At 42.8% G+C, this 71,745-nt stretch overlaps 1 protein-coding gene across 1 annotated transcript; it reads left to right on the forward strand.

Annotated features, from left to right (window-relative positions):
• Positions 1–4,721: 4,721 nt before the first annotated feature.
• Positions 4,722–44,326, forward strand: RB1CC1 (RB1 inducible coiled-coil 1). The gene is made up of 24 exons (XM_006063400.4): positions 4,722–4,861; positions 14,372–14,487; positions 15,405–15,525; positions 16,456–16,582; positions 16,732–16,902; positions 19,158–19,360; positions 20,749–21,175; positions 24,183–24,353; positions 27,009–27,193; positions 27,356–27,542; positions 27,623–27,704; positions 27,827–27,888; positions 29,140–29,243; positions 29,638–29,764; positions 29,853–31,753; positions 35,180–35,345; positions 35,899–36,007; positions 36,089–36,317; positions 36,879–36,933; positions 37,795–37,842; positions 39,018–39,076; positions 40,665–40,801; positions 42,540–42,610; positions 43,371–44,326. The coding sequence occupies exons 3-24, from the start codon at positions 15,455–15,457 to the stop codon at positions 43,446–43,448; spliced, it is 4,770 nt and encodes a 1,589-aa protein (XP_006063462.3). The 5' UTR covers positions 4,722–4,861; positions 14,372–14,487; positions 15,405–15,454; the 3' UTR covers positions 43,449–44,326.
• The last annotated feature ends 27,419 nt before the right edge of the window (positions 44,327–71,745 follow it).

A 71,745-nucleotide genomic window follows, 5' to 3' on the forward strand; every position in this document is an offset into this window, starting at 1 on the left:
TAACGCTTTATTACTTTAATCTTAAGTGGAACAATAAGCAATTAAGGATAAATTCCAGTTTTAAAAGATGCTTTAAATTCTGTAAAACGTTCTGCATATGCACTGAATTTGGCATGTGTCAAGTGGTCTCACAGAAGGACTGACAGATGACGGAGTCAAGAGCCATGAGCCCCTCACTGGAAGGGTGCCTGGAGGGGGAACCAACAGGAGGCGTGGATAGCTCTGCAGATGAAGGAAGGCAAGGAAGGGTGGAGGAATTCTTTCTCACAGCTTCCTTGTAATATAGGAGGTGAGATTATTGACCAAGAAAGAGGAATTGCAAGGAGGTGGGGCTTAGGGATTTAAGAGCAATACAATCTGATGGAGGGTTGAGAGCTGACTAGGGAAACACAGCACAGTAGACTGAGGCAGGACTAGACACCAGCAAGACATCCAGTTCAGTGCATCTCTTAAACCACATTAAAAAGGATGCCTGGTGGTTCAGTGGTAAATAACCTGCTTGCCAACACAGGAGACACAGGTTCGATCCCTGAGTGAGGAAGATGCCCAAGAGACAGAAAAGGCAATCCACCCCAGTATACTTGCCTGGAGAATCCCATGGACAGAGGAGCCTGGTGGCTACAGTCCATGGGGTTGCAAAAGAGTCAGGCATGACTTAGCAACTACACAACTGGGAGGTATTCTGCCTGCATGGCGGCAGGGAGGGCTTACTGAAAGAAATGGAGGAGTGGAAGAAGTAGTAGTTTCTGCTTCCAGACATCCCAGCTCTACTTTTTGACATTTTAAGCACATTTTCAAAATAATGAGACAGGAACTTGACGTGAAAGATGACTGTTTTGTCTCGATCTACTGGTGTAAATCTGTTGGAAAATGAAGCGTGCTGCATTTTGTGTTGCAGCACTAGAAACAGTGTTGCTCACCAGCTCGTCAAGCTCCTCATTAGCTTTGAAGACAGTCACTCATAACTATCACCATTATCATTAATAATATGTGTGAATAACAACAGGCCAGCTGAGTAGGGCAGCTGTAAGGTCTGTAAATAGTACCGGACTAATTAACATAATAATCACGTGCCAGCAGCCTCTAAGTAGCACATGACCACACTTTACACACTAAACTAGCTATGATCTTCAAAACAGTCTGAGGCTTTTAAAAGGAGTTAACTTTTAAAAATGGGAAATTATGATTCATACTGTGAGTAAAGTCATGTCAGTCGTGGTTGCTGGCTGTTTGAACATAATCTTAAGAAGTATGAGAAATATCTAATGCAGATGGGGAATGAAATCCCTAATCAGGTAAAGTTAACAAAATTAAGCCGTGTACTGTGATCTTCCCGATATTGTGATGCATTTTTGGTTAAAAGATTCATTAACTTGTCACTAGAGTGATTTTTGAACGGTCCCCCATCCAAGTTTTTTACATATTTAAGGGCAGAGGGCAGAAGTTTCCCACAGTACCTTACCTAGTCAACCTTCAACTTGAATAATTCATTACTTTCAGTATTTTACTAAGTGCCAAGCTCTCTACAAAGTTCTAGGAGTTTAGAAACGAGTCATTCATAGTTCCTTAGCGGTTTTAGATTTCGATGCGGAGATGACAGTTTACTTGTGTAACATGAAGCAGAGACGGCAGAAGGGAGAGCAGTCACTATCTAAAAGCTGGACGCTGGCTGAGGTCCCAGTTCCGTTTTGAAGGATGACTTTGAAAGATGAACAAGATCTGAGGAACGTTTCTGGATGATGAAACTCATACCAGGTATGTGTAGAGGTGAGAAGTGCCAGAAGATAACCTAGAGGTGTGCTGGTACCTAGGAGATTCTTAGGCTGAGAAGTTGTATCTAACACACAAAACAAAATCAGTGAAGGTCATTCATAGGCAGGTAAGAGATAGGATCAGAATGGTCTGAGATAAAGTAAATAACAAAAGATGAGTTGGGAGGTAAGCTGAGCAATAAACTGAAAAACATTTTGGGTGCTGTTAACAAATGTGAGTGTCCAGCAAGCACTGGGCAAATAGCTTTATTAGACAAGGATTTCCATTTTGGCAGGTCAGACAGATACCGAAAGGTACTGGGTTGGCCAAAAAGTTTGTTTGGGTTTTTCTGTAAGATGTCATGGAAAAACCTGAATGAACGTTTGGCCAACCCAACAGAAGGATCTAGGTGAATTCTGGGCGTGTCAGGGAAGGACTCCTGAGAAGGTGACACTCCAGTTGAGACCTGGTGGGGAAAAAAAGCTTTAACAACGGGACTGACCTGAAGTACTTAGGGTGTTTTAATAGTAGCCTCTTAAGGATTCCTAAAAAGAAACACTTTCTTTTGCCCGCATGGGAAATCTACAGAAGGACCTAAAATGTTTATTAATGAAATAATGTTATGAGGACAAAATTCAGTTTCTTCTCTGCTCCTCCAGCACCTCATGTTTTTATCATTTGTATCTGTATTATAATTACTTTTGAGAATTTGGAAGAGGCCTAAATAACAGATTTAAGAGCAAAGAGGGAGACACTACAGAGGGCAGCAGGGAGAGAAAAATATTTAAAAACATAAAGGAGCAATGGTTTAGTAAGTTCAAATTAAGTCTCAGCATTGTCCATTTAATACAGTAACTTGGGGGGCTGGTCCTTGGATTTTTTGTTTGTTCTTGTTTTCATTTATTAAGGAAGGGAGAGTGCACAGGGTTGTCAACATCCTTGGCTTTAAGGGAAATAGAACTTGCTGAGAATTATTATAGACACATGAAGTATCAGGAAACTGCAGTAGTGTTTTCTCTGTTGTTATTGTTTAGTTGCTAAGTCATGTCCAACTTTTTGTGACCCCAGGGACGGTAGCATGCCAGGCTTCCCTGTCCTTCACTATCTACCAGAGTTTGCTCAAACTCATGCCCATCGAGTCAGTGATGCCCTCCAATCATCTCATCCTCTGTCATGCCCTTCTCCTCCTGCCCTCTATCTTTCCCAGGATCAGGGTCTTTTTCTAGATATGTGCATATGTCAAAAAACTAATCTTGATACATTTTCACTTATCACTAGGAAAGAATACTGAACATATAAGTTCCTACTATTTACACTCTGGAAAAGGGGAAGATGAGGACTGAATTAGTTTTATTCTCCTTCCCACCCCAAAGAAAGAAGTCAGACAAGAAACATTTAAAACATTTTATTCACTAGATTTGTCACCGGCATATTCCAGTCATGATTTTACACACTAAGGTGTATTTAATTTGTAATGATGAGTGTCACTGATGTCTAAGAGGAAGGTCAAGCACCAATATATTTTTTAAAGGCCTAAGACTGTGCTTTGCTTACCAGTTTTCTGGCTGAATTCTTTCTTACCGCTTACTCTCTTTGTGCCTATTACTATGCTGTGCCTGATAGAATCAGCTCCTTTCTTCAGTCTTTCCACCTTCCCCCAAGGCGTAACAACAATTTAGCCTCTTAATTTTCAGTTCCCTGCTGTACATCGTTGGCGTGGTGTAATAAGACTCCACTTCAAAAAAAAAGTAAAATGACTTGCTTCTGTGGGATCTGTAGGAGTGTTAAAACAAACAAACAAACAAAAAAATAGATAAAGTCGTACCCTGTAGGTCCTTCTCCACCTTTCAGATACCGGGTCAGGAGACGGAAACTGAAAATCCGTAACGCTAACCAGCCATTTAGTGCTTATCAGTTCCCAACATGACAAGTAAAGGTTCTAAGACAGCTTCCCAGTAGCGTGTGTTCGGCTTGGCAGTCCTTGAAAAGGATGTTAATACCCATTTTTACGCAAACACAACTCTAAAGCCCTCTAATGACTCAGCCCTACCACCTGCAAGCTGTTAACTCATACCAGACATTCCTCGATTTAACAGAAATTCTGAAAGGATTATATATATTATTCTAACTGTAACTTCTGATCACCAGATTTTTTTAATACTTAAAAGCTGCGGCTTCAAGCCATTGCCCATGATTGGTCACCTTCACAGAATCAAGAGCTCGCGGGGATTGCTAGAGAATTCAGGGTAGAGCTGAAAGAGGTGGGTGCGGCGCTTTCGACCTCTTCCACCCGACCCACCCTTAGCTCCCTTCTTCCCCGTTCCTGGTCTGAGAGCGCGCCGCCCGCACTCTGGGACCCGGCCTGGGACAACCCTCCCGGCGCCCAGTCCCCTCACAGGCCCTGGTCCGGTCTCAAACGAGGTCGCGGTCCCTCGGCTGCCCTCCACCTCGACAGGTCGAGCTCTTCCGCCCAGGCTAACTCAGGATTCGGCGGGTAGGCGGGCGCAGGGCCACTCGCTGTAGTGGAGGTCAGGCTCACCTTGGGGCACTCGCAGCCGGACGACAGCCAGCACCGTCCCAGACTGCCCGGCGGAGTCTCCAGGGTCACCAGAGGACTCCCAGGTCACCAGCCCAGGCATCCTCAGCCGCAGGTGGCAGGGCAGTTGGAACCGACCCTACCCGGAAGCACGCCGACTTCCGGCAGCCCTCTGACTTCCGGGCCTGCGCGGAGGTGCGCTGAGCGCGCCCGCCCCTCCCCCGCCCGCTTCCCGGCGTGCCCCGCGCAGGAAGGGCCGGAGTCGACAATAACAAACCCGTGGCGGCCGTGTCCGCGGCCCTAACCGAGCCCGGCGCTGCCTCTGGTTCCGTCGCCCGGCCCCTCGGCTCTGACCGGCCGCGGCTCGCCCTTCCCCGGCCCCTGACGCAGAGCCGAGGGGCCTGCCCGTCCCCGTGCCTGGAGGTGGCTGCCTTGGCGGCGCCGGCGGTTGTGTCGGTTGACGGCGCGGATGGGCGGTTGGTAACCGCCGCCGAGGACGAGGCGGCGGCGGAAGATGGTGCCGGGGGCCGCGGGCCCTGCTGCTGCCGCCGGCGGAGGAGGAGGCGCTGCCCGGTAAGCGCGGCGTCGGGCCCCTCGGGCGCGGGTCCCCGGGCGGGAGGCGGAGGCGGGCGGCTGCGCTGGGCCTGTGCGGCCCGGACTCTAAGGTGCCCCCCGACCTCGCAGTGCCCCCCCGACCTCCCGGTGCTCCCAGCCGGCGTCGGAAGCGCCGGGGTCCGAGACGCACCTTCGCCGCCGACCGCTCCTGCCGCCGCCAGGTCGGGCCCCGAGGTGTCAGACGGCGAGCCGGCCGGGGCGAGGGTCGCAGACGCGGCTCTGTCCGGACCCCGGAGCTCGAGGCTCCCCGAGGGCAGCGTCCGGATAAAGTTACTCCTGGGAATGACTCAGCCTCCGCCGGCCCGCGGGTGGGTGCGGGCCGGGGCGTGTGTGCGGATTTCACAACTTCCCCGGTCGGAGCCGGGCGGGCCGGCCGGGTGTTGAGGGGTGCATCTCCGCGGGCTCCCGGCTGGACGCGCCGCGGCGCCCGGGGTTGTTTGGTAACCGAGTCCCCGCACCGTGCTCCTGCCGTGTGGTCACAGCGCGGGGCCTGCGGGCCGGGGCGGGCCGAGGTGCTCGCGCTGGATACGGAGGCTGAGAGACCTCAAGCCGGAGAGGGGAGGCCCGATGCGGGCCGCAGGAGGACCGGTCTGCTTTGCTAGTCGCCGTATTGTACAGTTTCTCGGTTGTCTTGTGTGGGTGGTGCTTGTGTGTGTGTGGTTTCTTCGCAGGGTGGGGAGGTTAGCAGCTTAGGAGGGGTACTCAATTTGAGGTAGACAGCCTGTGTGATGAGTCTCGTTGGTGTGTTTCCATGTTTGATGGACACAGGGTTCTTCCAGGTCCGGTGTTTCTGTGGAAAGACGCAAGGGGCCGTCGAGGAAGGCGGCTGATTGGATCTGTCAGCAGGCCCTGCTGGGGATCAGAAGATGGTTTTCTCCTTTCTGTTTTTAATGTTGTAACAACAGAATATGGTCTGAATGAGCATATTTTCTCAACATTTGTGTTTAACATTGTGTCTAAAACCTAGAGTTTTATAAAACAGGGTGCTTTATGTTGATAAACGGTTGTGTTGGTAAATGCCTGGTGATGGAAATCAGATATGGACTCAGACACGGTTTTCAAAAGAGTAATTTAATTTCGTCTGTTTGGAATGCTTTATGTTTGTCACAGTTAGGATTGTTTCTGGCCTGATTCTTGTGTGGAGATGTTGGATGATAGGAGAGGAGGACCGCATTTTTCTGGCCCATGCTGAACACACACACGTTCAGAATAGAGGGCAGGTTTACTTCCAACAAATGAAACTCATTGAAGGGTCAGAGGGCACAAGACCTTTGTATTTTGGGGAGGAAAAACAAACAAAAAACCCCACACTTTTGAACCTAAATTTTTATTATGTAAGCTTGTTCATTTCAGTCAGAAGCTTGAGAGGAGCTCTTATTGGGCCTCTAATTTTGAGACTGTCTTTAAACTCTCCTGCATTCAGCAAATGTTTAAACACCTGTTTTATGCTTTACTTTGCAGATGTGTGTAACTTTTCAAAAAAAAGCAGTGGGTAGTAAAATGTTCTCATCCAGATAGTACTGTTTGGTAACCCCAGTAAGCTTTTTGTATTCAGAAAACACTGGCTCAGGCACCTCCAGTGAAAGTCTAGCAGCTCCCCCTTCCACACTCACTCCCTCAGATGGTTGTTACTTCCTTACGGAGATAGACCATGGAGCCAGGCTCTGCAGGGAATACAGGAATGTGTACCATGTTGTTTTTGCCCAGTAAGAGAAGGGAGATTGAAGTCCTGTATACAGTCAACTACTATTTAAGCATTGTCTGAAATCTGAAGGAAAGACCCAAGAGAAGTGAGGAAGCTGACTATTTCTGACCATCTCGGAATAGAAGGAAACTGCAGCAGCTTTGAGGTCCTTGGCATATATAGGGGAAAAGATCACTAAAAGGTGGGTGGACAGGAGTGAGGGGAGAGCAGTAGGAAGAGGTGGTGTCCTGGAGGCTCAACAGATACTTAGAGGAGAGTAGCGTCCTGTAAACTGCCATGTTCAGAGGCACAGTGATTTGTTCAGTAAACCTGGTGAATCTGGGAAGCAGTTTGGATTGAGAGTCATTCATTTTTTCATGAAATGTTAAACCCTAGCAAGACCCAGTTTTAACTCTAGCAATGAGCAGTGAACAAGGGTAACTTTATATGTACGCTTTGTATGAGGTTGTAGAAAGCGGCGGTGACACACTGGTAGTTTTAAGGAAGATCAGTTGCAAGTTCACACTATGTTGAGATGTGCTGAAATAGACACAGTGCTGGAGGAGCAAATCTTGGAGTGCTGGGTTGAAGATCCATACTTGCTATACATGTCATGATTACACTGCTGTGGTTCTTCCATTATTGTGGTCCTGAGCAACCTGTAACCTGGGCTTTTTGTACAGGGCTCTGGGAGGCTGGCCTTTCTCCATCCCTCAGTGAAGCTGCTGTTCTCTTAAGTGACTCTTTGCAGGCACAGTGCTTGAGTACCTCCATACACCCCTTCTTCCAGCTATTTATTGGCTGCCCTGAGGGTTATGGGATTTACCTCCAATTTTGCTCTCTGTTGATTTCTCCTTTAAAATTTTTTTATTTTAATGTTTTTTTGGTCCTGCCATGCAGCCTGTGGGGTCTTAGTTCCCTGGAAGACCAGGGATGGAACCCTTGCTCCCTGCAGTGGAAGTGTGGATTCTTAACTACTGGATCACCAGGGAAGTCCCTAAATTCTCCCTTTATTGGCTTTTAATTGTGCTTAGAGATGGACATAAACGTAACTGGTTTAGGACTATCTAGGTTATATTTTTCTTTTATATGCTTTACATAATTGGCTAGTAATCATCAGAATACTGAAATCTTAGTCAATCAGTGCGGTTACTATTTCCATGACTGTGTTTTTAACCATTATACTGCAGATTACAGCAGTGCACACCCTTTTTTGATATTGCTGTGTATTTACATGCTATGAAAGATTAGAAAATCTTGTTGTAGATACTGTTGTGTGAGACGTTAGACTTTAAACAAGCAGAATTCACATTTACATTTAAGGATGGTGTCATACCTTGTTTCATCACTAAGTCGTGACCGAATCTTGCAACCCTGTGGACTGTAGCCCACCAGGATCTTCTGTCCATATAATTCTCCAGGCAAGAATACTGGAGTGGGTAGCCATGCCTCCTCCGGGAGATCTTGCCGACGCAGGGATCAAACCTGGGTCTCCTCCATTGGCAGGCAGATTCTTTACCATTGAGACACCTGGGAAGCTCATATTTGCGATTGTTTAAAAACTATCATGTGCAGCCCTGATGTAGCATCTTTTAACAGTTATTCTGAGAATCTATCAGATGACATGCAAATTTTTAAAAAACTTTATTTTTTAAATTGAAGGATAGTTGCTTTACAGAATTTTGTTTTCTGTCAAACATCAACATGAATCAGCCATAGGACATGCAAATTTTCAAATTGCATTAAGGATAAAGTAATAATAATCTTTATTGGGACACATATTTTAGACTGTGTATTTAAAGTCATGTGTTTTACACAGCTTTTATGAATGTCAGGACACTACAGTGTGCAATACGTTTATATGTACTGATATGGAGAGATTCCCATGTTATTATGCTATTCATCTCAAAACAGATTGCATGTATGCATGCTGTTATCTCATTTTTGAGAAACTACTTTGTCCAGGTGTACTTCCTGTATCTGGAGGAAGACCCCAAAGGCCCAGCTCTATCCACACTGTCAGGGATCTCCCTCTCGCTCCATTCCTGTCCTGCTGTCCTCCCATCAGGTCTGGTTACAGACACCCTGGACCTTTCTGGAAAGGCTCTCTGGGGAGTGTGAGGAAGATGCCTGACCTACTCTTCTTTCCTTCTTTTTTCTTTTCTTGGCAGAGAAAGAGGAGGATCAGGTGGGAATAAATCTGATCTGGAGAGGCTGAAGCCCAGTTTCAGTCCCTGGATGACCTGGACTCTCCCATTTGTGGTGAACATCACTAGTTTCATTGATGCAGCACCCGTGGCCCTCAGGTTCAATTGCTGAGTTACAGTTTGCAAAATTGCAAATCAGACAGAAGTTTTCCTACTCCTTATTCTTTCTCTGAAGCTTTTCATCCACCTTGTCCAGCATCATCCACATTTCATGTGGCCTGCTAGACCTGAGAGCAACTCGAGGGTCTTTGGACTCCCAACACCTGGCATAGAAGTATTAGTTGCTTAGATATGTCCAACTGTTTGCGACCTCATGGACTTTAACCCGCCAGGCTCCTCTGTCCATGGGATTCTCCAAGTAAGAATACTGGAGTGGGTAGCCGTTCCCTTCTCCAGGGGATCTTCCCAACCAGGGATCAAACCCGAGTCTTCTGCCTTGCACGCAGATTCTTTTTTTACCATCTGAGCCAAAAGGTGTTCAGTAAACATAGGGTGAATAATGACCAGCCGTGTGCCATTTGGGAGGTTGTTGTTGTCTGGGGCTTTCCCTTTGTCTCCCCGTGTAAGGAAGCTGATTCTGAGTTTTGAATGGATCAGACAGGTTGACAGTAAGCTAGAGGGACAAACCTGACTGTTGTGGTGGTAAGGTCTCAAAGAACAAATTGCAGATATCCAGTAATAAATGATAGACACTTGTGTGAATATGGGAGATGCTTTCTTGTTTTTACAAGCATTAAAGTACAATTGTAACACCTGTATCTCTGGGAGTAAATGCATTGGAATCAGTGTTTTTAAAAATACCCCCTCATTTATAGCTTACTGTATCCCAGGACCCAGGAGGAACAGATGTCCTTTCACGATGTGAGATTGTTCTCCCCAAATGAGATCCTTCATACGACTTGACAGCTCGAGAGAGCTCTGTAAGTTCAGAGTCAGAGAGGGAAGGCCGAGGGCCATCTGTGACCAGGGGCGACTTCCAAAAGGGCTGATGGACCCAGAAGGGCTTTCTGACCACACTTGAATGAGTAACTGTCAAATGAGCAGAAATGGCAAGTATGGGAAGACTGTGTAAAGTGAGAGGATGGGTTTCATGTAGGGAAATAGCTGGAGATACTTTTGGAAAGGCAAACGGGTTGATTATGAAGTTCTAAAATGTTGGTAAAGTTATGGTTGTCACCATTTTTAGAGTTGTTACTATATTCCTTGCACCGTGTGGTAATGTGAGATGCATTATTGCTGTCCTTCTCTGCAGAGGTATTATTTCAGTTCTTGATGTGCAGAGGTCATCTGAGTCTCCGTGGGAGAGTCGCATTCAAATACAGGTGACTCGCCATTTCAGTGCTCATCTAGCCTTAAGCCAGAGTTGGTGGGTTCTCTTTAAAGGGGCGGGCAAACGATGGAGTTCAAGGAGACTGTGTACCGAGTCGGTCCTGTCCTGAGGTCAGCGGGGCAGTGGCTGTGAAGAAACAGATGACAGGTTTGTGGCCTGCGGTGGCCACAGTGAGACTCCGGGGGGGCGGAGCGTCTGGTGCTTGTAAGTGGTGGGCGTGTTCAGGAAGGGCTGGAGCAGGATAGAGAGTTTCCAGTCTCTAAAATAAGGATTATGTCATTGGAAAATCAGGGGTTGGATTATATAGGAAAAAAGGGATAGGATGCAGACAGAAATAACTGACGTCTTGGGTAGCAACAGAGCGATAGTTTTGTTCACAGAGGAAGTTAGGGAACAGTTTTAAAGGGAAAGTACCAAATTGAAGTGTAGACCTGCTGAGTTTGAGAGACACTGTGATTTCTGGTTGGAGATAAGTGCAGTGGGTAAGCACCAGTCCTGAGCTGAGGGCAGAGGTCTGGGAGGGTTCACGTGGCGGTTGTCTTGCCTTTGGTTGGCATAGCCCTTCTCTGCATGTGTACATTCTCTGTGTTCTCACAGCCCTGTGACTTGGGAAGTCTCCTGCTTTGTTGTATCAGAATAATTTAGGTTAGTTGAGGTCCATCAGTCACACAGTCAGTAGTAGGGACAGGACTTGAATATAGGTCTTCTGACGCAGGATCCACCTTCTTTTCACAGTGCTCTCCTCCCTCTTATGTGCATATCTAGGGAAGTGTGTGGAGTGAGGGGGTAGTTCTTCCTGGGAGCCTGATGGGGGCCAGCCTAGGACCAGCAGGTGAGGAGCCTTGTCCATCCCTTAGCTGCACCAGCTGAGATGGTGGGTTTTCAGGTCCTTTATTTCTTTGTAACTGTGTGATGTTCTTTTTTTCTTTTTCAAAAATGGAAACAAGTATTTTTAACCCCCAATTGTGATTTTTAAAGAGACCAAAGTCCAGCATCCAGAGATAGCCTTTTTAAAAAAATTGATGTTACATTGTTCCAGACTTCTTAATACTTGTGTCTTCGTATACATCCCTCAGTATTAGTTAATAAACTAAAACCCACAAATAGAATCACATGGTACATTCTGTAGCTGAATGATGATAAATACGTCAGTTATCTATAGGTATGGATTTAATGAACATTTTAAACACATTTAAAACACAATAAAACGTGGGTGGGCCACACATCCCCACCAGGAGGAGGCAAGACTGTCCCTCCTGACCCCAGAGAGGACCCCCAGAGCCCTGCACCTGGAGCACTCTAAGCTCCCTGCCATGCAAATCTTCCTTTGTCTGCTTTTACCTTTAATGTGTATCCTTTCACTATAATAAAACGGTAATCCAAAGTACAGCACTTTCCTGAACTCTGTGAGCTTAGGTGACGCCTCAACTTGGTCCGCTGGTCTGAAGTGAGGGTGATCCTGGGCACCACCACACTTGTGGCTGGGATCCCAGGCGGAGAGTGGTCTTGTGGAGCTTGGTGCGTCTAAGTCTGGGTGTGACTGAAACCACTGCACACTCATATGTGGAGTGCATTTTGGGCTTCAATAATGCTGTTTATGAAGTATCTGTAATAATGTGGAGAGACAGTTATTAGTGGACAAGTAATTGATGAGTCAAGATGTACTGGATGATGCTGTAGTATGAAATCCTCATGTAGAGTTTTTGTGATTGTTCAGTTTTTCTCTCACACCACAAGCCCTCCAGGGCCGGCAGGGGTCTGCACTGACATTACTCACCCAGGACCGGCTCTGCCACTTGGGAGCTCCTGACGGTCAGCTATCACTTCAGTCTGCTGGCTTCTTGCCTTTCATTCATTAAAATATTTGGTTCTGATCTGCAGTGGGACAGGAACACGTCTCTTAGTGTTAGTGTAGAGCCATTGGGGTGCATTTGGAAAGTAACTGCGTGCCCCATAATCAGTAGTGGGGTGATTATAGGTGAAGTGGAGCCTTACTTATCCTTGGTGGAGATGACAACGTTGAAAACCTTAGAGATTTTCCTTTGGGAACAAGCTGAGAAATCGTGTGGTCAGTGTTACTCATGTGACTTCTCCGCAGTCTTCACAGGCATATAGGATAATTCTTTGCTAGTGTGGGATTATTCATTCATTTTATTGAGAAAGTATTTTAGAGCTGGTTTCCAGGAATGCAGTATGCTTGCTTTAAAGAAGCTTGTTATTCAGGAGAGGTGAGAACTGTGTGGAGAAACATCCCAGTAGCTGCAGCAGAGAAGCACACGTGGATATAAAGTCAGCACAGCGAATGGCAGGATTATGTGATTAACTCCATGAAAGAGAATGTGTGTGTGTGTGTTGGAGCGGGGCGGGGGGAGGGGGGGTGTGGTGTTGCAGTAGATCATGGGGGGTGATGATCACAGTGGGCAGAGGAAGGAGGGTCCAGGCTGGGGAAGAGCCTCAGAGACTTGAAGTAGCTCATTTTGTTCAGAGAGCTAAGCTGTATGGTGTTTGGGAGTAAAACCTGGGGAGGGGAGGAGAGAAAGAAGCCGTACAGTGTCTGCCATTTTACTGCACTGTCCGGGCTTGGATCCTGTGATATTACTGAAGCCCTGATTTCTTAGTTTCCTTATCTGTGAGGTGAGAATGATGATAGTATCCCTCTTAAAGGGTTCTGTGTGTGTGTGAGTATTAGTTGCTCAATCATGTCTGACTCTTTGCGACCCCATGGACTGTAGCCCATCAGGCTCCTCTCCATGGGATTCTCCAGGCAAGAATACTGGAACAGGCTACCATGCCCTGTCTCCAGGGGGATCTTCCTGACCCAGGGATCGAACCCAGGTCTCCTGCATTAACAGACAGATTCTTTACCATCTGAGCCGCCAGGGAAGCTCAGCTTAAAGGATTCATGTGAGGATCAAATGAAACAGTGAAGCGTTTATTAGAACAGTGACCTAGAGCATAGTAAATACTTACGAATGGTGGCTGCTGCTATGAAGGTCATCCTGATGGTGGTTGGTGTTCAGGAGCAGAACCATCTTACACACACAACACCACCCCCAACCTCCCTGAGGACAGTGGGAGGATGCTGAGGGAGGTGAGGTGTTGAGGATGCAGGGAGCAGGTTGAGAGACTTGTGGAGATCAGAGACAAGTGAGGGCTTGATGAACACAGGAGCCTCAGGAGTCAAAGTCGGTGGTCAGTAGACAATAAGAATACTACTAACTGGATTTTTACTGCTGTTAACCTACCTGTGAGGACTACAGGAGGGTCTGTAAGACAGCAAGTGAGAGAGGGGATTTGTTGGTTCCATCAGTAAAGAGAGGTTTGAGGTTTTAGGTGGCGGAGCAGATGGGGGCGGGGTTATATAGAGGACGCCTGGGGAGGCATGCCGGCAGGTTTGGTCATCAGCAGTGGTGCCACGGGAGGTGGTGGGGTCCCAGCCCAACGCTGGGGAGGAGGCCCAGGAGGAGGAGGAGCAGCCGCCCAGCAAGGGTGCTTCCTGTCTGTCCAGCGATTTGATGATCTCTACTCACTGTGTTCCCGCAGTGCCCCTGCGATGCTGGTACTGTATGTGAGAAGTACCACAGTCCTAGCTGTTGGAAACACACAGACATATTATTTCACATTTGCTGGGTGCTCTGTCTCAGTAGACTCGGTGATGGTCTCTGGCAGGGGTGGGGTCTTGTCTGAGGTTCAGCAGGAATTGCTGTGCTTGTCAAGAACCAGCTCCTTGCAGGTTCTTGAACGGAGGCTTCTTGCTGGCTCTGGCTTCTGTTTCTTGCCACGTGGGCCTCTCCATATGACAGCGTGTCCTGTGAAGCTGGCAGGCGGGAGCAGTCACCCGGCAAGGTGGAGGTTATGTTGAGGAAGTGCTATCGTGTAAATGACCTCCTGTTACCCTGGCCGAGTTTCAGTGGTTCCAACAGATCCCAGGCCCTGCCCATGTCCAAGGGGCTGGCTTTGAGGCTCGGGGCTATGATACCCTTTTATTCCTGTTTTACAGAAGAAACTGTAAGTATTAAATATACAAGTAATGGGGACCATTGTGTATTAAAGACAAAAGGGACTGTAGGCTTTGACAGTGTTGGGAAGCTCTCTGGGGACTTTGATATCTTTTTAATGGGATGGTCTAGGTTAAGGTCATGTGCTTGTGGTTCATTGAAGAAGAGTAGAGATCACTCTTTTGGAAGAGCATGCTGTTGTTATTGTTGAATTATTTCTCTCTATAATCAAAAATTTTTCTTTTCTAGTTCACTGAGTTTAACCAGTAATGCCGTTCAGTTGCCAATATCAAGCAAAGCAAACATAAGCCACTTGTAATCTGCTTCTTAAGAACAGTGGTAGTCCTTTTTAACTGTGCCTGCCGGTGAGTCACAGTTCCTGCCTTTATAACGGAGTTTTGATGTAATGCATTTAAAATAGTGATTTTGGAAACATTAATTTTAAAGCCTTGCTTCCTTTCTTTTCCCTTCTTCCCTCATAATTCTACTCTAAGCTCATGTGGAAAGAGCATAAGGAAAGATAGCTACTAGTTTCTGAAAATTTAGTTTTTGTCATCTTTCATCACTTATATTGATCTTGGGGGTTTTTACCTCTGGTTGTTAAAACATAAAATACTAGCTCTTGACATCTGCCCCTTTATTCATAGATGAGGAAGCTTTATTTATATGTAGGATTTTGACTTGGATAACTGGGTAATGGCAGAGTTGTTTTAAATATTCAGATATCCTATGCAGTGTCTGCTGTTCCACAAAGTGATGAGCTCTTACGGCCAGAGTTTCTTGTGTGGAGTGTTTCTAGCTCAGCGTGGAGGTGGAACTTGGATTAACCAAGTCTGTCCCTCCTGTTGCAAGTGGTGGCTCTTATTTGCTGTTAGTAAGTTTAAAACTATTTTTGTTGTTGTTGTTGTTCCAAGGAAAAAGTGGGGGGAACTTTTGGAGTTAGAAAAATGTTTGACCACATTTTTAATTTTTATTCTTAATGTTGTGTGGTACATGAGAACAGTGTGAAATATACACCTAACTGTACTAACTCCTGGCCTCTTTCTTCCTGAAATCAATTATTTTTTTTTCATGATAGAAGTTATACTTCTCATTAGCCTCATTACTATTCATTATTATTTTTTAAGCACCAAGTTTACTGAATTGTCCAGTTAGCCATGTTAGACATCAAATCCTATTATTTGTTGCTTGTGTATTATAACTGTGCTCTGTCTTATGGGAACATAACCACATTTATACATGTGTTTGTAAATTGATGACTTCTCTTGTCTGTTTCTTTCAGTAACCATATCAGAGTGTGAGGTGTAAGCTTTCAGAATCCAGGAAACCATCATGAAGTTGTATGTATTTCTGGTGAACACTGGAACCACCCTGACATTTGACACTGAACTTACAGTGCAAACGTGAGCTGTGTTTTCCTTGATTCTCATCACTTTTGCATTTTGTACATGTAGAAAGTTGAAGATTTGATTTTGAGAATACTGTTCCTTTGTTAAATAAGAGTGGCAATATGGAAAGTCTTAAATCATTGTTTACATGTACAATTGTCATCTTCCTCTAAAATGTTAACATTAAATTTGTTAAGTTGTGCTTTGTTGTTTGTGTGACTATTTTCATGGTAAACAAACTGATTTCAAACCAAAGCAGTCTAATAGTTTTCATAGCTGATTGTTCTCCTGAATTTCACAGTGCCCTGCTGAGGTTATTGTTGCTAGCTGTATAAACCAGCATATTCCAGTCCTATGGTTTTTCATCATTGTTTTTATTATTTTAATGAATAAAGCCAGTAGTGTTTGTTTTGTTAATGATAGAGTAAAATTTGGGATAAACCTTATCTTTTTTAATGGATGAAATTACTTTTTGAGAGTTGTTTTTTATAAAATATGATTTGACTTGTAATTGAATGGTTTTTTGAAAGATGAGAAAATGAGAGCAGTTTTCTCATGGTATCCACTTAATGTGTTTTATGTAACGGGATATATATTAAAATCTCCACATCACATGAGGATTTTAACAAATGCTAATATAAGCAGCTTTGCTACTTATGTAAAGATCACAGAAATAAATATTTCTGCTGGCTGCACTTCACAGGCTCAGTGTTAGATGTGACACATGGGTGGTTTACTGACCTTGTAGTTATTTATGATTGGCTTGTTGATTGTGGAATCCAGTTGCAGAAACAATAAGCCTATATATTTTACTACTGTTTGGGGGGAAACTTTTTAATTGAAGTTCATTTGTCAGATATTTTTACACAGAGTGACTTTGATAATGAGAAAGGCCATCCTCAGGCAAATGTAAATAACGGATTTTGCCCCCCTCCCTCTCTGAAGTGTGGCTGACCTGAAGCATGCGATCCACAGCAAGTACAAGATCGCCATTCAGCACCAGGTGCTGGTGGTCAACGGGGGCGAGTGCATGGCTGCAGACCGCAGGGTGTGCACCTACAGCGCTGGGACGGTAGGTGCCCCACCTCCTCCACGTGGGCGGGCTCCAGCTCTCCCGCGGCTGGGAACTGGGGTCTGACTCCTACAGAGGGCAGTGTGCATATTCTGTGTCTGTAACAGTTTACTTCAGCTCTTCTTTGTTTTTGTTTTTTACTTCTCTAGGACACAAATCCAATTTTTCTTTTTAACAAGGAAATGATCTTGTCTGAGCGTCTACCTGCTATTCCTAAAACTACCTTTTCAACAGAAAATGACATGGAAATAAAAGTTGAAGAGTCCCTTATGATGCCTGCCGTTTTTCACACTGTCGCTTCAAGGACACAACTTGCAGTGGTGATTGTGATATTATTTATACTTGGTGCAGTTTAAAATTTAAAACTGGCGTATTTAACAAATCAATGATCAGTAATGTTTTTGTGGACAATTAGGCAACAGCAAGTGATCTAAAAACTGATTACTTTTAAAAGCATTCAGATCTAAATAGCATAGCAGTCTAAATTATAGAAGAAGCATGCCCAAAACATGAAAAATAGCAAACTTTTTGAAAATATAATTTTGTGATGACTCTGTCTGATTTATAATTTCAGGTGCACACTTTGTTAGTCATTCTACAGTTCCAGGACCTTAGCGCAGAACCACTATCTGAAACATTTTTTTACCATCTTTCCTAGAGGATGATATGCAGATGATAACTTTAGAACATAGCTTGGATCAGTGAAGTTCCTGTGTTCAGGTAGACAGACACAGGCAGAGTTGTATCCATGGTCAGGTCCTGGAGGAGAACCCAGTTTCTTCCTGATACATACTCGTATTGCTGCTTGCAAACCCTATGGGTTGTTTCCCAGTCATTTGATTTTGTTTTTGTTTATTTGTGTTTGTTTTTGACTTGCTAGTACTTTGCTGTAATACTAGCTGTAAGCTATCAGCAGAGGGACACATTTTGCTTTCAGACATAAAAAATGTCTTACAGTCAACCCAAAGTGTTTACCTTTTATGAAGATAAACTAGTAAAATACTAAACTACTAGTAAGTATGAATACTTGCTTTCTAAAATATATTTCTTAGCAATCTGTTTTAATGCAGTACATGCATTTGTGAAACTGGCTCATTCACATGAGATGCAAGATAAAAAAGAGAACCTCATCTCTCATCTTTATGAATTATGTTTAATAAACATTAAAGGGTCTGGAGATGATTTTTAGAAGGCAGCATTATTTTTAAAAAGGCAAATCTGTCAACTGAATTTATTTACTAAAGTTCTTTAGATATGTTTTCTGATTATTGGTCTACAAATAAAGATAGGTTATGCAGTTGCATGCCATTTAAAAACATCCATTTTAGGTGATATGATTGCATATTTGGTAAATTTGAGAGAATTTAATAAAAATCCATCAGCAGGAATTGTAAGGTTGATTGGAGTATGTGGTAAAAATGTGTAGACATTCATATTTCCCTTATTGTTCTGTTTTAGAATAGAAATGGGAAATATATTGCATTCTCAATAACAGCATCAACAAAAGCCTATACAATTCTAGAACATAAAACATTATAAACAAATGGAAAGATGTTCTTGATCATATTCTAATCACAGTGTTCACTAGCTTAATTAGTTAATTGTTGTGATGAAGCATTTTTGCTTCTGGGGAATGAGGAGAGTTTGGGGGGTTTTATTTGTTTTGCTTGGAAAGATCACTGTCCAGGTATAGGTAAGAAAATAAGGAGAAATAAGAATGGGAAGTGGAGGGAAGAAAGTACCTCAGGTTGTAGCATTCACCCAAAAGCTGCTATACGAAACCAAGACAGTGACTGCGGCTCAGACTGTCCACTGCATCAGCAATTAGAGACTTGTGTTTTGGGCCATTCCGTGGGGTTTGTGGGATCTTAGTTGGTTACCCAGGGATGGAACCTGGGCTCCCAACAGGGAGAGCCTATATTCCTCATCCCCGGACCGCCAGGCTCTGTCTTATAACCATCCAGAGCGCCATCTCCAGAGTCACATTTCCCAGTTACTTGTGTGACCTTAGACTTTTGTCTTTACTATTAGTAAAATTAATAATAGAGTTTTGTTTATTAACATACATATTTGAAAATGCATGTATCACAATTAGATATTCATTGTCATCGTATTTTCACAAAGTGAACAGATTTTAAAATATGGCATCAGCCACGGCCCTCCTTTGTGTTCTCTCGCTTTCAGTCCCCATTTTTCTCTTCCGTGAAGTTGATCAGTGTTCTGACTCCTTTTGTGACTGACCTGAGTCGGTGCAATGTTCCTGAGACTCAGTTGTGTAGTTGCAGGTTTGTATTAACTGCCATGTAGTATTCCCTTGTGTGAATTCACAGTTTTACTTTTGATGGTTATTGTTGCCTGACTCTGCCCGGATCTCCAGCCCCTTATCCTCCCCCAGGTGTGAGTTCCTCCTTATTACCATGGCAGCAGGCAGGAGCCATAACCTGAAACAGTCCAGAACAGTGCTTCCTTTGACATGAGTTGAGAGCACATTCATGCATGCACTTAAGTACACGTGTGCAGACGTGTGCATAGGCATTACCTTCTCTTACCATTTATTTCTTCTTTTGCAACATAGGAAATGTATGAAGTTGCCAAGAAACTCTGCTCTTTCTGTGAAGGTCTGGTCCATGATGAACATCTTCAGCACCAAGGCTGGGCTGCAATTATGGCCAATCTGGAAGATTGCTCAAATTCCTACCAAAAGCTGCTTTTCAAATTTGAAAGTATTTATTCAAATTATCTGCAATCCGTAGAAGACATCAAATTAAAACTTACTCAGTATGTTTGCCATTAAAATGGATAATAACATGTTTGTTTAAAATACCTTTGCAGTTTATCAGTACTTTTAGTAACAGTCACTTCATTTCTAGTAGGCCACATATTTATTATAATTGAGGTTTATTTTTTTGAGACTTTTATAATGACTTTCATGGAGTGTAAAATTTGTAAAACTATGGTTAGTTTTATCCTCCACATATTATATAGATTTACCACATTTTGTTTTCTTGTATTTTCTTTATGTAAAAGACTCTATACTTTGAAATTATTTAGAAGCCCAAGAATCTTTGTTTTTTGCCTTGCTACCAATAAAGTGAGGCAAAATGCAAATGAAAAGTTTTCAAACAGTAGTCAAAGAAAAATTTTTTTTTAATATTGCCATATGATGTAGGCTTGCTAAGATGGAAAAGAGCCATTGTGTTCTAGTTTTCATTTAGATTCTTTTTTTTTTTTTTTTTGGTTCTTTGCATGTAAGCATCTGATACCCATTGGTTGTTTTTTAAAAGGGCTATAATGAATGTAAAAAATATGGCAATAATTCTGCACAAATGTGGCCCTTTGTTGTGTGTGTACATGTATGCTTTCAGTGTCTTGTATTCGTTTTTTGTTTGTTTTTTCTTAAAATTTTTATTAGAGTCGGAGGGAAGTAGCACGTTCTTTTTTGAAATCAAGTGGGCCTTATTAATTCAGGTTTCTGTATTCTGAATGTTTAGGAACATTTTGGTTTTGAGATGACAGTGGGACACATCCTGGGAAGGAAGAGAGTGATTAAGACTGGGAAGAGCTTTTAAAAGTTTTTGTAATAACCTTTCCAAGTAAAACTGTTCAGGGGTACAAGGCAGGAGCTAGTCATCTCACATGTTAATGTAGGAGCATGAATGATTTTATATATATTTTTATAGAAGTTAAATTGTCAAGATTTCATCTTTGCTTCATGTTTTTTGACAACATATATCTATCTGCCTGTCTGTGTATTTTCAGGGTGTAATAAACCCAAGAGTTAACCTTAATCTCTAATAAAACTGTTAATTTTATCCTCTGCTTTCATTATATCTAAAATGTTTGATTAGCTTAGAGACAAAACATTAAACTTTAAGAGACTGCTATGGTAAATCTTTTTTATAAGTTTGAATTTTTTATACCTTAAGTTTAGTTAAAAACTGAGGGTCCATATGTATAGTGTGGACTTGGTACCTTTACTTTAAAGGGTCTCAGTGTGTAAAGGTACTCTCCGCTCTGCTTTCTTTAACGGACACCTCGTGGACTGCTCAGATGCATGTAGCCTAAGAGAGAGGGGGTGAGATTTCGTGATAACCTCTTCCTTTCAAAATGCTAACCTCTAACTTGAGTAGTCCTGTGATTTACTGACGGGTCTTTTGTACTTTAAGTTTAGGAACTGCGGTTTCAGTCATGGCCAAGATTCCGCTGTTGGAGTGCCTCACCAGACACAGTTACAGGGAATGTCTGGGGAGAGTGGATTCCTTGCCTGAACGCGAAGGCTCAGAAAAGGCTGAGACAAAGACCTCCACTGAACTGGTGCTCTCTCCTGATACGCCTGCAGCAACGAGCAAACCCTCGTTCACCTCATTTCACATGTCTGTGGAGCACGTAGCCTCAGACGCCACAGATGCTGAAAGTGGAAAGGATGTGAGGGAGCCTTGTCCAAGCCCTGCCCAGCAGGACGCAGCTGCAATAGAGGCTAAAGAGGGGGACCTGCCTTTCTTTAATGTTTCTCTGTTGGACTGGATCAACGTGCAGGACAGGCCTAATGACGTCGAGTCCTTGGTCAGGAAGTGCTTTGATTCCATGAGCAGGGTGAGGAGTCTTAGTCTGATCTTTCTTGTGTCACTGTTGTTTTCGCCAATTGAAGTTAGATTGCCTACACTAAGTACTTACTGTACAGTAATGGAAGAAAGGGTGCCTTGAGCCTTGGAGTGAAACTTCATAAGCACGTGTAGGAAGGATCTTGGACAAACCAAATCATTTAACGGGTAATGTAACCATACTTATGAAACTGACAGCAAATTTGGGAAGATTACTAGAGGTAATACAGGTAAAATCTCTATGCAGGGCTGAGCCTTGAGGTGTCCATTCCAATGGGGATGGTTTTGGTGGTGGTGGTGGTGGTACTTAGAATTTTTTTCTTCATGGTCCTGTAGTATCACTTGGACTTTTTAATAGCTCCTGTAATTTGTCTCTGCAGCTATGCTGTAGATATAATTTCGCTTATATCTTTAACAGTTAAATTGTTTTACTCTGAAAATGATTTACATTCAGTGAAGTACACAAGTCTTGAGTAGTTAGGAACCAGCTTCCAGAGGAGGACAACATTGAACCTTTCTTCCTCCCAGAAAACCCTGTGGGCCTCTTTCTAATCGGGTCCCCACCCCACCTTGGCAACTGGCCTCTGATGTTTGAAAGAAGTAATTTTAGATTCACCTGAGATAAAAGTCAGAACTTAGACATTGTTTTTTAGTCGTATTTTGTAATCATAGTGACTTGTGCTTAGGGTTATGCTTTCCCCAAGTATACTTATAAAAGCTTTTAAACTTGGGGCATAAATCTGGAATAAAGCTCTTCAGACCTGATCAGTAAGTGGTAGAAAATCTTGGCTGCCTGAGAGGAAGTTGGTGGGGCACGTGTGTCAATGAGACAGACCAGATGAAACAGCGTGAAGGTGAACTTCTCAGTCGGTTGGACGGAGGCTTGGTCTGTGGTTGGCTGTTGGGAGAAAGGCCACACAGGTCTGGGTGCCTGGAAACAGCAGCGTTCTGTTCTTGCTGAAGGCGGAGTGCAGTCTGAGTCGTCATTCTCTCAGTACCCGCATCCTTGATGACATCCTGTGGGTGTGGCTTTCATTTTGGCCGTTCATTATTTGTTGTCAAAGAAATCTTCAGTTAAGACATTTGCCTGGGTAGAGAAGTGTGGAATATATTATGCAAAGATTACTGCCAGAAATGAATGAAAGCTAGTGTTCTATCCAAACTATTGACGTTTTAGTAGCCTGAAAATTATGTTTATGGAAAATCAGTCATGTGCTTGTGATAGAGTGAGTGAAGTGTCATTTTTTGTAGTTTTACATCAGTCAGAGAACAGGCCTCTAGGCCATGGGAACCTCTTTTTAAAGGGCTTACAGGTGGCTGTGTGTTTGCATGTTTGAATGAAATCTAGCAAAGCCTCAAGTTTTATTCACTTTATATTACAAGGGAGAAGAAACAGTAATCCTTGTCTGGCTTGATGAAAATTCACATTCATTTACACCTACAGAATTGAGTGAGTCTCAAGACACTCTTCCATATTCGTCTGTATAGTTGTGTTGTTCTCTCAGTGAGGAAATACAGGAACATGGTAACCAGCAGCATATGGTCCGGAGTTTTTTTCTTCCTTAAGTCACTGCTGTTTTATGTGTTGTAATTTTGCCCAAGATGAAATCTGTTTTAGTCATTTTCTATAGCCTTTTGTCACCCTAATAATTTATAGCTAGTCAGTACTGTGGAAAGGTATGCACTGGACTCACCATGAAAATAGAAAATGTTCACATATGCACACATTTTAGTTAGCTGTCATACAAGGCAGGTGCCTCCCGTGTTTGGCTATTGACGTCTGCATGATCTTAGAAGTGCAGCTGAATTCTTGCCAACTGTAGAATAGTTCATTTTTAATTGCTTACATGTGTTGTCAGCGTGCTGAACACTGTACCAAAAATAAATAATTCATGATCCCTCAGCTGGTAGTGTTCTGGGAAGATGTGTTTGACGGGACTGCTCACAGTAAGCAGAGGTGTGCTTCAGTAAGTGGTAGGGCAGTCAGCATGAACAGAGACCTAGCTGGAGAAACTCAGGATTCATTCATCTGCAGTTCTGTGTCTCTGGGCAGAAGGAAGCTGTTTAGGAACTTGAGCAGAGGACAGTTCTAATGAGTCAGTGATCGTGGCTGATGTCCACGTGGAGATGGTAGCAGACAGGCAGAAACATGGACGGACACCGGTGGGAAGACAAAGATAAAAAGGTTGGGAGTTACCTTATTCTGGTTACAGCCACTGCTGAAACCCTGTGAGAAGCAGTAGAAATGGGCCACAGCACAGAACCCCCTGGGATCGCCTGTTTATGGAGGAGGCAGAAGAGGAGCAGGGTCCCGGAGGAGGTGGTCTCCGTTGGGCCACGTGTGAGCCCTGAGAGCAGCCAGTGCAGGGCCGTCTGCATGGAAGACACCAGTGTGCAGTGTTATTCCAAGGCGAGAGAAGCAGGTGGAGAGAAGTGTTTGGGTTCCTTGAATTACATAAATTCTAGGAAACTTGGAAAATTAAAGTCCAGCAACAGGGGAGATTACACAGCAAGAAAGTATAGGTGATGAAACAGATTGCTGGAGGAGTACAACCTGAAAATAAAGATATTGCCAAGGGGAGGGAGGTTTGAAGATGTTGATATGTTTTAGGGGGGAGGTTGGATTGATTAGACAGGTAATGACCAAAGAATATGTTTTTGTTACTAATTTTGCCCTACTGCATAAGATCTTGAAAATAGCATTTTCGGTGGGCTGTTGAGAATTGAATGAATTGTGGCTTGAGTTGTAAGGTGTATGCCTGGAACTAGATTGCTTAAGTATCCCAAAATAATCAGTAATAATTGTGGTTTTGTAACATTGTAATTACCCTGTTCTTAACCTTAGGAAAATATAATCTTGATTTCTCATGTTTCCACTTTTCTATAATCTTTACTCTCACTGTTTTTTTTTTTTTTGAAGTTGTAGATCAAAATAGTGTGAAATGTATTTTAAGCTCTTGGCTGAAAATTTCATTCATACATATTTCCATGTCACTCAGCTTGATCCCCGGATCATTCGACCCTTTATGGCCGAATGCCGTCAGACTATTGCCAATCTCGATAATCAGAACATGAAAGCCATCAAGGGCCTGGAAGACCGGCTGTATGCCCTGGACCAGATGATTGCCAGCTGCGGCCGACTGGTCAATGAGCAGAAAGAACTCGCTCAGGTGCTTACTGCAGATCTCTCTCGGGAAGGGGGATTTGTGGTTTCTAGACTAGTCTTTTATATGCACTGTTCGTTTGCTGTGCCCTGTGTTTCCACGTGACCCGTGAGTACTGTTAACTGTGGTATTACTGGTTCTGGTAGGACAGGAGGAGGCCGGTTCCTCATGTTCAGAGGTTTGAGCTAAGGCTGCACTGGGCGGTAGGGAGCCCTGCACACGCCCACAACCTCTGTCCATGATCCCTGAGCACCTCCTGCTCCCGCCTCAGGAAAATGGGGAGCCTTAGGAGGTCTAGTTCAATGCCGTGTTCCAAGAAATCAGGTAAAGAATCCTCCTGCAATGTGGGAGATCAATCCCTGCATTGGAAAGATCCCCTGGAGAAGGGAAAGGCTACTCACTCCAGTATTCTGGCCTGGAGAATTCCATGGACTGTATAGTCCATGGGGGTCGCAAGGAGTTGGACATGACTGAGCTACTTTCACTTCCAAGAACTCTGGTACCAGATTAGATTTATAACCATGAGAAGGTGGTGGGATTGTGGAGAGTGACTGACCTGGAGGTTTTCTCCATGTGGTGACGTTCTGTAATTTTTAAACATGTTTGAAATATTTATAATGTTTTTATAGTTTACAGACTGAATTCATCTTGTAACTACCAGATTCTCTTTTCCTTTCCCTTAATTTTGGATCCAGCCGCCTTAACTGATTTCTCCATCTTGTGTTTGCACTGAGTGGGTCCCCACCCCACGCCACCCCCACCCCATGCAGTGCTGAGTATCGATAGATGTTATACTGGCTGTCCTTGGTTAATTCCTGATCTGTGGGAAATGGTTGACATTTCACCATTACAATGTTCGTAGTAGGTTGGGTTTTTTTTTCCCCCTTGTTTTATTAGAAAGCCTTATAAGGTTAAGGAAGGTACATTCTATTTCTAATCTTGACCATCCTTGGATTCTTGGAATACGTTCATTGTGGTCATAATATAGTCTTTTTCATGTATTAGCAGTCTTCCCTTTAAATGACACATTTATCTTTGATATATTAAGGTCTATCATACATTAAAAATGGGCTTCCCTGGTGGCTCAGATAGTACAGAATCTGTCTGTAATGTGGGAGACCTGGGTTAGATCCCTGGGTTGGGAAGATCCCCTGGAGAAGGGAAAGGCTACCCACTGCAGTATTCTGGCCTGGAGAATCCCCATGGAGCTTGACAGGCTACAGTCCATGGGGTCTCAGAGTCAGATATGACTGAGCAACTTACACGACTTTTCTACAGTAAAGTATTCTTTAGTATTTCTAGCTTGTGGTAAATTCAGGTTTTGTCACTGGAAAATCCTTTGTTTCTCAAGGATATTTTCTCTTGATAGGGAATTCTAGGCTGTTAGTGATTCACTTGTAGCCGTTTGCCTTTGGTTTGAGTTTTAGCAGTTTGTGACGTGGCGAGTTGTGGCTTTCTTGGTATTTCTCCTGCGTTGAGCTTGCACTCCATGGATTGTGGATTGATGTGGTATTTTCCTTGGATTCAGTAAAAAGCATTGAAAACCTCTTAAGATTTTATCAAAGGAGATTAAAGCAGTAAGTTTGTTTTTTTTTTTTAACTGAATTACAGAAAAAGCATCATGCAACATATTGGAAGAAAAATAACATATAACATTATTATTATTAAAATTGTCTTATTTTCAGATATTGAACCGTCTTGACTTTAACAAATCATTTAAACCTAAATTTGCCTTCATGATGTTTAGAAAAACATGAAACAGTAAAGAGAGAGAACTACAGAAGGAAGCTGTGTGTGCCGTCCTAGCCTGAGCCCTACAAATGCGATGTGTGCGCTGCAGGTGTGATAGTACCATGATGTGCAGACCCCAAAACTCCCTTAGCGTGTTAACTGTTCAGTAAAGCGAGCAAGAAGAAAGCTGTCACCATACTGACTCATCAAGATGTCTCTTCAAGATGTCTTTAGACTTATTTTTTTTAATTGTTTGATGTTGGATTTGACACGTGTGTCTGAATCTACAGCCTAAGCACAATCCTTACCTAACAAAAAGATGCAAGGCTCCCTTGTGAAAATAAATAAGGATAGCTAAGAAAAGAGTCTAATCATTATTTTTCCTACAAAATAATACTGTGGAAATCATTGTTCTGAAGACGTGCACACAGGTCAGTGGAATAAGGTACAACAGCCCAGGATTACTGGAGTGGGGAATGGCTTTTCAGTGAGTGATGTAGTCAACCGATTGCTACTTTATTGGGAGAAGTGTATACTGTTGAGTATCACTGATTAGATTAAATCTGTTGTAAAGTCAGTGGCCCTGTGTGACTTCCTTGCACTCTGACTGCACAGTGGCCTAGCAAGGGTTTACAGTCTTCTGGTTCTCATCTGCCTGCTGTGTCCTTGGACAGGTTACTTTATCTTCCTGGATCTCTCTCTCTCTTTTTTTTTTTTAAAGCATGAAAATGGAACAGAATTAGATAAGCATAAATTTCTTAAAACTGAATCTTTTGCTATGGACCCATCTACTACATTCGGAAAAGTAGGAGATTTTAAAATCTTATTTGAGAAGAGAACAGTTTGTGTCTAATATGAAGCTTTTCCTCTTAAACGAATGTTCGTGTTTTTAATGAAAGTTAATATCCTTTAAAATGTTTTCTCTCAAAGGGATTTTTAGCTAATCAGATGAGAGCTGAAAACTTGAAGGATGCATCTGTGCTACCTGATTTGTGCCTGAGTCATGCAAATCAGTTGATGATTATGTTGCAAAACCATAGAAAGCTGTTGGACATTAAACAGAAGTGCACCACTGCCAAACAGGAGCTCGCAAATAACCTTCATGTCAGACTCAAGTAAGTCGTTCTCAGGCAGCTGGTTTGGGGTGTTGAGAGTTGATGCTTTGTATTTCTCCCAAGTGATGGTGTGATTTTATTACCATACTGACTCTTCGTCGGTTGACGACCATGGGCACGGATGGTTTTTCAGAGTCTGTGCATCTCGATTTCATTCTGCAGGTGGTGTTGCTTTGTGATGCTCCACGCAGATCAGGATGGAGAGAAGTTGCAGGCTTTGCTCCGCCTGGTTATCGAGCTCTTAGAAAGAGTCAAGATCGTAGAAGCTCTGAGCACAGTTCCTCAGATGTACTGCTTAGCTGTTGTTGAGGTTGTCAGGAGAAAAATGTTCATAAAACACTACAGGGAGGTACGCAGGCTGAGCTGTGTTTACTGTGTCTGGGCCTCAGTGAGTTGGTGCTGATGCTAATACTGCTCTCCTTTCCTCAGTGGGCTGGTGCTTTAGTCAAGGACGGAAAGCAATTGTATGAGGCTGAGAAGTCAAAAAGGGAATCCTTTGGGAAATTATTTAGTAAGTGTTCTTTATTAATAACTTAACATTTTTTAAGAAAAAGTGCTGGTTTTATTTTGTAGTTATGAGTACATTATGCAGCTGAAGTTGTAGAGTAACTGCATGTTAATCTCTTTATACAGGGAAGTCTTTTCTAAGAAATCGTCTGTTCAGGGGATTGGACTCCTGGCCCCCATCCTTTTGTGTACGTATTTATTTTCTAACATGACTAAGTCCTGTGTGTTCAGACCTTTATTTCAGAAGTGGAGATACTTATCAGAAACAAATTTTTAATCAAAATAACGGTGTTTTTGACTCTAAGATGAATTCATAGTTTTTGGTCAGGAGTCTTCTCTGCTCAGAACGGTGACGTCGTAGGACACTGTTGAGATGGGTAGGAACGGAGTCTCTTCCCCTCACTGGATCTGTCTCCCTCCTCCTCTCCTTCCCGCCCTCCCCTCCCCCTCCTCCTTCCCTTTCTTTGATTCATGTTGGACAATCCCCAATCAGGTCATCTTCATCGAAGCCATGAAATATAAGGTCCCTGTATTTCTAAACCAGAATGGGACCACTAGTTTTATTACATGAAAAAAAACCAAAAAACAATTCCATGGTCAAATAAGTTTTGGAAATGCTGTCTGTTTGTTTTCTCCTCACACACGTTTTCTCTTCACACACACTGTTTCACGGTCACACGTACTTCGTGCTACAGGATTCCTTAGGGCTATAGATGTTGTGTTTTTGTGTGTCTGCAAACAGGCAGGGTTTCCTACACACACGCCTTTACTGGGGAACCCTGCATAAGTCATGACTAAGGCCATGGCCTTGTCTTAAAAGCTGCATTTCTCAGCAATAATAAAAAGAATGGTAGGTGATTTTTGTTTTTTTTTAAGACGCTGCAATTGACTAAGATTTCATACTTTGGAAAATGTAATGAAAAGTTGGAGTCAAGGGTATGGAAGGAGGTTTTACGTTAGAAAGAAAGTCTTTGCTGCCTTAAAACAGCACCACACACCAGTGGTGACAAAAGTAGATGGAGGGCCAGGGTGGGCCTCAGGAGTGTGCTGACTGAGCAGTCAGTCACGTGGAAATTTGGGAACAGCCTGTGTGGTAGCGAGACAGATGGGTTCCTTTAATGTACGTGGAAACAGCAGTGTTCCTATGAAAAGATGCTGAGAGCAGAGAAGAGAGGGAGCAAGCCCAGCATCCCTGTTGTTTCAGACTCGGGAGATGATCTTCTCATTGAGCAGTCCTTCATTTGTAGTTGATTATCTTATTCTGTTTCTATGGGATGAGTAGATCGTTTGAAGCATTTTTAATTACTTACTGTACTGAATTATATAGTAAGAAATACAGTATTTATAACAAGAAATATAATAAGTATAGTCAATATATAGTAAGAAATCATATACAAAATTATCCTGTATATTTTTTGGTAATTTTTTTTTATATATAGACACAGAAGCCTCGAAAGTTTGACTGTGAACTTCCAGATATTTCATTAAAAGATTTACAGTTTCTGCAATCATTTTGTCCTTCTGAAGTTCAGCCATTCCTCAGGTAAATGCCTGTAGATCCCACTTTGGGATGTTCTCGATGCCCTGGGTGGTGGGAAGAGCACCAGTGCTCGCAGGGGACTCCAGAACAGAGGAGGATTTCATGATAGGCTGGTTCTTCCGTGGCTGCTTTGGGAAGCTTGCAGGGAATATAAAAATGATTAGAAAATAAAGATCAGAAAATGAAGATAATAAAGTAGAAGAAAAGTAATGCCTTACATGAAATTAGTTTTTTCTGATAGTAATCTGTGTTGATGCATGGTATGTGTTAGTCTTCTTCAACTTGTTTGGTATTGATTGATAGAGAATCATTTTGGGCACAGATTACAATGTTTGGTTGTAGTTATCCCTTTCTCATTAAGAAATTAGAAGTCTAATTTGGTTGCGCTCTGTTTCAGGGTTCCCTTACTTTGTGACTTTGAACCTCTCCACCAGCATGTACTTGCTCTGCATAATTTGGTAAAAGCAGCACAAAGTTTGGATGAAATGTCACAGACCATTACAGACCTGCTGAGTGAACAAAAGGCAAATCCAGTTCTTTGCAGTGGTTCGCCCCGTTAGCATGCATGCCTGTGGTGTCGCAGCTCGGTCAGCCTGTCCCTCTCTCTTCCAGGCCTCTGCGAGTCAGACGTCCCCGCAGTCGGCTTCCTCGCCCCGGCTGGAAAGCGCGACAGGAATCACAACCACTACCTCACCCAGGACACCGCCTCCACTCGCCGTGCAGGATCCCCTGTGTCCTGCAGTTTGCCCCTTAGAGGAGCTGTCACCAGACAGCATTGATGCCCACACGTTCGACTTTGAGACTATCCCCCATCCAAATATAGAGCATACTCTCCACCAGGCCTCCTTAGACTTGGATTCACTAGCAGAAAGTCCTGAGTCGGACTTTATGTCTGCGGTGAACGAGTTTGTCATAGAGGAGCAGCTATCGTCTCCAAACCCCATCAGTGACCCGCAGAGCCCAGAGATGATGGTGGAGTCCCTCTACTCCTCTGTCATCAACGCCATTGACAGCAGGCGGATGCAGGACACCAGTGCCCCCGGTCAGGAGGACCCGGGCGACCGCGCATCCCTCAGTGTCCAGCTGGGGAGGTGCCGCGCATCCGCCCACGACTCGCACCTCAGCATTCAGACCCTGAAGGAGGACTTCTGCCACTTCCGGACGTTCGTGCAGAAGGAACAGTGTGACTTTGCCAATTCCTTGCAGTGTACAGCAGTAGAAATAAGAAGCATTATCGACAAAGTAAAGCACTCTTTGGAAATAACACTACATGAAAAACATCAAAAAGAACTAGAGTCTTTAAAAAGCGAGTACGAGGGCAGGCTCGCTACCCTGGTGAAGGAGAGTGAAGAGAACAAGAGCAAGATCACCAAGCTGCGGGGGGACCTGGTATGCCTGGAGGAGGTGCTGCAGAATAAGGATAATGAGTTTGCTCTGGTCAAGCACGAGAAGGAAGCCATCATCTGCCTGCAGAAAGAGAAGGACCAGAAGCTGCTCGAGATGGAGTGCACAGTGCGCACCCAGCACTGTGAGATGGAAGCATTGCGGCAGTCGCGTGAGGTTGCCCTGGAGGACTTGAGGAAGCTCCACGTGGAGAATGATGAGAAGCTCCAGCTACTGCGGGCAGAGCTCCAGCGCCTGGAGCAGAGTCATCTGAAGGAGCTGGAGGACACACTGCAGGTCCGTCACACACAGGAGTTGGAGAAGGCCATGAGCGAGCACAGGCTCTGCTTGGAGAAACTAGAAATGGAAAACCAGCAGAGGATCGAGCAGATCCAAGATTCTCATGCTGCAGTCATCCAGGAGAAGGAGCAGCAGGTCCAGGAGTTAAAGCTCAAGGTTTCGGATTTGTCAGACATGAGATGTAAGTTAGAGGTGGAGCTGGCTCTGAAGGAAGCAGAAACTGATGAGATAAAAATGTTGCTGGAAGAAAGCAGAACCCAGGAGAAGAAGACCTTGCAGTCTCTCTTCGAAAAAGAGACCGAACAGTTGAGAGCAGAGATCAGTAAACTAAACCAAAAGATTCACGACAATAATGAAAATTATCAGGTGGGCTTGGCAGAGCTGAGAACTTTAATGACAGTTGAAAAAGATCAGTGCATTTCCGAGTTAATTAGTAGACACGAAGAAGAATCTGATAGGCTTACAACTGATTTAAACAAAATAACATCGTTGTATCAGCAAGCATTTGAAATAGAAAAAGGCCTGAAAGAAGAATTAGCTGAACTGCAGAGTAAATTGGACTCAGAATTGAGTGCTCTTGAAAAACAAAAAGATGAGAAAATCTCCCAGCAAGAGGATATGTACAAAGCTATTATCCAGAAGCTAGAGAAAGACAAAGAGGAATTTGTCATGAGACAGGAACAGGACCGAGAACAGCTAGTTCAGAGGCTTAATTGTGAAAAAGAAGCTGCTATTGAGACTGCCAGAAAAGAAATGCACTTGGAAAGAGAAGCTGTTGAGAAAGAGTTGTTAGAGAAAGTTAAACATCTTGAGAGTCAATTAGCAAAAAGGTAAGAAAGAACTTCAGTCTGTAATCATAAAATTAAAGTCTGGTGATTCAAATTTTAATTGTGTTTGTAATCACAGTACCTTAATTTCCTCATTTACCTCAGGTAAAAGTAACCATTGAGATATTTGTGAAGTAAAAATGTCCTTTTTAAAATAGTCCATGTTACTTAAAAATATTTGAAAGAAATAACAGACTGTAAATCCACTGGGATGGCCTCTAAAAATGGATTCGTATTTTGGATTTCAAGACAAATAAGTTTTGAAAATTTCAAATGTTTTCAGGATCTTTTTCCCCCCTTTTTAACATATAAATTTCCTTTCAGTTTATTTGTAGTTTGTTCCCTGAATTCTTCATTTGAAAGTTACTGATTTTCATTCTTTTAAAATCATGTACAATGTATAAAAGAGCAGCAGTTAGTAACGTTTAGGACTCCAGCTTCCTGGTTGTTATTTTCTGATATTACAATCTCAGTTATTTCCTCTGTGATTCAAAAGATAATGTTAAATTCTGGGTTTTATACAGTGGTGGGTTTTTTTGCTTTTTTATTATTGTTGTCTGATGTTATTGCCTTTGATCAGAGAAAATGGACTTTGGTATTTCTACTCATTAAAATTTATTGAGGGGGTTTGTGGCCTAATAAACAATTTCTAGAGCATCATTAGTTGGTTCTATCATTAATTCTTCCAAGAGAGTATCTGTATAGGTGTATGTGCTTTATGTAATTTAACCTCCAGCTGCTGCTTATCACTTTTACCCAGTCTGTTGTGATTGACTATCTGCTGTATACTGTTCATAATCTGGTGCACAGTTGAACCTCCAAGTCTGTTTTGAAAACAGAATGTTTTCTGGAGGGATTGGAGGCTCTTAGAGGAACTGGACCTCTGAGTGTCCTCAGAGCCTGGGGGATGCAGAGGTCGAGGCAGTCACTGCAGAAGGCCAGGTAGGCCGGCGGCACCAGGGTCCTCCAGGGGCCAGTGATGGGTATGGTGCGCAGTGTTCGGTCAGAGATTGTAGTCCTCGCGGGGTCCTGCCCAGACATCGCACCCCCTCTCATCTTACCCCTTCTCATCGTGCTTTGGAGCCCTCTGAGAATCCTCTGGACACCGGGCCCTCCTGCAGCATCCTTCCTGCAGGCTCGCCGTGGCTGCCATGGGGGAATGGAAGCCCCTCCGTACCTGCCCAGTGCTGTCAGGACTCGTGTGGACCCCACCTTGTGTCCTCTGTGTCACCTGAGTGTCCTAGCTCCAGGAGTGAGGCTGTGTCTACTTTATGGTAACTGAGGAGACCATGGCAGGGGTCAAGTCTCCACAGACCAGGTACAAGCCTTAAGCCAGGTTCCCTGCTTCAGAATCCGAAGGGCCTCAACCATGGTTCTCCCGTAGGACTTGCCAAAGCTCCATTCAGTGTCCATTTTGGTAGAGCAGCTGCATGGGTTCGCGGTGGAGGGTGGTGGTGGGGTAAGGTAGGCAGGGAATGCTCCCACAGCAGGGGCTGCACAGGTATTCAGTGGAGTAGCTGGAGCAGCAACTCAGATGCGCTCTGTCCTGCCTCTGGGTCTCAGAAATCCTGACCCTCACCTTGGACAGGCCGTCCCGTGTGCCTGAACTGCTCTACACTTAGAAATCTTGTTGTACTGACAGACAAGCTGTGGGTTATCATGGCTCACGCCTCTGATAGCTCACCCACTGTGTCTTTCCCTGATAGCTCAAGTAGTTGCTAATTCCTTTTTTTTTTTTTTTAATTTTAAAAATAAATTTATTTTTGGTCATGCCAGCACATGTGAGATCTTAGTTCTCTGATCAAGGATCAAACCTATGCTCCCTACTTTGGAAGCATGGCATTTTAACCACTGGATTGCCAGGGACTTACTTTGTTTTTAACTTTAAAAAATGTATTTCATTGACACAAGTATAATCTGAAGCCCCATGGCTCAGACCGTAAAGGATCTGCCTACAGTATCGGGAAGATCCCCTGGAGAAGGGATTGGCTACCCACTCTAGTATTCTTGCCTGGAGAATTCCATGGATAGAGGAGCCTGGCAGGCTGCAGTCCATGGAGTCACAAAGAGTCGGACACAGTTAGCATTTTAATAGTTGATGTACATTGTTATCCTAATTTCTGCTGTGTGGCAAAGTGATGCAGTTAAACATATGTATATTCTTCTCCATTAAGGCATTTCCCAGGATATTGAATAGAGTTCCCTGTACAACAGGACCTTATTGCTTCTTCATCTTGTATATTACAGTAGTCCAGTTAGACTTTTGTGACCTGCTGCCCCCTCGCCTGTAACCTCATTCTCTTCCCTCTGCCCTGCCTACTTGCCTGGAACTTGGCTTTTTGTTTTCCCCACAGTAGTTGGCTTACCCTGTAACTGTAGGGAGTACTTCTTCAAGGCGTGTCACTTAAACCTGCACAAAGTAGACATTAGGCAGACAGTATGAAGAGTTGCTCACATGTAAGCCCTGCGTACGGCTTATTTTATCCTAAGTCCGTTTTCTTAGTGAGCGAAGTCCCTGGCTTCATCCTGGTTCCTCAGTGACCTTGAAATGATGCTGCCTGTGATTTTTAATCCACCCCCTCCCCAGCCCCAAAGGAGAAACTTTGAAAAACATTGAAGTGTCCTTTTAAATTGAATAAATGTACATTTAAAACCCTTCACTGACTTGGTTGCTAGGATAGTGTGGGAATGTTTACAGTCTTTCTCCTGAGACGGGGATATTTTAACACCTTGGATGAGATTATCTACTTCTTGACAAGCATTCGGATGTAGAGGATTGTGAGGTTGAAAGCAGATAAAATAAGCAGCAGCCTGGGCTTGTGCTTTCTCGCCGACCTCGCCTCTCAGCCCCTCAGCACCCCTTGGAGGTGAGCAGGTTCTGAGAGAAGTGAATCTGAATTTAGGCGTATGTCAGTTTGCTGTGTACACATTTAAGTTTCACTTTAGTTTAAGGTTACCTATTCATTAGGTAACAAAAGGAACCAAAGCCTGTTTAAAAAATGAAAGCTCTTCAACAGATGTGTTCTGCAGGTGTATTTTTAATTCAACTCTCAGTCCTGTGTCTGGCAGTAACAGGAAAGGTAAAACTAGAATTTGAAGCTGAGCTCTTGAAGTATATTAATTTTTATACTGACAATGTTGCCTTTTGCTGTAGAAACTGATTATCCTGAATATCGGATATAACCACTCAACCCCACTGCTGGGAGGATGTGGTCTGTATTAGGCTTTTCCCTGGCACTTGTTTCTCTTTTGCTGGTGGATAAAAAGCGAGAGTTGACATAGAAAGATCTTTTAACACCAGTTAACTACTGTTAGGTTAAAGGAAGATGTTTAGCATTTCTGGTGTCATCTAATTATGATACTTGGTATACTTGTTATTATATCTGTAATACTGGGGGGAAAATGTAATACTGTATTTAATTTTTAAAGTCATGCCATGGAATCTGCCAGAGAAGATTCTTCAAGCCTAGTTGCTGAACTTCAAGAAAAGCTCCAGGAAGAAAAAGCTAAGTTTCTAGAACAACTTGAAGAGCAGGAGAAAAGGAAGAATGAAGAGATGCAGAATGTTCGAACATCTTTGATCGCTGAGCAGCAGGTGTGTGGGTTCCCGGACTGAGAAGGTTAACAAGTGTGTCTGTGTAGCTGAGGTTTTTGCTGTCTTAACTGTGACTTTTCCTACAATGATCCTGGTGGTATTTGCTAAGTATCTTCTTCATATTTAAAAGCATGTTCTTTTTAACAGTCATTATTTCACATGAGTACTTCAAAAAGAAAACAGTCCTAGTTTAGAAATGAAGAAATGTAAATTCTGTTCCTGACTTCCTAGCTTCCTCCCTGATCTTGTCAAAGTCATTTAATGTCTTCACATCACATTAATTTTTGCAAATGAAAGTGTTTATACTACTACATGGGTAACATTTGAGTTTCTTTTCTCTAAGCTGTGAAATTTTCTTCTAATTTATGTGCTGTTAATTCTTATCCATGTGATGAGCTGGCATTTTTATTTAAAACTAAATGTCACCTTGTGTATGATACTTTTCTTCTCCATGTTGAGACGTACCACCAGAAATAGATGCAGTGTGTTTTTTGTGTCTGCCACTGCACTGTGCGTACAGATCATGTGAGTGGTTCTCGTTCTGTTGTTCCAGACCAATTTTAACACTGTTTTAACGAGAGAGAAAATGAGGAAAGAAAACATAATCAATGATCTCAGTGATAAGCTCAAGAGCACAATGCAGCAGCAGGAGCGGGACAAAGGTGAGCGGGCCTCAGGAGTGCGGCACCTTTGGCTCTGACCGATGCGCGCCGTGGGTAACTCTGTCCCAACCCTGGCTGCAGATTTGATCGAGTCCCTGTCTGAGGACCGCGCGCGTCTGCTGGAGGAGAAGAAGCGACTGGAGGAGGAAGTCAGCCGGCTGCGGGGCGGCGCCTTCGTGCCCTCCCCGGGCGTGGCCGCAGCCCCGGAGTTGTACGGGGCCTGTGCACCTGAGCCCCCAGTGGAGGCCCTGGACACCTTTGCTGAGGGGAGGCCAGATTCAGCCATGGAGACCAGCACGATGTCTGTCCAGTGAGTGCTCCATCCTCCTGTTCAGAATGGCCAGCCAGCACTGAGGGTGGGAGGGCTGGGCAGCCCTGGTGGTGACCGCAGCCCACGGACCTGAGAGCTGGACCTGGTGGATTGTTTATAGCACAGTCTGTGTTAACATCACTGGTTATCTGTGGGAGCCCATATGGGCGTGTTTCATGGGGTGCCTTGGTGTCCCTGCAGTGTCCATGGGTAGCCAGGAAGGGCTGCCGGACTGGTGTCTGCAGGGGTTCCAGGGTTGAGCCCATGGCCTCGGGGAGCAGGGGTTACCAGAGGCTCAGGTGTGTTCATGGGGCTGAGGCCGTGGTGGATGGAGTGGTCACTTACACATAAAATCTGAAATGAAAGTCATACAGGTAGAAGTGGAGAGGAGGAGCGTGGTTTCCCCAGGACTGTGGGTGCAGGGAGGAGGTAGTCATGTGAGGTGAGGGGGCTGTGGATTAGCGGTGCACGGTACACATGTCTCAGACCACCTCGTTGTGCATTCTAAGTGTGTTACAGTTTTATTTGTCAATATGGCTAAAGTAAGTCATTTTCTCTTAGAGAAAACGTCCACGTGCTCTCTGAAGAAAGACAGCGGATAATGCTGTTGGAACGAGTAAGTGCATTTTGTCTGTGTTGAAGCATAGTGGGTAAAGGCCTTCACTCTGGATCGCAGTGAAGCAACCTTACATGAGAACAGGATTTGTTGTGTTTATATATTAGATCTTTTTAATGGTTATTTTGTGGTTATTTTTGAGAAGCTCTGTCATCTCTGATCCTAGTGGCTGGTAACAGTTCAGGATTCAGCAACAAAGTTTAAGTGTGGATTCTGCATACTAATTTTCAAAAATTAAGTATTTTCCAAAATGGGGCAAAAACAGAATATGTGAATAATGAAGAAAAGTTAGGTTTTTTATAGGGATTGATTGAGGTGAAGAGAAAAAAAATGGCAATAGGGGTTTCTTCTTAATTGCAGACTTGCCTTTCTTTGTTCATAGAGTACTTTTCATTGCTTAGGCTTTGAAGATTTTTACAGTTTCTTTTGCTCTCCATAAGATAACTGTCTGAGGATTCGGAGTCTGATCTGTACAGACATGTACTCTCGATGCTCGGGTCTCCCCTGTGCTCTTGTTAGTGAAGGGTCATCACGTCTGCTTGCCTGTGTGTAGTAACTGTGGGTCCCACCTCCTGGGCCACACCTCCTAACACAGCTTCTGGGGACAGATCTTGACAGTTAGTGTATATTTGCAAGTCCTTGAGGGCTTCTAATGCAGATTAAGCTTTGAGAACACCTGACTTAAGGAAGTATACCTAAAAATTATTCCAATTGTCTTTTATGCCAGTAAATAAAACAGTTGGAGAGATTCCCTAGAAAAGAATGTCCCCAAGATATTTTTATACTAGAGATCAGCGTTAGTCCATTATGTTTGGATTTGAGTATTTATGAGCATAAATAGTCTTTTTCTCTTCTCTGCAGACACTACAGTTGAAAGAAGAAGAGAACAAGCGGTTAAATCAGAGACTGGTAAGGTTTCTCGCCCAGTTGATCTTGACATTTAAACTGTTTGGGTCACATTTCATTAAGAAGATCAGAAAGTTGTGTGGTTTGATTAATTCATGCCTGGTAGGTTTTGTTGACTAATCAGTTTTACAAGTCAGTCTTAACGTGCTTTAATAAACCAGTTGCTTCATTTTTCATACTCTAATGATTACGATTTATGAGGAAGTGGGAGCAGTTTGAGGCCTGTGTTGAAAACCTTAAGGCACTGATTAGAGTGGAGTTATTTTAAAGTAAAGTGTCTTATGTAAGGAGGCATCCAGTCTCTTACATGTGCCTGTCTTAACTCGAGCAGCAAAACTTCCACGTTATTTCCACAACTTGCAAACTGTCAGTCCTGAACTTATGACCATAGCAGCTCTAAGGCTATTTGCTGTTTGTAAGTGAAGCACATCCTTTCAGGAAGACGTGGAGAAGTTGCTGCCACAGCGGCTCCCCATGTGCTCTGGGCTGCGTCCCTAGGGGAGGACGCTGTGCTTGGAGGGCGTTGTCACTGTGCACTGTGCTCCCAGAGCAGTCGGCAGTGCATAGGACACTGTAGGTGCTGTTAAGTGTTTAAGACAGAAAGCCATTTATCTGTCCTTGGTTTGTGTGACTAGAGTTGGGCCACTCTGCTTGGGAGGGTTAGGTATCCCTGTCATCCTTTCTGGCCCCCAGACCTTGGGACCCATGTCCCCTGTATCAAGTAACAGTGTGAGAAGTGGGCTGAAGCCCGACTGAGATCGGTGAGCCCCGCCCTCTCCCACCTGGATGCTTGCTGGGGAGGACTGTCGGCAGCCCTTCCTGGGCTGCTGCTCGCTCAGAATCGTGGACTGTAAACTCTTACTGAAATCAGCAGCTCCTTCCTTCTGATATTTGTTAGGGTTAGGTGTCTGTTTATTGATAAAATAATTCTATATCCAGTTTTTAATCCAGCCAAATTTGATTAAGAATAGCATAAGTAGAAGTGTAGATAAATTTGTACACTGAGAGTAACTGTTAAAGGAAAGGCATTACGTTAATGAAGCGTGGGAGTTTGGGCCCTGAAAGCTGGGACGCAGACGTGACCACACATCATAATGGAAGAAGTGTCTGCAGTCAGGCCTAGAAAGTGCCCGGAGAGAGCACTTGACTCATGTAACCTTTGAACTGTTCTCTTCCAGATGTCTCAGAGCATGTCCTCCGTATCCTCAAGGCATTCTGAGAAGATAGCCATTAGAGAGTAAGTACTGTTTTTGTTTTTTATGATTTTTTTTCTGTGAAAAAAAATTGCCAAATTGAATAGTACTGAATTGTTCATGAAAATGTGTTTCAGTGACTGTAGCCCTTCAACCTCAGTTTTAGTCAGCAGAATGTTATACATTCATTCATAATTAATATTTTTTTAATTGAAAAGCAAGGTTTTTCTGTGTTATTTTGGGGATGTTGTTGTGCCCAGTCATGTCCAACTCTTCTTGACCCTTTGGACTGTAGTCCACCAGGCTCCTCTGTCCATGGGCTTTCCCGAGACAAGAATATTGGATTCCTTCTCCAGGGGATCATCCCCACCCAGGGATCAAACCTGGGTCTCCTGTGTCTCCTGCATTGGGATTTGAGGACATTGGGATTGTATTGGAAGTCCTTCCTGTCCTAGCTTTAATTGTCCCTTACATTGCATTCCTGAAGCCTCTTCAGTTGCTGCCACCTCTTTTAAATCCCTTTTACCACTTTCATCTTTTTCATTTTAGATTGGAAACTCTTGATTTTTTAAGTTGCAGTGTTTCTTCTTCTGCTTATTTCTCAGACTTTGTTTTATTGATATGCTACACATCAATAATGCACTGCTTATCAGCACTGACTTAAAAAATAAACAAGACTTTCTCTGTAATAGATCTGTCAACCAAATGTCTGGGTTATTGACATTAAACTGAGTGATTTGAAAGGGCTGGGTGTATCTGTCCTTCCCTACCAGCTGTATGTCAAGTCAAATCAACTTACAGTCTTTGAAAAATGAGAGAGATGAGCTTAAAACAAAAACACCATCTCCGAGAAGCCCACCTTCCCTTTTGAGGTGTTGTCTTCTGATGTTTGTCCAGAACGTATCTGGTCCTATTCTTTTAGTCAGGCAGTTAATTGTGAGATAAACAGTTAATGAAGGAGAGGCTGTTACCTTTGTAGAGTTTCCCTAGTGATGTTAATGATTTATCAGGTTCAGGACCACTATTGTCTGAGATCCAGATTAACTTTGAACTGGTCTTGCGAAGACAATTCTGAAGGACCCTGAGGAGACAGACAGATGCCATCTGAAACCCCAGGCCATCACACCTGGTTTCCTTGCCTCTCCTTCCAGACTGAGGGGACTCTCCTCAGAGCCTGGAGCAGCACTGCTGGACAAGTTACCGCTTCCCTCCTTACGTGACTGTGCGTTTGCTCCCTCTATTTGTGTGCGTTGTTGTAAAATAGGTTTGGATGAGTACCTTCTTCCTGTAACTAGGTGAACTTGGGTATTTTTTTTCCTCCTCACCCAAGCTGTGTGTGTGTGTGTGTGTGTGTGTGTGGCTGTTTTCTTAACCAGTGTGTGTGTGTGTGTGTGTGTGTGTGGCTGTTTTCTTAACCAGTAGATTATGTTGGTCTCTGACAGTTGCTCGTGTTACCCTTTGAACATATGTGTATGTCCAGGACTCCTGTGAGCAGCTGTGTGAGCAGTCATGTAGCTGAGACATCTGCTGTTGCATTGATAGCTGAACTGGTTGGGCCTTGCAGAGTCCGCGAGCAGGGCGTTAAGGGGGAGATGGTGGCTTCTCAGGTGACTGAAGCTTTCCTCTGCTCAGTTTCCAGGTGGGCGACCTGGTGCTCATCATCCTGGACGAGCGCCACGACAACTATGTGCTCTTCACGGTGAGCCCCACCCTGTACTTCCTGCACGCGGAGTCCCTGCCCGCCCTGGACCTCAGGCCCGGAGAGGGCGGTAAGTGTCACACTGAGACATAAACCCAGTGTGTGCTTGTCTAACTGTGTCAGAGTTACACAGGCAAGAGAGAGCTCTGCTTCCATCTGCTTTTTTGTTTGTTTGTTTTTATTCGGTCTGCATTATCCAGATTATTTTTCTGGGTTCTGTTGACAGTTCAGCCTGAGTGCAGCTAACGAAGTCGGGTCAGTTATCTCATGCCCTGGCAACAGCAGGATTGTACTGTTAAAATGCTCATACCTATGTAAGCTCGAATATAACGTGCTCATTGGTTTATAAGGGCACTTTCCTTGTTTTGGCGACAATAAATTCTTTTAAATTATAAAATGTCTCTTCTGTGCAATATATCATTCTGTGTTTCTACCTTCTTTTTCGTTATTGTCAGTACTTTCATTTTCTTTTCAAAGCAATGAGCTTTGTTAAAATATAGCAAGTTGTGGTTAGTATCTGGTACATTGTCTGGTACAATGTACAATTATTGGGTACATTGGCCTTTAAAAGAACTCAAAAAGAACATAATAGACACCCTGAAATACTTTGCCTGAATAGAAAGACTGTATCCATTTGGTTTGATGTTCCTGTTTGGCCTGGAGAATTCCATGGACTGTATAGTTCATGGGGTCACAAAGAGTCAGACACGACTGAGCAACTTTGACTTCCCTTTCCTTCCCTTCCTGTTTGGAGTGGTCAGATGTCAGTTCTCTAACTTGGCCACTGCCTCCGTGCCTGTTGTTGGTGGGTTATGCAGAGTGTAATCACAGAAAATGAGACAAGACAGTTGCAGTTTAATTTACTAGTTTTATACCTTGAAAACCATGAACTTAAGTTTTTTCTTTTTTTTTTTTTTTTGTGGTTTTTTGACCAGGGGTACTTGTCACTCCTTAGACTTCAGTGTTAGACCAGGGGTCCCCAACCTCTGGGATCTAATGCCTGTTGATCTGAGGTGGAGCTGGTACAGTAATAATTGAAATAAAGTGCACAATAAATGTAACGTGCTTGAATCATCCGAAACCGTCTGCACCCCTGTCTGTGGAAAAATTGTCTTCCACTAAACCAGTCCCTGTGTCTGTGTTTCTGATGGTTTATTCAGGAGATCTGTTAATTTACGTCTTGCCAAGTAATGTTTATAGAATAAAATCAGTTTTATCTTCTCTTGGGAATTTCAGAGGTTTTACTCTAAACAGATAAATTATTGGTCAAATACTTTTGGAATCAACTTTTTTAATGACAACTTCTGATGAATTTTAAGAGAATGAGCTTGCATCTCAGCTTATGACATGAGTTTTTTTCATCCTGTCTCCTTCCACATTTTTTTCCTTCCCTTCACAAAAGTAGTCCCTTCAGATGTTCTTTCATTCTTAGGTATTTATTTTGCACTGACTGTTTGTGTTGTGGTGCCAAAAATAAAAATGCAGTGCTTTGCTTTGAACCTAGAAAATCAGTTTTCTTTTCAGCAGCAGAACAGGTCATGTGTCTGCACTTACAGTAGGTGGCACTGCTGAGCTGCTTAGAATACCTGGATTTATTTGTTCCTGATTTGTACTCAGATTGTTTGCTTCTGATTTACTTACCATCTGTACTTAAAGTAAAATGAATCCAGTTTGGTTTATAAGTCATTTTGCATTTATGTGATTTCACTTGGGAGAAGGTCCTTAGTCTGTTTTGATTCTGGCAGTTTGGTTTTCATGAGTAATTATAATAGTACTTTCAAAAAGAAATTAATGATTTGATTCCATAGCTTCAGGTGCGTCCCGAAGACCGTGGGTCCTTGGAAAAGTGATGGAAAAGGAGTACTGCCAGGCCAAAAAGGTAAGCTTCACGGTGGGATGCAGACCCTGGAGTTGAAAGAAGGTTCTCTGGCTGTGTCATGTAGAAGTCAGGAGCAGTGCTAGTCCTGGCCTTTTAGTTCACTTGAGTCAGGCCTTGAATTTCGTGAATGTGAGTTTGCACCAGCAGTTTTATGAATATTTGTGTTACTTGCCTTCTGAAAATAGAGCTAGATTACCAACAAATGGTCAACCTGTACAGGAAAACTACAGCAAGTTACTGTTCTGTGTTGAGTTGCTGGTGCTCCTTGTGCAGTAAAGGAGCTGGTGATGAATCCGTCTGCCGGCAGAGCTGATGCGTCTTGACTCTCAGTGCTGCCCCCCCCCACCCCGAGGAGAGACAGGTGAAGTGTGAGAGACAAGTGAAGTGTTGCTGGCTCAGGATGCGCCTGACTGTCATGTTGGCAGTGTCGGTGCTGTGGGCTCAGTGACCTCCAGTGAGCAGGTTCCCAACCCTCCTCTGTGCCCCGTGTACCAGCAGGACTCGAGCCGGGTGGTGCTGGACTTTTCTTTGATGCTCATAGTAATGACATACGGCTCACTTGGCACCGTATCTTTATCAGTGATCACTGACTCTTGCCTCAGTATTAGTGGCTGAGTCTCCACTCATATGGGGAGGAGGCAGGTATCCTCTGATAAAGACCCCCCCCCCCCCCCCCCCCCCCCAGTAATTCAGCTTTGAGTAGTGTGATGGGACAGAACTTAGGCACTTTGGTTTAATCACCCTTTTCTTTCTGTCTTAGGCACAAAACAGATTTAAAGTTCCTTTGGGGACAAAGTTTTACAGAGTGAAAGCTGTGTCATGGAATAAGAAAGTATAATTTGTGGAAGAAATTGAGACCTTCTGTGACGTTTTCCTGGTTTGTCCAACAGTGCTCTTTCATCACTCCAAAAACAGCAGGCCATCTTTTTATATAAAAGTCAACAGGACAATGTACTTCATTGGTGTATATCATTTACTTTTTACCTGGCTACACTTTAGGAACAATAAATTCATCAAAACTCTGAGCTGAATTAAAATGGTTTTGTTTTTTTCTACCCAAGTAACTCTAGAAATGGGGACCAAACTAGTTCATTTTCTCAAAGGGCATACCCTGTGCATTGTGGCCTACGATTAGCCATGCTAATTGCCTGTTACATATACATTAGCTTGAACTTAGATAGTCCGTGTTAGTTACTGTACCAGCATTTGTCTTTTTGTGACGCCAATATCAGAAGACTTGCACTCTTTAACACATTCTTTATAAAATGTATACATTCTTCAGAACTATTTAAAGAGGAGTGTTCCTGCATGCAGATAGTCATGGTTTTGTTTGCCTCTGTAGATTACTAAAGCAAATTGTTTCATTTATTTTTTTAAATGCCCTTTGATGTTTCAAAACAAAAAGGAACTCTAATTCAATTGACTGACTTTAAGATCAGGCATATCTACAGTCTTGAGAAGCACTTTGAGCAGATGGTCGCCTGGGTTCTCCAAGGAGGTGTGTGCTGGGGGTGGTTTCCAAGTGGCACACAGCCCCTCCCAACACTTTCCTACTCTGTTTAGAAGAATCATATCGACGAGGTCGTAATTCATGGTTCAGTTTCAGAAAAAGCATAGTCATTGTACATTAACCATTTAGAGGTCATTTAAATAACAAAATGTTGTATTGTAAAAGACATGTAGAATTTTAAAACAATAAAGATTTGAACCTGTAAATGTGTGTGCCTTTTAAAGACGGAAACATTTTTAATATATTTGAGTGACTGCTGGGAAGTGTGAAAAACTTGTTCTGTATCATATCAAAGAGAAACATGTTTATTACAAAAATGTTCTTTAACTGTATGCTATGTAACAGGGTCAAACAGCCTTCTGTAGAGTAGAATTGTGTAAACCCGGTCTTCAGATAAATGCCGCGAACAGAGGCATCTAAGTGAGCTGCCTGAGTGGATTGAGACTTGTTTGAGGTTTGTTGCTAGAGAACAATAATAAAATGGCTTTTTTTTTTTTTTCCAGAAAGTATTTAATTTCTTCATAAAAATAAGTTAAATATTTTTTTAAATATGTATATCTAATAGTACAGAAAATGGAATAAACACCATAGTGTATAGAAAACTGAATTTGACAACATATTAATGAATAAATGGACAAATGATTTCACGTTTCTCTTCAGTCCTTCCATTGCATCCTCAGGCAGACAGCATCACCAGCAAAGAGCTCTGTGTAAGGGTGGGTCTGCTGAGCAGGTGTTCTTGGGTCTGAGTGAATCTGCCCGGTGGGCTTTTTTGACTTCAAATTTCAGTCATGCTGTGGAATGCGGGCTGAACCTGATCTCTCCTGAGTGGCACTCTTTAATGTCGACTTTTGTTGCTTATCATTTTTCTTACATCCTATTCTATATCCATGCTATCAGCGGTTACCTATGCCTTCATAAAGCAAACAAAAAGAAAGTATGGTTTTCTTAGTTACAAAGAAGAGAAATGAAGCCTGGTTGGGTTTCCACCCTCTTTGGGTGGGTGAGGCCGGCCATGACATCAGAGTGCCCAAGCTTCTGTCCCAGGTCTGACTTTATCTGGGCAAGCTGCATAAACTCTGAACCTGCCTCGGAGGGTTATTTTAGAAAATTAAGTGGTGAAAATGATAAATGTAAAGGGCTTTGAACAATTTCAGATAAACAGACTAAGTACTTATATATGTTAGCTATTATAAAGATTTCTTCTTTGTCTAATCAGAACCTGCAAATTCACTATTCAAACTTGAATAGAAATGTAGCTTTATTGTAAGAATGAAAGTTTAAGTCACATTTAGATGCCAGTATATTTCAAGCACATAAGAATTATGTGGATAGTTTTATTTTTGCAAAGGTACCTGGATATACTAAGACCAGAATGAGCAAAAATTACACAAATTTTATTTTTATTAAAAATCATCATGGTGTAAAACATGCACATGCTTTCAAAAAAAAAAAATTAATATGCCCTTAAAGTGAAAAAAGTGAAAGTCGCTCACTCATGTCTGACTGTCTGTGACACCATGGACTGTGTAGCCTGCCAGGCAAGTCCTCTGTCCATGGGATTTCTCAGCCACGAATACTAGAGTGGGTTGCTGTTCCCTTCTCCAGGAGATCCTCCTGACCTAGGGATCAAACCTGGATCTCCCACATTCCAGATTGATTCTTTACTGTCTGAGACACTAGGGAAGCCCTTAAAACCCTGTCCTGTTTCCCAACTTTGCCAGGTAGAGGTAATTTTGCTTGTTTGGCCACTTTGATGTGCTAATAAGCTATATGACTAAGTTGGTATTTCTGGATAAAGCATTTTTATAATGTCAGTTTACTTTCTCATATGAAAGGAAGATTTAGTTATTTTACAAGAACCTTTTCTACTGTCATTCCTGTGTAGTATGTTACTTTTTAGTTGGTAGGCATTTACGTTATCATGACTTCGTTTTAAGTAGCCATTCTAAGTGGGTGTTTTATGTACTTTTGGGGAATTACTGTGTTTTTGTTGAAGAAATACCAGTTCAAGCACTCTTGTCCATTTTTTTTTGTTTGTTTTCTTTTTATTATTGTAAGAGTTCTTCATATATACTGGATTCTACATTTAGATGATTTATAAATATTTTCTCCCATTCGGTAGGTAATCTTGTCAGTTTCTTGAAAATCTCCTTTGATGCACAGCTAGAATGGCTCTGAAACCAGTTCTCACTTTGAGACTTTTGAGCTCTGGAGAAAGTGGAACCCACCACCACCACCACCACCCCTTACAAAGCCTGAGTTGCCTGTATCTCTGTTGAACTGTTCCTGCAAAGGAACTGCTTCTCTATTTCATCTCTCTTCCAGGGCACAACTGAAGGAAACCAGTGGACACTTGCAAACGTTTCTTGGAAAGCTTTCCTAGCCAAAAACGTGTTTGTTAGTTTTGCCAGTTACCTTGCTGCTAAAAGACGTCAGTCAGCATCTTTCCATCTTCTGTTCCAGTAGCAGTTTTTCTTTTCCAGCCTTCTCAGGCGCTTCCCTGTTCTCCCAGCCTCGTCAGGCAGCAGTGCCAAGTGCTCTGCCCCTCACTCTGGCTGCTGGTTGCTGTGTCAAGTATTTGGTAACCGCTCACCCAGAACAGTGGCTTACGATAACATTGATTTGCTTCACGTGAGTGTGTTCATCTGTCAACTCACCTTGGGTTGGGAGCTCCATGACATTGCTCAGGCCATCCAGGTGCTTTGGTTCCTTATATGTCCTGTCAGAGTACCCTTGTTTCTGAGCAGTGGCCACAGAATTCCTAAAAGCGGCAGGGGGCAGGCAGCAGAGTCAGAGGCTTAGAAGACTTCACATCACTTCTACCAGTCTTTTGGTCATCCTGAGTCACCGAGCCAATCAACACAGAAGTAGCTGCGTAGATATAATACCCATATATGTTTATAGATATTTGATATATATATGTGTGTGTGTGTGTGTGTGTGCGTGCACAGCTACTCCTGTGCTTCAAGTTGGGCCAATGACATATATAAATGACCCAGAGTGATGGTATGGGGAGGAAGGTGGGAGGGGGGTTCAGGATGGGGAGAACGTGTACACCCATGGCGGATTCATGTTGATGTATGGCAAAACCAATACAATATCGTAATTAACCTCCAATTAAATAAATTTAATAAAAATATTTTTACATACACTCTTTAAAGCACCACATGTATGCTTTAAAAACAAGTATAAATACATATTTATGTAAGTATGTATACTTAAGTATAAAATAAGTACATATATAAGTATAAATTCAAAGTATATACTTATATATTTATATACTTCAAAATAAGTATAGTATATAAATATTTTGTAATATACAAAATAATATACTACAAAAATAAGTTTATATGTAAATATATGTCCACATACATTAATAATAGTCACTCAGTCATGTCCGACTCTTTGTGACCCGTTGGACTGTAGCCTAACAGTTGCTCTGTCCTTGGGATTTTCCAGGCAAGAATACTGGAATGGATTGCCATTTCCTTCTCCAGGAGGTTTTTCTGACCCAGGGATTGAACACAAGTCTCCTGTGGTTCCTGCATTGTAAGCAGATTCGTTACCTGCTGAACCATCGGGAAGTGTGTGTGTGTGTGTGTATAGCTACTCCTGTGCTTCAAGTTGTGTGTGTGTAGCTACTCCTGTGCTTCAGGTTGCAAGCAGATTCTTCTGTGCTTCAAGTTGTAAGCAGATTCGTTACCTGCTGAGCCATCGGGAAGTGTGTGTGTGTGTGTGTGTGTGTGTGTGTTCAAGTTGTGTGTGTGTGTGTGTGTGTGTGTGTGTGTGTGTAGCTACTCCTGTGCTTCAAGTTGGCTCAGTGACTTGGAGATATATATATATATATATTTTTTTTTTTCTATGCATGTACTTTACATACATACAATCTTTAAAGCATCACATGTATTTTTGAAGTTAGGACTGAAGTAGCTATTGGCCATTAATATTTAGGTGTAAATATCCTTGATTTTTTTTTAAAGCACATGATTTTAAAATCTAATTTTCATAAATGTACCCTTTTACTTACACTTACTGTTAATAACTGGGAAGCACTTTAAACTGTTACTAATGTCCATTAATTGACAGCTTTTATGTTAGCCATCCTCTTAGAATATAAACCAGCCATCTTTGGCCAATTTGTGAGAACACTTTGTACAGTTTACAGTGTTCATGGGTAAAATGGAAATTCAAATGATTCCTGGCGTATCACTGGTGAGACACACTATCAGCTAGAAGCTATGTGGTTTACAGACTTGTTAGGTGCTTCTGACGCCAGGGAGGTTGAGCCCCACCTATTTGCATCTCACCTTAAAATAGGTGAGGCTTCATAGCAGCATCACTTCCAGTGTTGACGGAAACAAACCTCCATATGACATATACATGTCCTCTCTATTGTACCCAGATCTCCCACATTGTAGGCAGATGCTTTACCGTTTGAGCCACCAGGGAAGTCCTAGGGTTTTCACCATCACTAGGGTTTAAGGCAATTTAGGAAGTGTCAGTACTTTGGGGAATTCCGGTAAAGTGTCTGCATGCAATGCAGAAGACCCGGGTTCGATCCCTGGATTGGGAAGATCCCCTAGAGAAGGAAATGGCAACCCACTCCAGTACTCTTGCCTAGAAAATTCCATGGATGGAGGAGCGTGGTGGGCTACAGTCCATGGAGCCACGAAGAGTCAGACTGAGCGACTTCACTTCACTTTGACAAATGTCAAGTGTTGCTTCAGAGGGGTCTCTGCAGTGTTGTGGACCCTAATGGTACAGATGCTTCTCTGATGGTCTGATTCCAAACACATATTGTAATGCTTTTTTCTCAGGCTAGTTTAGAAATGCTCCCAACTAACTCCTGTACTGGCCATAGTGAATAATTAATTTGGCTGTCATTTGTAATTTCTTTGGAATTCTGTTTGGCCAGTAGGTGTCTCCTTCACCAGCCCAGGCATCTTCCATGAGTTTGGTTTCCTAAAGAATGAGTTCTTAAAGTGAACTCTTATGGAACTCTTATGGAACTGGAAAGCCTAATCTCACAAGCTTATATGATGCCTGAGTTTTCCACAATTTCAGTCAAAATTTTAAGCTCCAGGCTTCTCTCTTCTTCCTCACTGTTTGGGAAGTATGGAGATGTCACCGCCTATGTATTAATATGTATTAATTGGTATCACTTTTAAAACAAGTTATACATCGTCTATCTAAACCAGTCAATCCTAAAGGAAATCAAACCTGAATATTCATTGGAAGGACTCATCTGAAGCTGAAGCTCTGATACTTTGGCCACTTGATGCGACAAGCCGACTCATTGGAAAAGACCCTGACGCTGGGAAAGATTGAAGGCAGGAGGAGAAGAGGGTGACAGAGGATGAGATGATTGGATGGTATTACCGACTCAATGGACATGAGTTTGAGCAAACTCTGGGAGATGGTGAAGGACAGGGAAGCCTGTCATGCTGCAGCCCATGTGGTTGCAAAGAGTAAGATACAACTTAGCAATAACAACTCATGGTCAGCAAAAGTGCATACTTTCTCCTTTATTTTCATGCCACCGTACACTTAATTAGATCCTTTTTTAAAAAAAAAAAACATTTTCATGAGTATCCCTCAGATTTAGCTTGTAACATTGAGGAATGCATGGGAGCATGGAAGAGCAATGAGCCATTGTCTTCTGTGACACTCAAAATCTTAGATGGTTCTTTTTGTTACCAATTAGAACTAAAAGCAATTGTGCATAATTTAAAAATACTTTGAGATGCCTTATAAATAAGTATCATTATGTAATAAGTAAGAACATTAGAGGTCACCTTCTAACTGTAGTACCTGATATTCCACAAAGCATTTCTACATTGACCCAAGACACCACGCACTCCTTGTAACAGCAGAAGGCTTTCAAACTACAAAGTTTTGATTTCTTGAAAAACTAACAGGCCGTTTACTGTCATCAGTGATCAAAGTATTAGCTGAGATAGCAGAGACTTCACAACATGAATGAAATGATAATTCCTAGTGAGTAGAGTGGGGCTTCCCATGTGGTGCAATAGTAAAGAATCTGCTTGCCAAGCAGGAAATGCGAGACGCATGTTCAGTCCCTGGGTCAGGAAGATCCCCTGGAGAAGGAAATGGCAACTCAGTCCAGTATTCTTGCCTGGGCAATCCCACGAGCAGAGGAGACTGGTGGGCTACAGTCCATGGGGTTGCAGAGTCGCACACTACGGAGCACACCCACAAGGAGCAGACTTGGGGATATAACAAATGTCGAAAGGGCTTCTTGACTTTCAAGCATAAATGTCGCCTTCTTATTACTTGAACTATCCCTTTCCTTCTGTTTAATACAGGTGTGCCAGTGCTGCTCTGTCTTCTAAATAACTTCTCACAAAGCTTTTTCCTAAGGGAAGTCCCTGGTGGTCCAGTGGTTAGGACTCCACGCTTTCATTGCCAAGAGTGTGGGTTCAATCCTTGGCTGGGGAACTAAAATCTTGAAAGCCTCGAGGTATGGCAAAAAAAAAAAAAAAAAAAAAAAAAATCCATAGTCACGGTTCTTCCATGTTCATAAATAAAGGCAGAGAGCAGATGTGGTTCTGGTATAAAGCAAAACCCATGCTAATTTGTAGTGGCAGAGTATATAGATGGGCCTTGATTTACAATGGTTCAACTTTTTGACTCCCCTGTGATTCAGTAAAAGCAATATTTTGAATCCTGGATTTTGATCTGTGTAAGAGACAGTGCAGGCAGACTGTGTGAGCGTAGGGATTGTCAGGCAAGGAGTGTGTTCACTGTTTCCTGCTCAGTGAGCCTCTTGTAATAGGAAGAACTGTCCTGCTACAGGGAGTCTCAATTAAACACAGGGAGAGGAGGAAAAAAGAAATCCATCATTTCTCCATTAAAGCTGCACATACTGCTGAACCTACTCTGGAACTTGGCACATTCTGAGATGGACTTAGACATTTTTACGAGATATGAAGTGTGAGTGACCCAGAACTTGTAGAAAATTGAACTTGATAAACTAGTTCCACTGGGTGCACCAGAGAAATTGTGAGCAATACTTACATCATGCGATTTTTTTTTAATTGTCATTTTACAAAGAGTACATGGAATTTTACTTCTTACAAATATTTACAAATATTTCACAAAATATATATGTCACCATCAAAATACATACAAATATTTCTTGTAGCTAATGTTGCCATTCACAAGCAAGAGCTTAAAGTGTGCTTTTCTAATTAAAAGATAATTTGCAAACAGAGATAGTGTGACTGTCTATAACACTATTAAATGCCAAGATTAAAGATAAACTGATGTAGTGATATTTTTACTCATAAAAAAACAGGAAAAGTTTAAATCCCAGGTTATAGCATTAGCTGTTTTCTCTCTGAGGTTTCAAGACATTTTTACAGCATTTCTAGTGAAACGGTTAGTCTTTCATGTCTGACTCTGCAACCCCATGGACTGTAGCCCACCAGGCCCCTCTGTCCATGGGATTCTCCAGGCTAGAATACTGGAGTGGGTTGCCATTTCCTTCTCCAGGGGATCTTCCCAACCCAGGGATGGAACCCAGGTCTCCTGCATTGCAGGCAGATTTCTTTACTGTCTGATCCACCACTATCAGGAATATAGAAAATGAATTATGAATAATGCAAAATATAAGTTCCACAGGCATTTGTGTAATTTCATTTTGCTTTCTGGATATTGGGTTAAGGGACATATTAAACTTTGTATTGTTAATTTTTTTTTCTGTTAGAAAAAGTAGACGTAATAAAATTCATAATAAAAAATGCCTGCCAGTGCCTGGCCTGGAGCTCACTGCCACCTTTGTCCTTATAAAGAGATGGAAAGTAAGTTGGGGAAAAGAATCCAAAGAATTCTACCAAAGCAAAAGCATTCATGTCTTCTCCTAAAAATAGCATCTTGGGAAATGCCTGTCTCTGGCCTCACAAATTCAGTCCTGGTTTCTGCTCACAGGATAAAGTGGAAAAGAAACAGAGTCCAGAAATAGACTCACATGTATACAGTCACCTGATTTACAACAAAGGCGCCGTTGCTGCTCAGTGCGGAAAGGATGGTCTTCTTTTTTAGGCTGTTTGTTTCGTATTGGATTATAGCTGATTAACAGTGTTGTGATGTTTCAGGTGCACAGCAAAGGGACTCAGCCATACATACACATGCATCCATTCTTTCCCAGATGCCCCTCCCACCCGGGTGGCCACGTAACACTGAGCAGAGTTCCCCGTGCTGTACAGTAGGTCTTCATTGGTTATTCAGTTTAAATACAGCAGTGTGTACATATCCACCCCAAACTCCCTAACTATCCCAGGTCACTGTAAGTTCCTTCTTACAGTTGTGCGTGGTCTAAACAAAAGATCCTGCATGGAAAATAGATGCATCATGGCCTTGACTGCAGATGATGCACAAAATCTATTTGAAGCATAAAAAACATATTTGAAATGGATCATAAATGTAAAAGGCAAAACAATAAAACTTTTAGGAAAAACACTGTAGAAAAATATCCTTTTTTTCTCCTCTGGGGAAGGACTGAAAAAAAACAATTAAAAGACTGAGACATTGGATTTCATTGAAACAAAGAACTACTGTTCATGAAAAAACAAACAAAACTCTTAATTAGTGTAAAAAGGCAAGTCATAGACTGGGAGAAGGTATTTACAATACCTACATCCAACAAAAGACTCATATCTAGATTATATAAAGAACTACAGAACAATTAAAAAAAATAATGTAAAAGGTAACAAAAGACTTGATGGGATCGTCACAAGAGGATAACCAGTGGCCAATAAGTTACTAATAACGTGCTTAAATCATTAACCATCAGGAAAATGCAAGCCAAAACCACAATGAAGTGCCACTGCACACCCCTTCCACTGGCTTAAATTCAAAAGACTAAGAAGTGTTGACAAAGAAGTGGGACAATTGGAACTCATACCCTGGCTCAGATCATGAACTCCTTATTGCAAAATTCAGACTTAAATTGAAGAAAGTAGGGAAAACTACTGGACCATTCAGGTATGACCTAAATCAAATCCCTTATGATTACACAGTGAAAGTGACAAATAGATTCAAGGGATTAGCTCTGATAGAGTATCTGAAGAACTATGGACGGAGATTCCTAACATTGTACAGGAGTCGGTGATCAAAACCATCCCCAAGAAAAAGGAATGCAAAAAGGCAAAATGGTTGTCTGAGGAGGCCTTACAAATAGCTGAGAATAGAGAAGTGAAAGGCAAAGGAGAAAAGGAAAGATATACCCATCTGAATGCAGAGTTCCAAGGAATAGCAAGGAGATGATAAGAAAACCTTCCTCAGTAATCAATTGCAAAGAAATCAATTCAGTTCAGTCACTCAGTCGTGTCCTCCTCTTTGCAACCCCATGGACTGCAGCACGCCAGGCTTCCCTGTCCATTACCAAATTCCGGAGCTTGCTCAAACTCATGTCCATAGAGTTGGTGATGCCATCCAACCGTCTCATCCTCTGTCGTCCCCTTCTCCTCCTGCCTTCAGTCTTTCTCAGCATCAGGGTGTTTTCTAGTGAGTCAGTTCTTTGGGTCAGGTGGCCAAAGTATTGGGGCTTCATCTTCAGCATCAGTCCTTCTGATGAATATTCAGGACTGATTTCCTTTAGGATTGACTGATTTGATCTCCCTGCAGTCCAAGGGACTCTCAAGAGTCTTCTTCAACACCACAGTTAAAAAGCATCGATTCTTCAGCACTCAGCTTCCTTTATGGTCCAACTCTCACATCCATACATGACTACTGGAAAAGCCATAGCCTTGACTAGACGGACCTTTGTCAACAAAGTAATGTCTCTGCTTTTTAATATGCTGTCTAGGTTTGTCAGCTTTCCTTCCAACGAGCAAGCATTCTTTTAATTTCATGACTGCAGTTATTGCTTCTCCATCTTTGGCTGCAAAGAATATAATCAGTCTGATTTCAGTATTGACCATCTGGTGATGTCCATGTGTAGAGTCTTCTTTTGTGTTGTTGGAAGAGGGTATTTGCTATGACCAGTGCGTTTCTCTAGGCAAAACTCTGTTAGTCTTTGCCCTGCTTCATTTTGTACTCCAAGGCCAAATTTGCCTGTTACTGTATCTCTTGACGTCCTACTTTTGCATTCCAGCCCCCTATAATGAAAAGAGCATCTTTTTTGGGGTGTTAGTTCTAGAAGGTCTTGTAGATCTTCATAGAACTGTTCAGCTTCTTCAGCATTACTGGTTGGGTTATAGACTTAGATTACTGTGATATTGAATGGTTTGCCTTGGAAACGAACAGAGATCATTCTGTCATTTTTGAGATTGCACCAAGATTGCATTTCGGACTCTTTTTTGACTATGATGGCTTCTCCCTTTCTTTTAAGGGATGCTTAGCCACAGTAGTAGATATAATAGTCATCTGAATTAAATTCACCCATTCCAGTCCATTTTAGTTCACTGATTCCTAAAATGGCGATGTTCATTCTTGCCGTCTCTTGTTCGACTACTTCTAGTTTACCTTGATTCATGGATGTAACATTCTGGGTTCCTATGCAATATTGCTATTTACAACATCGGACTTGACTTCCATCACCCGTCACATCCACAACTGGGCATTGTTTTCACTTTGGCTCCACCTTTTCATTCTTTCTGGAGTTATTTCTCCACTTTTCTCCAGTAGCATATTGGGCACCTACCGGCTGGGGGAGTTCATCTTTCAGTGTCATATCTTTTTGCCTTTTCATACTGTTCATGGAGTTCTCAAGGCAAGAATACTGAAGTGGTTTGCCATTCCCTTCTCCATGTTTTTTCAGAACTCTCCACCATGACCTGTCCGTCTTGGGTGGCCTTACACAGCATGGCTCATAGTTTCACTGAGTTAGACAAAGCTGTGGTCCATGTAATTGGACTGGTTAGTTTTCTGTGATTGTGGTTTTCAGTCTGTCTGCCCTCTGATGGAGAAGGATAAGAGGCTTATGGAAGCTTCCTGATGGGAGAGACTGACTGTGGGGGAACCCGGGTCTTGTTTTGATGGACAGGGCTATGCTCGGTAAATCTTTAGTCCAATTTTCTGTTGATGGGTGGAGCCTGTTTCCTCCCTGTTGTTTGACCTGAGACCAAACTATGGTTGAGTTAATGAAGATAATGATGACCTCCTTCAAAAGGTCCCCTGCATGCACTGCCACACTCAGTGCTCCTGACCCAGCAGTAGGCCACCACTGACCCACGCCTCCACCAGAGACTCCTGGACATTCACAGGCAAGTTTGGGTCAGTCTCTTGTGGGATCACTGCTCCTTTCTCCTGGGTCCTGGTGCTCACAAGGTTTTGTTTGTGCCCTCCAAGAGTCTGTTTCCCCAGTCCTATATAAGTTCTGTAATCAAATCCCATTGGCCTCCAAAGTCAAATTCTCTGGGAGTTCACAGTCCTTTTGCCAGATTCCCAGGTTGGGAAATTTGTTATGGGTACTAGAACTTTCTTAACAGTGCAAGAATTTCTTTAGTATAATTGTTCTGCAGTTTGTGGATCATCTGCTCGGCAGCTCTATGGTGGGGTTAATGGCGACCTCCAAGAGGGCTTATACCATAGGCTGTGTGGCCAGATAGCTTCCCTGTGGCAGGCCACTGCTGACCTGTACCTCCACAGGAGACTCAAACACAGGTCTGACTCAGTCATTGTGTGGTTTCTGTGACCTGGTGTGCACAAGGTTTTGTTTGAGCCTTCCAAGCATCTCTGGCAGGTATGAGTTTGATTCTAAATATGATTTTGTCCCTTCTACTGTCTTGCTGGGGCTTCTCCTTTGGGCTTGGATGTCAGGTATCTTTTTTTGGTGGGATCCAACATTATCCTGTTGATGGTTGTTTAGCAGTGAGTTGTAATTTTGGAGTTTTCACAGGAGAAGATGAGCGCACATCCTTCTACTCTACCATCTTGCCAATAATGCAAGAAATAGATGGAAAACAATAGAATGGGGAAGACTAGAGATCTCTTCAGGAAAATTAGAGATACCAAGGGAATGTTTCATGCAACGATGGGCACAATAAAGGACAGAAATGGTATGGGCCTAACAGAAGCAGAAGATATTAAGAAGAGGTGGCAAGAATACACAGAAGAGCTATACAAAAAAATCTTAATGACCCAGATAACCACGATGGTGTGATCACTCATTAACGCCAGACATCCTGGAATCCAAAGTCAAGTGGGCCTTAGGAAGCATCACTATGAACAAAGCTAGTGGAGGTGATGGAATTCCAGCTGAGCTGTTTCAAATCCTAAAAGATGATGCTGTTCAAGTGCTGGACTCAGTATGCCAGCAAATCTGGGAAACTCAGCAGTAGCCACAGGACTTGAAAAGGTCAGTTTTCATTCTGGTCCCAAGAAAAGCAATGACAAAAAATGTTCAAACTACTGCACAATTGCACTCATCTCACACGCTAGCAAGGTAACACTTAAAATTCTCCAAGCCAGGCTTCAACAATACAAGAACTGTGAACTTCCAGATGTTCAAGCTGGACTTTAGAAAAGGCAGAGGAACCAGAGATCAAATTGTGAGCATCCATTGGATCATAGAAAAAGCAAGAGAGCTCCAGAAAAACATCTACTTCTGCTTTATTGATTATGCCAAGCCTTTGACTGTGTGGATCACAACAAACTGTGGAAAATTCTTCAAGAGATGGGAATACCAGACCACCTTACCTGCCTCCTGAGAAACTTGTGTGCAGGTCAAGAAGCAACAGTTAGAACTGGACATGGAACAACGAACTGGTTCCAAATTGGGAAAGGAGTACATCAAGGCTGTATATTGTTGCCCTGCTTATTTAACTTCTATGCAGAGTGCATCATGAGAAATGCTGGGCTGGATGAAGCACAAGCTGGAATCAAGATTGCCAAGAGAAATATCAATAACCTCAGATACGCAGATGATATCACTCTTACGGCAGAAAGCAAAGAGGAACTAAAGAGTCTCTTGATGAAAGAGGAGAGTGGAAGAGCCATCTTAAAACTCAACATTCAAACAACGAAGATCATGGCAGCCGGTCCCATCACTTTATGGCAAACAGATGGGGAAATAATGGAAACAGTGAGATAATTTATTTTCTTGGGCTCCAAAATCACTGAAGATGGTGACTGCAGCCATGAGATTAAAAGATGCCTGCTCCTTGAAAGAAAAGTTATGACCCACCTAGACAGCATATTAAAAAGCAGAGACATTACTTTGTGGACAAATGTTCATCTAGTCAAATCTATGGTTTTTCCAGTAGTCATGTATGAATGTGAGAGTTGAACCATAAAGAAAGCTGAGCGCTGAAGAATTGGTGCTTTTTGAACTGTGGTGCTGAAGAAAACTCTTGAGAGTCCCTTGGACTTCAAGATCAAACCAGTCAGTCCTAAAGGAAATCAGTCCTGAATATTCATTGGAAGGACTGATGCTGAAGATGAAGCCCCAATACTTTGGCCACCTGATGTGAAAAGAAGAGCCAACTCATTGGAAAAGACCCTGATGCCAGGAAAGATTAAAGGCAGGAGGAGAAGGGGACAACAGAGGACAAGATGGTTGGAGGACATCACCAACTCAATGGGTATGAGTCTCAGAAAGCTCTGGGAGATGGTGAAGGACAGGGAATCCTGGTATGCTTCAGTCCCTAGGGTCACAACTGAACAACAGCAACAACCCTTTTGGGGGGAGAAGTGGGGAAGGGGTTTGAAAACATGGCAGGATCCTTTGAAAGTACACTCTTCCTTACTGGCATGGCAATCTCACCCTTGTGTGTGTTAGTTGCTCAGTCGTGTCTGACTCTGAAACCCCATGGACTGTAGCCCACCCGGCTCCTCTGTCCATGGGATTTCCCAGGCAAGAATACTGAAGTGGGTTGCCATTTCCTACTCCTGGGATCTTTGCAACTGAGGGATTGAACCTGGGTCTCCTGCATTGGCAGGCTGATATTACTGTCTGAGCCACCAGGGAAGCCCAATCTCACCCTTAGGATTTATCCAAGAATAATGAGTGTGTACGTTTATTCAAAGATGCACAAGATAATGTAAATAGATAAAACCTGAAAACAATCAAAATGTTTTTCCATAAACATTTTTCAACATTTACCCATTTTTCAATAAAAAATGGATAAATCAATCAAGGTATATTCACACAGTGGTATGTGCCCACCAGGGTCCTTTGTCCCAGGGGATTCTCCAGGCAACAGTACTGGAGTGGGTTGCCATGCCCTCCTCCAGGGGATTTTTCCAACCTGGAGATTGAACCCAGGTATCTCTCATTGCAAGTGGATTCTTTATTGTCTGAGCCCCAGAGAAGCTGAAGAGTACTGCATTGGGTAGCCTATCCCTTCTCCAGGGGAACTTCCTGACCCAGGAATTGAACCAAGGTCTCCTGCATTGCAGACAGGTTCTTCTATCAGCTGAGTTACCGAAGAAGCCCACAGTGGTATATTACATAGCATCTTAAAAGAATGAGTTGTTGGTACACATAACATAAAGAAATATCATAGAAATAACAATGAATTAAAATGACAGATATAAAAGATTACATCTGAATGATTCCATTTAAATGAAGTTCAAGTATGACCAAATTAAAATATACGCACTGTTTTATTTAAAAGGGATGGGATGACCCTGTATCTCTGGATATATGCCCTGGAGTGGGATTGCTGGCTCCTGTGGTAACTGTATTTTTAGTTTTTAAGGAACCTCCATACTATTCTCCACTGTGGTTGTACCAACTACATTGGTTTACATTCCCACCTACAGTGTAGAAGTGTTCCCTTTATCCTACACCCTCTCCATCATTTACTGTCTTTAGACTTGGATGATGGCCATTCTGACTGGTGCAAACTGATACTTCATTGTAGTTTTGATTCACACTTTGGTATTTATTAGCGATGTAGAACATCTTTTCATGTGCCTGTTGGCCTTTGGTATGAAGTCTGATGCAGTTTTAGACAACAGAACTCTTGGTCCCTGTCTTCTTACAAGATAAACATGCTTGAAGAGGGGAACTCAAAGCAAGAAAATGGGAAGGCTCTGCTTTCTTATTGCTGGCACTTTAAAGTGTGCAGCCCGTGGGTAACAACATGCCAGAAAAAATTGGGGTTCAGGACAGATGACCTGTCCAATTTTGAAACTTAAATTAAATGATGTAGTGTGTAGCCTAGGAGGTGTGTGCATGAAAGAGAACGACAGATCCATATCTTTGATGATGGAGAAAGGACAAGAAGTTGGGGTGGTTTAATTTGCGTTTTTTAAAGCAGCCCCCTCCCCACATTGAGGGGTCTCCTTGGTCACTGTCCGGGTGCCTGGTAGCACTGGTGGAAGCCCACAAAGTGCCCCTCGCTGGCATCTCCTGTCTCAACCCTGGACAAGACCTCTAGCATCTCTCTCTGCCCTCAGCTAAATGCATCACCCAAGCCCGCAACACACCCCAGGGACAAGCGGAATCCCAGATCTTTCTAAAGATGCAGAGGAAATAGGCCAGTATAGCCAAACCAACACACTTCATACATGTAGTCAGAGGATACAGCTAGCTTGCTTGAAAAAAAAAAAATCAACCTAGTTTCTCACCCAAAATAACATCTAGATGAACTGAGGATAGAAAATGTGCTGCTGCTAAGTCACTTCAGTCGTGTCTGACTCTGTGCAACCCCATAGATGGCAGCCCACCAGGATCCTCTGTCCCTGGGATTCTCCAGGCAAGAATACTGGAGTGGGTTGCCATTTCCTTCTCCAATAGAAAATGTAAATACCATTTAAAACAAGCCCAGTGATGCAGTTAAATGTTTGTCACCACCTGGAAGGGGGAGACTTTCTAATCTTACAAAAAAGAAATTATAAAAGGAAGAGAAAAAGATAAACTTGTCTGTGCTAATGAAAGAGTCTCTTCAGTGAATGGAATAACCAAAATAAAATGGCCAGCAGCTCACAAAGAAATATTTCTACAACTATGATGAAGGCTTACTATTTTATACAATTAAAAATAATTACAAATTAATAAGAAAGTTTCTAAGATCATCACATGACTGAGCTCAATTACTACAACAAATGTCAAGAAATTTTCTAAACAAATTGGAACCTGTTTGATTTTTTAAGTTTTGCAAAGAGGGTATTAAATGAGAAAGGTGAAACTAAAACTGTCCATGTGTATGCTAAGTTGCTTCATTCATGTCCAACTCTTTACAACCCTATGCGCAATAGCCCACCAGGCTTCTCTCTCCATGGGATTTTTGAGGCAAGTATACTGGAGTGGGTAGCCATTCCCTTCTCCAGGGGATCTTCCCAAGTCAGGGATTGAACTCACATCTCATTATGTGCCTGCATTGGCAGGCAGGCTGTTTACTCTCTGGCCTAAATTACAGATTATCTCCTCTGCTGCTGCTGCTTGCTAAGTCGCTTCAATCATGTCCAACTCTGTGCGACCCCATAGACAGCCTCTACCAGTTGCCTTAATAGTTTAATTCCACCTACTTAATAGTTTAATTCCATCCGCTTCTTGGTGGATTTTAATTTGTCTTCCAGGAGAATTCAGCTTTTCAGAAGCATTGAAATTGTTCTATCACAATGTTTAGTTTTATTTCTGCTTGTGACTTTGAAACCTTTGATAATCATTCTTTGTTATAGATGGATCCAAGCCTGCCCTTCACCTACCATTTTCTTTCTCATTTCCTCCTTCTGCTCTGTGTGTTTCCGTTTAGTGTTTTAGAGCTACCTACTGCATGAACATGCTAGTCACATCACATGCGGATGCTTGTGGGAGCTCTCAGGGCTCCGAGCCTGAATTTGGAGACCAAAAAGTGTAACTGCTGTTATTCAGTCACTCAGTCATGTCTGACCCTTTGTGACCTCATGGACTGCAGCACACCAGGCTTCCCTGTCCTTCACTATCTTCCAGAGTTTGCTCAAACTCATGTCCATTGAGTCGGTGATGCCATCCAATCATCTCATCATTTGTCACCCCTTTCTCCTCCTGCCCTCAATCTTTCCCAGCATCAGGGTCTTTTACAATGAGTTGGCTCTTTGCATCAGGTAGCCAAAGTATTGGAACTTCAGCATCAGTCCTTCGAATGAATATTCAGGGTAGATTTTTCTTTAGGATTGACTGGTTTGATCTCCTTGCTATCCAAGGGACTCTCAAGAGTCTTCTCCAACACCACGTTCGAAAGCATCAATTCTTTGGTGCTCAGCCTTCTTTATATTAAAAAAAGTATAATTAAGTATCTTAATAAATTCAATAGTATTGGGTCAATCTTGTCAAACTTGGGTTTCTTTCTTTTCTTTTTTTTTTTGGCCACATCATATGGCACGAGGAATCTTAGTTTCCCAACCAGGAATTGAACCCACTTCCCATGAGTGGAAGCATGGCATCCTAACCATAGGATCGTCAGGGAATTCCCTCCTCAAACTTGGATTAATCTGTCCAGGGCCAGTTGTTTGGGCAGAGCCCTTGAGTTTCGGGAAACTATCCTTTTTCAAGCATCCAATGTTCTGAACTTACAAGAACAGCCATTGCAGGCCTGTGTGCTGAGCTCCTGTGACTGACTCTCCCGGGTGTCAGGCACTGTAGTAGATGTCCTGGGTGACTCCGCCCAGCCTGCCCTGTTTGCTCTGTCCTTGGAAATTAGTCCTCCGTGTCTTCTTCCAAAGTCAGCTTGTCTCGGTGAGCTCACTGGCTGCCACCTCCCTGAGGAAGGAGGCCTGGAAGGCAGAGGTGGTTTGCAGCTCGCCCCTATGGTCTAGGACTTCCCTGGTGGCTCAGATGATAAAGCGTCTGCCTGCAATGCAGGAGACCCGGATTCAATCCCTGGATTGGGAAGATCCCCTGGAGAAGAAATGGCCACCCACTCCAGTATTCTTGCCTGGAGAATCCCATGGATGGAGGAGCCTGGTGGGCTATACAGTCCAAGGGGTCTCAAAAGAGTCAGACACGACTGAGCGACTTCACTTTCTTTCACTTTTCCTATGGTCCAGCTCACTGTGGCCATGGGCCGCACCTCCAGAAAGGGGTCCCTGAGTTTAAACATCACAGACGCCTGCGCTTATCTTCTGTGGCCAAAGCAGGCTGTGTGTGTGCAAGGCTAACACTGAACGCATCCAAGGAACGTCCGTTTTCTACATGTCCTGTGTTGTTCACGAGCAATTTTTAAATTACCATATGTTTAAGTCTAAAGTTCTTTTTTAAAGTAATTTTATTTATTATTTTTATTATTTCTGGCTGTGCTGGGTCTCTGTTGCTGCGAGCGCTTTTCCGTAGTTTCAGCGAGTGGGCCGCTTTCTTGTTTTGGAGCGCAAGTTCTAGGGTGCGCGGGCTTCTGTAGCTGTAGCGCATGGGCTTAGTTGTAATGGTAGCAGTAATAATGGCTAAACATCTAGTGTACAAGGATAACATCACAGTTGAATGATATTTTCATACAAGAAGATTATATTTAGTTCTAAGACTGGTGTTTTTTTTAAAAATTCTAATTTCTTCTAAACGCCTGAAGATCAATTTATAAAAAAGGCCTTATTAACATTATTGACATTCTGAGGTATGTTAATCTGGAGGTACAAAAAGGCCTCAACACAAATTGCTGACGATGTCAGAAAAAATAAAAAGCTCAGGTATTAGCAATGGAAACAATATCCCATGACTGAGAGGTGCTTTCAATGATGGTGATTTCACACCCAAGCCCTAACCCTAGCCCTAACTGAGCAGTCTAAACTCCTCTAATGGTACAATAAGGGCACAGATAAGTGAAAGGACATTTAGATTTTGACTGACACACTTAGGAAACGAATATTATTACTGACCATCTGCTCCTGTAAAATATGCCTGGACGTGTTTCCTAGCGGCAGAAGGTGAGACTAGGCACAGTCTCAGAATTGTCAGGGATGGTCCCACTGAAAACAACAATCACCATCTTGCCAAAGTGAGTGTGGTGTTTCCATGATGGGTAACCAAATTTATGATGCTGTTTCCTCTCGTCTGCTTGATATCGATGAGTACCGGTTACAAAGGTGGCAATTGGTTTAATAATTAGGGCACCAAAAAAGCATATGAAATTCACCTTGTTTCTTTGAATTTGGCTACTATTTACATGCAGAGTGCAGCAAGTCTCTTTATCCTACATCTAAATTCAAATCTCTTTGACCTGAGGAATAATGTATGAAAAATCTAATACAAACATGTAATTTTTTCAACTCTCCAGATTTTATTCTTGCAATAGATATTTGACAGAGTTCTTCCTGCAATGAATGACTTAAAATCTATTCTCTTCATTAGCAGGCCACTTCCTCGGAAAGTCAAAATTTAATAGATGATTTCTTTGAATAGCATATAAGTTTTTCCATTGTGATTTGGATACAAAGCATGAATTCAAACATTTGCTTGGCTCCAGTGTTCTAAAATTCAAGCCTATTATTAATCATCAATGTTGTTGTTCAGTGGCTCAGTCATGTCCAACTCTTTGTGACCTCATGGACTGCAGCAGACCAGTCTCCTCTGTCCTTCACTATCTCCTGCAATTTGCTCAAATTCATGTCCATTGAGTTGGTGATGCCATCCAACCATCTCATCCTCCGTCGCCCCCTTCTCCTCCTGTCCTCAATTTTTCCCAGCATCAGGGTCTTTTCCAATTAGTCCACTTTTCACATCAGGTGGCCAAAGTATTGGAGCTTCAGCTTCAGCATCAGTCCTTCCAATGAATATTCAGGGTTGATTTCCTTTAGGACTGACTGGTCTGATCTCCTTGTAGTCCAAGGCACCCTCAAGAGTCTTCTCAAACACCACAGTTCAAAAGCATCCATAGAGTTGTATAAAATCATAAGCTATCAGAGGATGCCATAGCCATCATCCTGAAAACCTGAAACAATGCTTCTTGTCTGTAGTGTATATGAATTTCCTAGGGCTATCAACCTGATGTTTGGATTGCTCCAGAGAGGGAAAAAGTTACTACCACTCAGGACAGAGTTGAAAATGTGTAAATCTTTACTCTGAAAGTGATGTCTGAACAGATCAGAGGAATGAATGTCTCAACCCTCAGTGCTGGGGCTTCCGGGCAGGGCGAGAGATGCAGGAACACCTGTCCAGGGCGATGAAAGGAATACGGCTACTCAGCAGTAACACAGCTCAAGGGACAGAAACACTATCCTCACTCCATACATGTTTTATCTGCCTAGAGAATTACAGACGAGAAGCAGAGCAGAGAAGGAAATTCTTCTCAGGTGAGATGTCCATGGCATGACCTTGGGATTTACCTGTGAAGGAGATGAGGCTGGGGTGAAGGTGTCCTCTGTGGGGGACTTTCAGCTCAGGTTCTGGCCCCGGGCTGGGAGGGAAGGACCAGCCCGCAGACACCCCAGAAAGACACTGAGCAGCTGGGAGGACAAGACTGGCTGTAAAATAGAGAGTAACTAATTCCCTCGTAAAACTGTCAAAAACCCCTTTTGGGGACAGTTGGGTTTAAGTAATCATATTAATCACCCTTGTGAGATTTACATGGAGATTAGCAGATACATAAGGTCCCTTTTTTCCTTAAAGGGTTTGGATTGGTTTTATAGTTAAGACTGCTTAAGAAGATAGAAGATGGAACTTTAAACAAACTTTTACAGTAGGTTTAACGAGCACAGCATCCCCGGAGGGCTGGAGATTTTCCCCTAAGCATGTTCTCAGCCCAACCATCGACCTCACTCAGAAAACATTCATTAATTTAACTGGTGGCACTGAGTCCATTCATAAGAAATAAACCATCCCGTGAATGGTTTATTTAAAGCTATAAATAATATTTCTATCTATATACCACAAATAATATTTTTCAGGTTTTTTAAGGTAAATGAGTATTCTTTCTGCTGCGAAACAGAATAAAACTAGAAACAGCAAGTAAATTAATAGTCCTTTGAGGCAGTAAAAGTCATTTCCCCCATTGTTCTTGTCATTTTTAAGTATTTTAATTTAAATAGAAGGTAGTATTTTCTTCAGGAGACTCAAGTAACAAGAATGAATCTCCATTGCTAAGGATGACAATCAATGAGTTTGTTTATGACTCGTAATAACAAAGAGAATTTATATGAAATCTTTTGGTTGAAATAAAATTGCTCCCCTGTATCTTGATTTCAGAGACCTCTTCCAGTTTATGGCCTCTGTGAATGTGAAAGTGTGACGTGTTAGTCGCTCAGCTGTGTTTGACTCTTTGCGACTCTATGGACTGTAGCCCACCAGGCTCCTCTGTCCACGGGATTTCCCAGGCAAGAATACTGGAGTGGGTTGCCATTCCCTTCTCCAGGGGTTCTTCCTGACCCAGGGATCAAACCCAGTCTCCCTCATTGCAGGCAATTTCTTTACTGTCTCAGCCACCACTGAAGCCCTGATGGACGTGATTTCGGAGAAACCCCAGAGTTGGAAGAGTCGAGACAGAGAATTCTAGCAGAGGGAGCTCCTTCAACTACAACTGTTGTGGAAGCGGCATAGAGAGCTCAGAGAGCCGGGGAGGGCCTTGGAGGCTGAAGGAAAACACAATAAAGGGATGAAAAGTGAAATCAGGCATTTTTGGCAATTTGTTGCCTTTCTGGTCTAATCATCTGTCCAGAAATTAAGTCACCACTGCCACCTAATGGTGAATAAGCTGCCCATTCTAACCTCGTCCTGCACAGAAACAGACTGGGAGGAATCCTGTTGATCTTTCTCACTTGCTCCAATCAGCCCACCCCCAAATATGTATTGAGCTCCATTCAGAGTAACCAGGGGAGTAAAAAGTAAATGCCCTGTCTTCAGGCTGGAAAAATTGAAGATATGGTTTAAAAGATACTATATGCAAGACAGCTGACTGCTCACCTGTTTCAATGCAACATGAGGTCCCAGGAGGAGAATTGGAAGGGACTAATTTAGCTTGTCTGCTTATTTAACTTATATGCAGAGTACATCATGAGAAATGCTGGGCTGGAAGAAGCACAAGCTGGAATCAAGATTGCCGGGAGAAATATCAATAACCTCAGATATGCAGATGAGACCACCCTTATGGCAGAAAGTGAAGAGGAACTAAAAAGCCTGTTGCTGCTGCTGCTGCTGCTAAGTTGCTTCAGTCGTGTCTGACTCTGTGCGACCCCATAGACGGCAGCCCACCAGGCTCCCTCGTCCCTGGGATTCTCCAGGCAAGAACACTGGAGTGGGTTGCCATTTCCTTCTCCAATGCATGAAAGTGAAAAATGAAAGTGAAGTCGCTCAGTCGTGTCCAACTCTTAGCGACCCCATGACTGCAGCCTGCCAGGCTCCTCCATCCATGGGATTTTCCAGGTAAGAGTACTGGAGTGGGATGCCATTGCCTTCTCCTAAAAAGCCTGTTAATGAAAGTGAAAGAGGAGAGTGAAAAAGTTGGCTTAAAGCTCAACATTCAGAAAACGAAGATCATGGCATCTGGTCCCATCACTTCATGGGAAATAGATGGGGAAACAGTGGAAACAGTGTCAGACTTTATTTTTTTGGGCTCCAAAATCACTGCAGATGGTGACTGCAGCCATGAAATTAAAAGACGCTTACTCCTTGGAAGGAAAGTTATGACCAACCTAGATAGCATATTCAAAAGCAGAGGCATTACTTTGCCAACAAAGCTCTGTCTAGTCAAGGCTATGGTTTTTCCAGTGGTCATGTATGGATGTGAGAGTTGGACTGTGAAGAAAGCTGAGCGCTGAAGAATTGATGTTTTTGAACTGTGGTGTTGTAGAAGACTCTTGAGAGTCCCTTGGACTGCAAGGAGATCCAACCAGTCCATTCTAAATGACATCAGTCCTGGGTGTTCTTTGGAAGGAATGATGCTAAAGCTGAAGCTCCAGTACTTTGGCCACCTCATGCGAAGAGCTGACTCATTGGAAAAGACTTTGATGCTGGGAGGGATTGGGGGCAGGAGGAGAAGGGGATGACAGAGGGAGAGATGGCTGGATGGCATCACCGACTCAATGCACATGAGTTTGGGTGAACTCTGGGAGTTGGTGATGGACAGGGAGGCCTGGCATGCTGCAATTCATGGGGTTGCAAAGAGTTGGACACGACTGAGCGACTGAACTGAACTGAACTGAATTTAGCTTGTCACTGGCTGAGATGGTGGTGGTAGGTGGTCCACACAAAAATGACACACACACAGAGGAAGCTTTACACGGGGTCTGAAGAGGGGCTCCAGGTCCAGTGTGCCCAAGACAGCCGTCAGCCTCACATGTCAGTGGCATTTCTAACACACAGGTTTGAGAGTTAATTGGGAAATCTTAAGGAGAGGAACCAACCTCTCCCTTCTGTAAAGTGTCAGCCGCTCAGTTGTTTCCGACCCTTTTTGACCCCGTTGACTGTAGCCCACCATGGTTCCCGTCCATAGGATTTCCCAGGCAAGAATACTGAAGTGGGTTGCCATTTCCTTCTCCAGGGCATCTTCCAGGCCCAGGGATTGAACCTGGGTCTCTCACATTGCAGGCAGATTCTTTAGTGTCTGAGCCACCTGGGAAGCCCAGCAGACATTATTTGCAGTCAAGAGCCTGCTATGGCCACTTCCTCAAAAGGAGATCAGTCTCATCCAAAGAAATGAAAACATTGTTCACATCGCCAGCAGAGGACTGAAAATTGTTCTTGCTGAACTACAGGATCGCATGGCAGCTGGCCTCTGGCCATCCTGGGATTTCTACATTTGTATTTATTTTAAAGGAGACTAAAATTAAATTGAGCTTAATTGTGGGTGGGTGAGTGTGAGTGGGTTGTTCCTGTTATGCAGGGAGGAACCAGAGGCTTGGAGAGAGTGAGGTACCCTAAAGGTCACCCGGCTATGAAGTGTAGAGCTGGGATATACATCCAGGTAGATTCCCTGAGATGCCCATTTCCTAGAAATGCCACATTAGACTCTATCTTCTAGTCTACTTCTTCTTTTTTTTTTTTTTTAAGCTCTAACAGTTTAAAAAAAATTTTTTTTTTTTTTTTTTGGTCGCACTGGGTCTCTGTTGCTGCACGGGGTTTCTCTAGTTGTGGCACGTGGGGGCTGCTCTTTGCTGCAGTGTTCCAGCTTCTCTAGTTGCAGATTATGGGCCCTAGGGCATGTGGGCTGAGCCTACTGTGTATGGGCTGAGCCTACGGTGTGTAGGCTCGGTAGTTGTCACTCCTGGGCCCTAGAACACAGGCTCAGTAGTTGTGGCCCTCGGGGCTTAGCTGCTCTGAGGTATGTGGGATCTTCCCAGATCAGGGATCGGACCTGTCTTCCCACACTGGCTGGTAGAGTCTTATCCACTGTTCCACCAATGAAGTTTTACTTGAGTTAACTGCAGCTACTCCCTGCTGGTACCATGCGTGACCCGTGACTAATGTTTATTGCTTCAAGTCCAGACTAACAGATACTATGTTGCTTCTCCTTCACGATCAGAGCGCTGTCTTGTAATTCCTTTTGCTCTGTGTGACACTGCACATTATAAAAGTTAATTAAATGTTTTCAAATTCCAATCTTTTACTTGGTTTGAATTATCCCCAATCACTTGGATGGTTTATGTGCACGCAGCACAGGACATATACAGTTTCAGAATTTGTAATGCTTCAAATGTTCGCCTAAGAGCATCGCAATTTGTTTCTGTGTCTTTGTACCTGTGTATCTCAGCTCAAAAGTATGAACAGAGCTCATGACGATGCTCTTGCTAGAGAATTATAAGTACTATCTTTGTCCTCCCACTTTATTTAAGTATGCCACTTAGCTGATTCAGAATCATAAAAGTGACATAAAGGTGGCTCAGACTAAACACTTGTGAGAGGAGGCACACAAATTAAGCTTTTCATAGTTCTGACATCATTTAGTAACATCTTTAAAGAGCCCCATGTATCCAGAGTGGTGGCCACTTAGGACAGCATGGTCACATGTGTTTGTATGTCCTCAAAGCAGCATCTTGTGAGGTCCACTCTGTTGCCTCCTTCAATGGAGACCATTTGTGGGCAATCAGGAAGCCTATATCACCCAGGAATATCACATGGTACCAATATACTGGATAATTCTCTTCTAGCCTTGCCTTGATTTTAAAGGTATGTATGGGGACTTCCATGGGGGTCCAGTGGTTAAGAATCCACCTTGCAATGCAGGGGACATGGTTCGATTTCTGGTCTGGGAAGATCCCACATGCCATGCAGCAACAAAGCCCATGTGCCACAGCTACTAAGCCTGTGCTCTAGAGCCCAGGACCTACAACTACTGAAGCCCACACACATAGAACCTGTGCTCTGCAACTAGGAAGCCACAGCATTGAGAAGCCCGCACACTGCAAGGAAGAGTAGCCATTAGAGAATGTTTGTGTGGAGCAACAGAGAGTGAGCGCAACAAATAATTAATAATAATAAAAATAAAGGTATGTATGGGCAAGGTATGTAGAGAGACCTGAGAGAAATCACAGAGAGAAAGCAGTTTTCCAATATCCCTAGACCTATACGTCTTTTCTTTATTTTGTTGCTGTGCTATGTGCTAGGCTGTAAGTTGTTTTTTGTTCCAAAGATGATAAGAAATATGGAATACTTGCCACTCAGCAGGTGGACAAAAAGCCTGGTGTTACCTGTCTGCTCATCTGACTCGGTGATGGTAAATGAGATTGCTGTCACATTTATCACAGGCTATGGATTCTTTGTCTTACTTTCCTGATATTTTGTGTAGCGATAAGGAGGGAGGAGAAGGGGATAACAGAGGATGAGATGGTTGGATGGCATCACTGACTCAATGGACATGAGTGTGAGCAAACTCCGGAAGTTGGTGATGGACAGGGAAGCCTGGCGTGCTGCAGTCCATGGGGTCGCAAAGAGTCGGACACAACTGAGCGACTGAACTGAACTGAAGGAGAGTCTTTGTCCATAATGTAACTCATTAATGCCAAAGCTGGTTAATTATAAACATTGCTGAAATGGTTGATAGAAACTGCATGTTGTCACAAAACCAGTTTGTTATAGGAAATTTAGTCATAAATATGCCTCTTATTCATTTGGTATAAATCACCTTACTGATATTCTCCTTTTTCTCTCCCTTGTCCCGCTATATAATTGCATGAACCACAGCAAAAACTCTGAAGGGTTGGTAGATAAAAAGAAAAGTGTGTATGTGTTAGTCGCTCAGTCGTGTCTGATTCTTTCCAACCCCATGGACTGTAGCCCACCAGGCTCCACTGCCCAAGGAATCTTCCAGGCAAGAATACTAGATTGAATTGCCATTCCCTTCTCCAGGGGATTTTCCCAAGCCAGGGATCAAACCTGGGTCTCCTGCATTGCAGGAGCATACTTCCATCATATTTACAGAATTTGCTGTCTGTTACTCAATTCAGACTATATTTATATTGAATGAAGTTTAGGTCAAGTCAGACAGTAAAATATTATGTAACAGTCTTAAAGTCTAGAGTATGTGTGTGTACAGAATTCCATTAACATAGGCAGGAAAAAAAGTTATGAAAGAAATTGAGTTGTATAAGGGATTATAGTTAAAAAGAGAAAGGTGAGTGTGAAATGTAATACACCTAGTTCTAGAGAGAAATGAGCTTGAAAGCTTTTGTTTCTATAGGAAGGGGCTTGGGTCCATAAGGCTTCCCTAGTAGCTCAGCTGGTAAAGAATCACCCACAATACAGGAGACCCCGGTTCGATTCCTGGGTTGGGAAGATTTTCTGGTAAAGGATAGGCTACCCACTCCAGTATTCTGGCCTAGAGAATTCCATGGACTGTATAGTCTATGGGATTGCAAAGAGTTAGATATGACTTAGTGACTTTCACTTCACTGGGTCCACAAACTCCATGACATGCTTTGTCTTGGAAGTTCTCCCAGATTTTTGTGTTCCCTGAATTCAAAACTGAATTGAGGTCCTGAATTTCTAACAGACAACCCTGAATCAGTAATCTCAGCTGACCTGAAGTAGGACTTCTATTCACTTTGGTCAAAAAAACAACCTTGTTATAAAAGAAGGTACAAAATACATACAGAGATGACGATTTTAAGTTTACATTATTGATCATTTTGGGAAAGTGTAGCAATGAGTTTTTCAATTGTGCCTTTTACTTAATCTTTTTTCTCTCATTTTGGTCATAGTGTATGGCTTGCACGTGGGATCTTACTAACTAGATCCCTAACTAGAGATTGAACCTGGGCCCTTGGCAGTGAAAGTTCTGAGTCCTAACCACTGGACAACTAGTGCCTTTAGAAATCTATCTTTTAAAAGTGTTTGAGAACATGAATAGCCAAAACAAGATAAAGAAAGGAAAACAAAATGGAAGCATCGCATTTCCTGATGTGATGTAAAACTTTATTACAGAGCTGTAGTCATCAGAACAGTGTATGCTGACAGAAAAACAGACACATAAGTCAATGAAACAGAATAGAGAACCTATAAATAAAGGGTCGTTAGTAATATGTGGTCAGTTAATTTATGGTAAAGAGGCAAAAAATATACACTAGGGAAAGGATGTTCTCTCCAATAATTAGTGTTGGGAAAACTGGACAGCCATGTTCAAAAAGAATAAAATTAGATTACCATCTTACACCATATACAAAAATCAATTCAGAATGGATTAAAGACCTGAATGTAAGATCTGGAAGCATAAAACTCCTAAAAGAAAGCATAGCAAAAAATCTCTTGACATTGGTCTTTGCAATGATTTTTTAGATTTGACACCAAAAGGAAGTGCAACAAAATAGGAAATTA

This window comes from Bubalus bubalis, chromosome 15 (genome assembly GCF_019923935.1).
Source record: "Bubalus bubalis isolate 160015118507 breed Murrah chromosome 15, NDDB_SH_1, whole genome shotgun sequence".
NCBI classification, from domain to species: domain Eukaryota; kingdom Metazoa; phylum Chordata; class Mammalia; order Artiodactyla; family Bovidae; genus Bubalus; species Bubalus bubalis.

What these genes read in the sequence shown, in the direction of transcription:
- RB1CC1 (XM_006063400.4), top strand. Translation starts at nt 15,455, where the DNA reads ATGAAGTTGTATGTATTTCTGGTGAACACTGGAACCACCCTGACATTT. An exon ending in ATCAAATTAAAACTTACTCA is followed by an intron (nt 19,361 to 20,748) that starts GTATGTTTGCCA and finishes TTGTACTTTAAG; the next exon opens with TTTAGGAACTGCGGTTTCAG. An exon ending in CCTGGCCCCCATCCTTTTGT is followed by an intron (nt 27,889 to 29,139) that starts GTACGTATTTAT and finishes TTTTATATATAG; the next exon opens with ACACAGAAGCCTCGAAAGTT.